Below are 72,089 nucleotides of genomic sequence, written 5' to 3'. Positions count from 1 at the left end.
GATCCCCAGTGAAACTGGATTACACAGCATGGGTCAAAGAGAGATCCTGTCAGACAGCTCTGAAATGGAGCTGTCAAATAGCGGAGGCCAGGCCAGTAGGTCAAAGGTCCCCATCATGGTGTGCTGTGAAGGGGAGGGGGGGGAGAGAGAGAGACCCCCCCCATCATCCTCCAAACTGAAGCTTTTTTCTTGGCTTCTCTGCGCCTACTGGCAGGTGAACAGAGTTTGCTTCCATATAGAGATAAGAGGGATTGGAAAATAGGGAGGGCATTTCAGGGACCAGAGAACTCCTTTCTTTGAAGTACTGTCATTCAGCCACTCTCCTTGCTACTGTCTGTCCTTCACCCTGCATCCATCATGCAGCTGCAGGCCCCCAAGCACAGTGGCAAGACCTTACCCATGCTCCTTGCTATACAAGACACACCAGTGGGTGAAAGTAGAGACTAGGAGATCCCCATTTCATTGTCCTCATTCCACAGCGGCACTGGAACAGGCCAGGTGGATTGCCAGGAGCAGGCTGCACTGTCCAGAAGGGTTTTGGTTTGCATGGATATGTTGGTGGCTTTACATGATTCCATGGTGGGACCTGATCATTTCATCTGAATTATGCTTTGAGGCATTGGGCTTGACTGAAACTTGGGGCAAAACTCCTGAATGTTGAAGTCAGGGCAGATGCTGATGGAGACTTATGACCTGAAGCTACTTGAAGCTGAAGTAAATGTTCACCTGAAGCACAGCAAATAAAAACAGACAAGATTTGCAGTTTTCATGAATTAATTATTAATATTTTAAGTAAATCGTTCATCCATGCAGCTCAAAACATCTTAGATGAGATGCTCTGCTGCCTTGCCCCTTGTCATTTACACCACTGCAAAGTGAGTTGAAATCATTACCCTAACAACATTCGGACACTGATGATATCATAGAATCATAGAACATCAGGGTGGGAAGGGACCTAAGAAGGTCACCTTGTCCAACCCCCTACTCAAAGCAGGACCAATCCCCAATTAAATCATCCCAGCCATGTCAAGCTAGGCATTTAAAAACTTCTAAGAAAGGCGATTTCACCACCTCCCTAATCATCAAAGAATTATTTACAACAGACATTCTCTCTGGTTGGTTCTGCTGACTGGTTGGTTGCTTCAACTCTGTCCCACCCTGTCATAAACAGATAGTTAAGGGTTAATGTCTCTTTTACCTGTAAAGGGTTAAGAAGCTCAGTAAACCTGGCTGACACCTGACCAGAGGACCAATAGGGGGACAAGAGACTTTCAAATCTTGATGGAGGGAAGTCTTTGTTTGTGCTTTTTTTTTTTGTTTGTTGTTTGCTCTTGGGACTGAGAGGGACGGGTCATCATTCCAGGCTCTCCAAATCTTTCTGAATCAGTCTCAAATGTCTCAAAATTGAAAGTAATAGCCAGGCAAGGCGATTAGTCTTATGTTTGTTTTCTCAACTTGTAAATGTTTCTTTTTGCTGGAAGTATTTTTACCTCTGTTTGCTGTAGCTTTGAATCTAAGGCTAGGGCGAGGGGTCCCTATGGTCTATATGAATCTGAATACCCTGTAAAGCATTTTTCATCCTGATTTTTCAGAGATAATTTTTACCTTTTCTTTCTTTAATTAAAAGCTTTCTTTTTAAGAACCTGATTGATTTTTCCTTGTTTTAAGATCCAAGGGATTGGGTCTGAACTCACCAGGGATTGGTGGGGGGAAAGGAGGAGGGATGGTTAATTCCTCCTTGTTTTAAGATCCAAGGCATTTGGCTCGATGTGAAGCCTCTCAAGGCAATCCAGGGAGGGGAAAGTCTGGGGTGAAAAGGAGGGGGATGGTTAATTTCTCCTTGTTTTAAGATCCAAGGGGTTGGATCTGGGTTCCCCAGGGAAGGTTTTGGGGGAACAGAAAGTGTGCCAGACACTAATTTCTGGCTGGTGGCAGCGTACTAGACCTAAGCTAGTAATTAAGCTTAGAAGTGTTCATGCAGGTCCCCACTTTTTGTACTCTAAAGTTCAAAGTGGGGGAAAAAACTTTGACATGGTGAGCAGCGGTTTGGGGGGGTTTTTAGGAACCAAAAGCCAGTGAGATTTTTTTTCTCTCCTTTCTAGCTGCTTGGAAAGTAATTCTGAGGGCAGACGTGTTAAGTTTTTTAACAAGGGTCTTCGTTAAGAGGAGGTTTCAAGCTGTGAGCAAACAGACAGCAAAAAGGAATTTACAAGCTGAACTATTTTCTTTCTTTCTACCTCTCAGGTATAGCTAGTTAGAAAATCTCTGTTAACCAAGCAGCCCTGAGCTGAAACATCCCAGTCAGTAAGCTGCAGGTGGGGTGCGGCCAGAACAAGAAAGCAGAAAAATGAGTACCAAAGAAGCAAATAAACACGAGCTGGCTAGACTGGACGCAGAAGAAAAAGCTAAAGAGGCTGACCACAGGAGAAGGATGGAGATGAAACAAAAAGAGATAGAGATAAGAGGAAAAGAAATGGAGATCCAAAGGGAGACCCACCAGCAGGCCCTGGAATTAGAAAAGGCTAAGTAGGATGGAATAGTCAACCCTAAAAACCCTTCTCCAAGCACTGTTCCCCATCCCAGGAAATTCCCCACCTACAAGGCAGGTGATGACACTGAGGCCTTCTTAAAAAATTTTGAAAGGACCTGCCATGGGTACAACATCTCTACAGACCAGTACATGATAGAGCTGAGGCCACAGCTCAGTGCACCCTTAGCAGAGGTGGCGGCTGAAATGCCTAAGGAACACATGAACGATTATGAACTTTTTCAAACCAAGGCCAGAATCAGAATGGGGCTAACACCTGAGCATGCCTGTCGGCGGTACAGAGCCCTAAGGTGGAAACCAGATGTGTCATTTACCTGACACGCCTACCACATTGGAAAGAATTGGAATGCCTGGATATCAGGAGCAAATGCTAACTCTCTGGAAGAGCTGTCCCTCCTAATGCAAATGGAGCAGTTCTTAGATGGTGTTCCTGAGGAAATAGAAAGGTACATCCTAGATGGGAAGCCCAAAACTGTAACCAAGGCGGGGGAGACTGGAGCCAGATGGGTGGAAGTGGAAGAGAAGAAAAAAGCTACTAGCAAGGGGAGCGAATATCACAGGGGGCAAACCGAAAATAAACCCTATCACCGGGGGCAACCCAAGACCCCACCTACAACCCAAGGAAAGCCCCAGACACCCTATTGTCCCACCTCACCAGTCTCCAGGAACCCACCTCGGCCCAGTGACCAATCAGCTGAGCGATGTTTTAAATGTAATGAACTGGGACATATAAAGGCCAGCTGCCCCAAGAACCCCAATTGAGTACAGTTCATTACACCACCATCACACCAAAGATGCCTAGGCCCAGATGCCTCTCAAATACCCCCGGAGTGAAAGGAAACCTTGAAAGTGGGCAGAAAGAAGGTTATCGCGTGGAGAGACATGGGGGCACAAGTGTCAGCTATCCACCAATCCTTAGTGGACCCAAATTCATCAACACAGAGGCCCAAGTGACAATTTACTCCTTCATGTCAAAATCTGTAAACTTGCCCACAGCTAAACTGCTTGTCCAGTACAAAGGCTGGTCAGGAATGTGGACTTTTGCAGTCTATGACAATTATCCCATCCCCATGCTACTGGGGGAAGACTTGGCCAACCAGGTGAAGCTGGGCAAGAGGGTGGGGATGGTTACACGCAGCCAAGCCAGGCAAGCTTCCAGACCCATCCCTGTTCCTGAGCCTTCCACAAGGGCCCCGTCTGTGTTACCAGAGACCCAAGAGGCTCAGCCAGAGCCTGAAATATTGCATAGTGCACCAGCGGAAAGCGGTTCACCATCAACGAAAACAACCCCATCACCTACATCACTTCCAGAGGGACCAAGCCCAAGTCCACAGTCTAAAGAGGAACTGGTGTCTCCAGCCTCAAGGGAACAGTTCCAGACTGAGCAGTAAGCAAATGACAGCTTTCAGAAAGCGTGGGCGGCGGCACAGAGCACCTTATCGCCTCTCAGCTCTTCTAACCGATCCCGGTTTGTTGTAGAACAAGGACTTTTATACAAGGAGACTCTTTCTGGTGGACACCAGGAAGACTGGCATCCTCAAAAACATTTGGTAGTTCCAACTAAGTACCGGGGAAAGCTCTTAAGCTTAGCCTATGATCATCCCAGTGGTCATTCTGGGGTGAACAGAACCAAAGACAGGTTGGGGAAGTCCTTTCACTGGGAGGGGATGGGCAAGGACGTTGCTAATTATGTTCAGTCTTGTGAGGTGTGCCAAAGAGTGAGAAAGCCCCAAGACCAGGTCAAAGCCCCTCTCCAGCCACTCCCCATAATTGAGGTTCCATTTCAGGGAATAGCTGTGGATATTCTGGGTCCTTTCCCAAAAAAGACCCCCAGAGGAAAGCAGTACATACTGACTTTCGTGGACTTTGCTACCCGATGGCTGGAAGCAGTATCTCTAAGCAACACCAAGGCTAAGACTGTGTGCCAGGCCTTAGCAGACATTTTTGCCAGGCTAGGTTGGCCCTCTGACATCCTTACAGATTCAGGAATTAATTTCCTGGCAGGGACCATGAAAAATCTGTGGGAAGCTCATGAGGTGAATCACTTGGTTGCCACCCCTTACCACCATCAAACCAATAGCCTGGTGGAGAGGTTTAATGGAACTTTGGGGGCCATGATACATAAATTCGTAAATGAACACTCCAATGATTGGGATCTAGTGTTTCAGCAGTTGCTTTTTGCCTACAGGGCTGTGCCACATCCCAGTTTAGGGTTTTCACCATTCGAACTTGGGTATGGCCACGAGGTTAAGGGGCCTTTACAGTTGGTGAAGCAGCAATGGGAGAGGTTTATGCCTTCTCCAGGAACTAACATTCTAGACTTTGTAAGCAACCTACAAAGCACCCTTCGACACTCTTTAGCCCTTGCTAAAGAAAACCTAAAGGATGCTCAGAAAGAGCAAAAGGCCTAGTATGATAAACAAAGCAGAGAGCATTCCTTCAAAGTAGGAGACCAGGTTATGGTCTTGAAGGCGCAACAGGCCCATAAGATGGAAGTGTCATGGGAAGGGCCATTCACGGTCCAAGAGTGCCTGGGAGCTGTTAACTATCTCATAGCATTCCCCACCTCAGCTTTAAACCCTAAAGTGTACCATGTTAACTTTCTAAAGCCCTTTTATTCCAGAGAAGTAAAGGTTTGTCAGTTTACAGCCCAGGGAGGAGATGATGCTGAGTGGCCTGAAATTGTCTACTACTAAGGAAAAAGTGACAGTGGCATGGAAGAGGTGAACCTCTCCATAACCCTGGAACATCTGCAATGGCAAAAGATCAAGGAGCTGTGCACTAGCTTTGCCCCATTGTTCTCAGCCACCCCAGGACGAACCGAATGGGCATACCACTCCATTTGACAGAGGTAATGCTCACCCAATTAGAACCCCCACCCTACCGGGTGTCTCTCCTCATGCCCAAGCTGCTATAGAATGGGAGATCCAAAACATGCTACACATGGGTATAATCCGCCCCTCTAACAGTGCATGAGCATCTCCAGTGGTTCTGGTACCCAAACCAGATGGGGAAATACGCTTTTGCCTAGACTACCGTAAGCTAGATGCTGTAACTCGTCCCGACAACTATCCAATGCCATGCACCGATGAGCTATTGGAGAAATTGGGACGTGTCCAGTTCAACTCTACAATAGACTTAACCAAGGGGTACTGGCAAGTACCGCTAGATGAACCCGCCAAAGAAAGGTCAGCCTTCATCACCTATGCAGGGGTGTATGAATTTAATGTGCTTCCTTTCGGGCTGCGAAATGCACCCGCCACCTTCCAAAGACTTGTAGATGGTCTCCTAGCAGGATTGGGAGAATCTGAAGTTGCCTACCTCGATGATGTGGCCATTTTTTCTGATTCATGGGCAGAACACCTGGAACACTTGGAAAAAGTCTTCGAGCGCATCAGGCAGGCAGGACTAACTGTTACGGCTAAAAAGTGTCAAATAGGCCAAAACAGAGTAACTTACCTTGGACACCAGGTGGGTCAAGGAACGATAACTTCCCTACAGGCCAAGGTGGATGCTATCCAAAAGTGGCCTGTCTCAAAATCAAAGAAACAGGTCCAATCCTTCTTAGGCTTGGCTGGATATTACAGGTGATTTGTACCCCACTACAGCCAAATTGCTGCCCCACTAACAGACCTGACCAAAAAGACCCAGCCAAATGCAGTTAAGTGGACTAATGAATGTCAAAAGGCCTTTACCCAGCTTATGGCAACACTCATGTCTGACCCTGTGGTAAGGGCCCCAGACTTTGACAAACCATTCCTAGTAACCACAGATGCATCTGAGCGTGGTGTAGGAGCAGTTTTAATGCAGGAAGGACCGGATCAAAACTTCCATCCTGTCGTGTTTCTCAGCAAGAAACTGTCTGAGAGGGAAAGCCACTGGTCAATCAGTGAAAAAAAATGCTACGCCATTGTGTATGCCCTGGAAAAGCTATGCCCATACATTTGGGGATGGCGTTTTGAGCTACAAACAGACCATGCTGCACTAAAGTGGCTTCATACTGTCAAGGGAAACAACAAAATACTGCTTTGATGGAGTTTAGCTCTCCAAGATTTTGATTTTGAAATTCAACACATTTCAGGAGCTTCTAACAAAGTAGCTGATGCACTCTCCCGTGAAAGTTTCCCAGAATCAACTGGTTAAAAAATTGTCCTTAAAATGTAAAAAGTCTTGTAGTTTTACATAATTAGTAGTATATGTAAAGGTGCATGTGTTTCATTAATCTGTTTATTCTAAAGTTCTAGGAAGAAATCGCTGCCAGTGTGGTTCCACACTGTCTGAGATTTTGGGGGGGAGGGTGTCATAAACATAGTTAAGGGTTAATGTCTCTTTTACCTGTAAAGGGTTAAGAAGCTTAGTAAACCTGGCCGACACTTGACCAGAGGACCAATAGGGGGACAAGATAATTTCAAATCTTGACGGAGGGAAGTCTTTGTTTGTGCTTTTTTTTTGGTTCGTTGTTTGCTTTCGGGACTGAGGGGGACGGGACATCATTCCAGGCTCTCCAAATCTTTCTGAATCAGTCTCTCATGTTTCAAAATTGTAAGTAATAGCCAGGCAAGGCGGATTAGTTTTATGTTTGTTTTCTCAACTTGTAAATGTTTCTTTTTGCTGGAAGTATTTTTACCTCTGTTTGCTGTAACTTTGAATCTCAGGCTGGGGGGGAGGTCCCCCTCTGGTCTATATTAATCTGAGTACCCTGTAAAGCATTTTCCATCCTGATTTTACAGAGATAATTTTTACCTTTTCTTTCTTTAATTAAAAGCTTTCTTTTTAAGAACATGATTGATTTTTCCTTGTTTTAAGATCCAAGGGATTGAGTCTGAACTCACCAGGGATTGGTGTGGGGAAAAAAGGGGGGATGGTTAATTCCTCCTTGTTTTAAGATCCAAGGAGTTTGGATCGGTGTGAAGCCTCTCAAGGCAACCCAGGGAGGGGAAAGTCTGGGGTGAAAAGGAGGGGGATGGTTAATTTCTCCTTGTTTTAAGATCCAAGGAGTTGGATCTGGGTTCCCCAGGAAAGGTTTTGGGGGAACAGAACGTGTGCCAGACACTAAATTCTGGCTGGTGGCAGCGTACCAGACCTAAGCTAGTAATTAAGCTTAGAAGTGTTCATGCAGATCCCCACTTTTTGTACTCTAACATTCAAAGTGGGGGGAAAAACCTTGACATACCCTCACTCTGTGTCTTCACCAATAAGCCACTCACACACACTTCTTCCTTCCTTCCCTCTATCTTCTTACTTCTCAGTCCCCCTCACCCCTTCCCTTCCAGTTAGCTTATCCCCACCTAATTCAACCCACACTCCTGTCAGGGAAAAGCAATTTTCCACAACACTCCAAAAACTGTGGAACTATAACATTTGCTGTCAATACATTGTTCATGCTACTTGTATCTTCCCTCTGGCTGTCTTGTCTAGTTACACTGTAAACTCCCCAGGGCAGGAACTGCCACGTGCTCTGCGTTTGTACAGTGCCTAACACAATGGAGGCTGGTTCTTAGCTGGTTACTAGTCAGTACTAAAATAAACACGATTAAGAAGAAAATAATAAGTTTACACCCACTTTGCACTAGTATAAGTGACTAAACAAAGTGCCTGACGTTTGAACAACGTCATGCATCCACAACCCTAAACGTGCTTCCAGTGTATTCTGGCTTCACACAGCATTCTACTGTGAGCTTAGAAGAGACTTGTCATCTCTGACACACATTCTCCAGAGAAAAGAACGAAAAACCATTAAGCAGAAATTCCATCTGACTGTATCTGGAGTTAGAAGCATGAAAATGAGTGGAACGGTATAACTTAAAAGAAAGCATTATGCTACACTGGTATTGTCTGCAGGGTTTCCACTGAGCCTCCTAATTAAGAACCTGTTGTAATACATCTTGTGAATAGGCTTCCGAAAGGTTTTTCTACAGAGCTGCTGCTTTGTGCTAAAATACATTCTATAATGGAGTTGACAGCTCATAGTATAACAGGCATTCAGCTTGTCTTGCAATGACTTTTACCAAAATGAAGTCACATCATCACACATTTATATTAGACAAAGTTTTTCATTTGTTTTTTTAAACATAAAATTTTTATCTTGGACCACCTTTTAGCCCTGCTTTGATCAGTCAACTGAAATCCTAGGGCTGCAATGAACCTGGGAAAATTTGCCTTTTTACAAAAGCCTGTGTTGTTCTGTAGTAATAGTGCAACAATGGAGTGATACTATTAATCCTATTTTCCACTGCCTGCATCCGATGAAGTGGGCTGTAGCCCACGAGAGCTTATGCTCAAATAAATGTGTTAGTCTCTAAGGTGCCACAAGTACTCCTATTCTTTTTGCAGATACAGACTAACATGGCTGCTACTCTGAAACCTATTAATCCTAAGTGGCCTGGGAGCTACTTACCTCAGAGACTGCCTCTTCCGCCCTAAGATATGGCCACAGTTGTGTTTGGGAGACGTAAACCCCATTGACATAACAGAAAGAGTGCTTCTGGCAGGAGGCTTTCCGTTAGGACCCCGTACCTTAGGAACTTACTTCCTCTCTCCTCGGTCTGCATGCTTTAAGTCACCTCTCTTCTTACCTGGCACGATTAGATGGCAGGAGACTGTGGTGCTGCTTTTGTTAGTAGGGTTGACCATGTTTGTGTTTCTTTCCCTTGTTTCAGGGATAGTGAGTTCTGTGGGTAAACACTAGAGTGTGTGGGCCTGATTGTCATTTGGAGTCAGTCCCGTCTGGCAGTGTGCAGGGGGGTATTGTGTATGCATCCTTAGACCACATTCATCACATAGTATCTAAGCAGTTTCCTATAGACTCCCAGAGTTTGGGATGGATACTCTTTTATGCAGTAGATATTTGGAGCTGAATAAATAAATAGAGCAAATTGTGTTGTCTGCAGCTATTATATTAGACCACATAAACTTACAGAACTGCCATGGCATGGACAATTTTATTCCTCAGTTGAGATGTTTTCATAAATATTGCCAAAACCAGAACAGAGTTTTCTCCTTCACTTCATAAAATGACTGTTGGCCTTCAGCTTAAAAGATGATCTCTCCTAGCAATCAGCACATTTGTAAACAATCAGCAAAGCTTGTGTTAAGTTAGTAATTTGGGGCAAGTTTGCTTTAAAAAAAATGTGAGTTGCGTAAGTTGGTGTGTGTACTGATTCCTTTGAAATGTGAATCACTTATGCAAAGCCCTGTAGCTTGGAGACTAAATTCTGATTTTCTCCAGCCCTTTGGTTCCAGAAAGTGTATTCAAGGGTATTCTCCTCATTTACAAGTCTTTTAAAGATCAAAGAATTATTTCTATCCTTGAGGTTTGTCACTTTCAAGACTCCCATTCCCCATTAAAGAATTGTTTTTGCAGTCTGATTTGATATCATGGTGTTCTAATAAGAGGAAGGCATAGTGTTGGAAGAGACAGAAAAATACACATTTTTTAACTCACAAGAAAGGAAATATGCAAATCATAAGCAGTTATACTTTTCAGCTACCATGTAATAAAGATGTAACAATGTGATAAATAAAGAAGGCTTTCAAAAGATCCTTATTTTAATTCTAAAGGGAGAGTTCAAGGAATGTCCATGGCTCTGTTGAAGATACCCCTTTCTCTGGCTGCTGCTAAATCACCCCTCTCAAAGAGATGACTTATCATTGTGACTCTGAGACAACAATTTTTTAAATTTTATTTTATTTTAATTTATTTTTGTCTTAGGAATATACCAGATTGCACCATGTATTTTAAAAACCATACAAACAAAAAAAAACAGTCCTTGGAAAATATCACATGACAATGGTACAGAAGCACAGAATCAGTTGTTTGCATGTAATACTGAACAAGGAACATTATTAGAATAGCTAAATGGTTTGATCCCTAAAGTTGTTTGATCTCTTCTTGATTCACCATAGAATGTCCTGCCAAATATCTTTCCCAGTCCAATTCTTGACTGTTTTCCTGTTACCAATATAAAGAAACAGTAAACTTAGCTTTACGGTAAGCATTTTTGATTACATGGGAAAAAAAATAAATAACACCCTCTGTGTCTCACCCCTCCTATTTGCAAGTACACCACCCTCTCGAATACTACATTTATCACAGGCTAGGGCAGAAAATGTTGGGAATCATTGAGGGTCCAATTCTTCCTTTAATGACTTCTCCCATTGACATCAATGGAAGTTGCATGCGTGTAAGTGAGGGCCCTTTGTTTGGAAAGGAGAAGAGTAGGAGGGACTATGATAGCTCTGTATCAACTGAAGAATGCTATAGTGAAAGCCAGCCAAGGCACTCGTATTACCCTGTCCCATAATGCAATAGCAAGAGAAAACTAGGCATTAATAGTCATATTTATAAGGGATAGAAATGAGAAAAACAGAAGCCCTTTTAAATAGTGTAGAATCAAGCTGAGGAATTCAGTGATGCAAGACATTATTGGAAAAAATGATTTAGCAATATTCACAAAAGGGATAGCCGTTTATACAAACAAAAGAGCAGACTGAATTACACTAGCTAGGTGAACAAAGTCACGAGGCATATAAAGTCTTATGCTCCAGGATATACAACTAATCTGCAAGTATTAGAGGGGTAGCTGTGTTAGTCTGGATGTGTAAAAAGCAACAAAGAATCCTGTGGCACCTTATAGACTATGTTTGTTAGTCTATAAAGTATCACAGGACTCTCTGTTGCTTTTAACTAATCTGCAGTAGCTGTTAGGAAGGATCTGTCCTCACAGAAAAGCATGGCCAATTTGACTTCAATTAAATTACTCACATGAGTAACATTAAGCATGTGCATAAGTGTTTGCAGAATCCTGAATGGAAATGGCATTGTTTTTCCAACAATCCCCTGGACAGGGTGTCAGAAAAATAGATAGTTCATCAGATCCAGGATGGCAGTTCTGATTTAGAAGGAATTAAAACAAATATCTGGAGGCCTGATGACCTGCAAGGTTTACTTTAATATAAGGTCTTTCAGTACTGATATAATGTGTGTGGGGGGGGTTTCAACACCTAAGTGATTTAGGCACACAAGTCCCCAATCCTCAAAATTATCTAGCCACCTAACTCCCATTGAATTCACTGATCTGGGTCTTGTGTGCCTATATCATTTAGGAGCTTTTGAAATTCCCATCCTATGACAGCGGTGCCCCTTGCTGATGTTATATTTCAGAATTAAGAATAGACCTTAAAAGCTATCTCCAAATTAGCATTACTTTATATGTGATAAATATTAATTTTCTAGGCTGCCTGTGTTATAGTCAGCAAATCTGGCTAGGATTAAAAATAAGCAATTTCCCACCTTTGATCCGCCTCAAACCTTTGTAGTTTCTTGCTTGTTTTGAAATTGTCATGGTCCTGTTGAGGTTAAATAGTAGGTAAAAGTGAAATTGCATTTTAAGTCTGTAACAAATATGAAACAGTTTTACATAAACACTATTCTTCATGCAATTATTAAAATATTGTATCTTTTAAATACAGCAGACAATTTAAAGAGAGCGAACTCCTGCTGACTTTATTCTCTTAGCTGGGGCATTCTCATTTGAAACTCAAATGGTTCAGTCTAAAGTTTCTGCTGGGAGGAAAAGGAAAACAAACAAACCCACAAACAAGATTTTTGAACAAAGTTTTTCAAAAGGTGAAAGATGCACCAGCTGATTAGTGTTCTTCGTTTTTGTTAGTTGGCTACATTTTTATATCCCATTCCTCTCAAATTCATTTGGTTTCTCTTTCATATTTATTTTCTCTCTCTCTCTCTCTATATATATATATCTTGGAATAAAGAGTTTTTGTATATATGTATTTATTTATACCCATTTCTGCAAATAGTATAATCAGTAGAAGGGAAAGGTATGATTCAAGGAATTGGTAACGGGAATGTAATGGCCAACTGTGAGAATCGCTATGGGGAATTTGTCCCTGCACCCACACTAAGGATTCACCGTTGGAGCAGGCTAGAAGGATGAAGTACATGAAAAAAAGGCTTGAGACAATGTAATAGTGGTGTGGACTTGAGGCCCTGTGGTTAGGGGCCCTAGAGAGGACTTCAAGAGAAGTCAGGAGATTTAGTCCCCTATATATACAAGCAAAGCAGAAGACCAAGGCTGACCCTGGAAGTCAGGAAACTGAACCTTGAGAGGGCCTGTTTGTTTTGAATGAATTCTTGTTTTCTCTGGAAGGAGAGAATTTTTGAGTCAAATCACCTTGCTAGTCTGGAGAAAGCCATCTGTGAGGTGAAACAGAGGCTGAAGCTGCATCTCCACACTGCAGAGATAAGATGCCCATCACTTATCACTCCACTGAATCTGGCAAAGGCAGCAGCAGTGAGACAAAGACAGAGGATCTGAAATCAAACCAACAGCACAAGGAAAAGAATAGTTTAACAGCTTTATGTTTTTGAAAACAATTTGATTTTCAAGTGTTTCATCATTATACATATATTTTAGGTGAACATATCATTAGAGCCCAACCGGAGAGAGAGAAGGAGAGAGAGAGAGAGAGGGAGTGAGTGTGTGAAAAAAGGTGTAGGAAACCAAATGAAAACTCCTAGTAGAAGGAAAAAAATCTATAAAGAAACAATTCTGAGGGGATATTATGGCATGTCTCAAAGATAACGACTGTATATCTTATCAGAGGTAGATTGCAGTGTGCTGGATCACATTTTTATATTCAGCACTTTGTATGATGTATGTTTAGAGAAGACTTTCAGGGCCAACATATTTATCCATTTAGCAAAGATTTTGCACTTTGTCATCTCAGTTTCCGCAAAATGAGCCTTTTAGCCATAAGCAATGCAGTGCTTCTCATTATAGATAATGAGTTTTCTTCAGTCTCCTAGGCAGACATTAAAATAAAGGAGAATAATGTCTTAAAAGATTCTGTAGGTGTGAAAAACAGATCCTTTGAGAAAACAATGAATTATTAGATAGGAAGTAAATAGGCAAATTGACATGATTCCTAGACGATCTCTGCAGCAGCCATTACCCGTGAGCTAGGAATGCTTCATCTTAGTCTAGGAGGTTTCTGTCTTGGCTGTAGTTTCTGCAGGTCTGCTTCTTTTAAGTGGCTGAATTATAGTATTTTATATTACAGTTGTTTCTCTGCTAGTGTATTCTGGCTAAGCAATGGGCTGTCTGAGAAAAAGCAACATGACCTCCCAGGTGCATTTGAAATGAGGAAACATTACCTTGGACTCGCATAGTTCAACAAACATGACCTTGGAGGAGCTTCATACAAATAATGCAGTGGGTAATTTTGGATAAATATATAGGGTGAAATCCTGACTGCACTGAACTCAATGGGAGTTTTGCCATTAATTCCAGTAGGGCCAGGATTTCACTGATTTCACCACTACCTTGCTCCTCTATTCATTTATGCCTGTGAAAAGTGGACATAAAATGCTACAAGATCTGAATGGGACACTAATTTGCACAAGTGAAAATGATTCCATTAGGGACAAGGCTGTGAAGAACAAGGCTCACATGCCCAAGATTTTAGGTTTTTGCTAAAATGGGTGAGGTTTCACAAGAACTTCAATACTGGCCTATTTTTATGTAAAACTTAAGTGAAAATCAATATGAAAAAGAATTTTACTCCATTATTTCTTCTATCTCTGTGTGTGCATGGGCAGAAGGAAAAGGAACAGGATGCCTGAAATACTCTGTGTAGGAAGAACAAAAACAAAAGGCCTCAGTGGGAGTTGGAGACACTTTGATCTCTAACGTTCTCTAATACTCCCTTAAAGAGGACTCAAATGTTGCTTAACTCCAGTAAGCATGCAGGTAATGTGGAATAATGGCCACGCTCAATTATCAGGCAGACTTTCCTTGGGTCGATTAATGACTCTGGACACATCCACCAGTGGAAAATCTAGTTCTCCAGGTTGAACCTGGGCTAGATTCTGGCTGACTCTTGTGCGTTTGTATTGAATTTGGGATGGAGCATCTCGAACACGCCCCCCTCACAGAGGCCACTGGACTTTAGCCCCCTCTTCACACAATGTACAGCCAACCTGTGGAACTCATTGCCATGGGATGTTGTGAAGGCCAAAAGTATAGCTGGGTTCAAAAAAAGAATTGGACCTATTCTCCATGAATTTACCTATCAATGGCTATTAGCCAAGATGATCAGAGATGCAACCCCATGCTCTGGATTTCCCTGAGCCTCTAACTGCCAGATGCCAGGACTGAACGACAGGAGATGGATAACTCGATAATTTCTCAGTTCTGTTCATTCCCTTTGAAGCATCTGACACTGGCCACTAACAGAAGACAGGATTACTGGGCTAGAAGGATAATTGGTCTGACCCAGTATGGCCATTTTCTTATGTTTTTATGTGTACCCAGAATAAGTGAAACCAGATTTTGTTTAGTTTTGTACTGAAGACTGTGGATCAACTCCTCAGTTGATGTAAACTGATATATTTCTATTGAAATCAAAGCATCTGGCAATTTACACCAGCTGAGGAGCTGGTCTGGATATAATTTGCCAAAGGTTTTATGATAGAAGTTGCAATCCCATGCAGTGTCTTTGGGAAACACTGTATTACCTGTTTGAATGGTATATGTATGATTGTGTTCTACTCCATCGGGGAGGATTACCATAGCTGCTCCAGGAACTAAAAACAGTGGGGAGTGATTACACCTGGGATTGTAAACAAGTCCAGAGACATTCCACTCCCTCGGGTGACTTACATATGCTAGTTCACACTTAGTTTTCCAGAGACAAAGAAAGGTATAAAAGCCTGAGTTTAAACAGACATCCCCAACCCTTGCTGAGAGGTAGGAAAGACTTTGTCCTACTAGGTCCTATAAAACTGATGGTATGTTTAGTATGTGTTTAAATCTGTTTACTGGTTTTTATGTGTTTTCTCTATAATGCTTTTGCCTTATGAATAAATGTGCTTGCTTAGAAAGAGCTGTTTGAATCAATGGCACATCACGCCTGTCACAGCATTTGGGGAGAAAGCAAATCCCATGTGCTGACTTTTAGCTGGACTGGCTTGTTAGGGATTCCACAGGGGTCTATACAGTTTAAAACCCCTAGTCAGGAGGGAAAGATGCAGATCACCACCCAAGAGAGGTGGTGACTAAGAGCCTGAAACCTTTAGTGGTGCTATCGAGGGACAATGGACGGAGGAACACAGGTGCAATTACTCTGAAACTGGGACAGGTTTGACCTCAGATTCTTAAGAAAATATTTCTGAAAACTGACAGACAGAGCTATAGTACTTTTGTATTTTATAACAGAGATGAGTAAATCAGTTTAGGCAAGATCAGTACTAATCTAAAACTTTGCTCCAAACTGGAACCAAAATAAAATCAATCTTTTTGGGGGGGAGGTTTGAAAAATGTGGATTAAAATATTAATGGCAAACAAAGCTTGATCACTCAACCTTCATTCTGCATTCTACAGAAAAATATAGGGAATTCTGTGACTCTAAAACCAACCAAACAATAACTCTCTGCATTTCCTGGTTTTTGTGCCAAATATCTGAAATTTAAGATTGCATCCATGCTTCTGTACATAATATGAAATCCTGCCCCACTGAAGCCAAGTTCAAAACACCCATTGGCTTCAATAGGAACAGAATGTCACCCAAAGAGCATACAGTAAAATAAAACCGTATACAATGCTGCATTTGGAGAGCGCTCAAATTTTTGCAGGGGTGCAGAATCTGAAGCTGGGTCCATATTTGAATTCCACAGCTTGTATCTCTATCATTAGCCGAATAAAAATCTTGGATCCAAACCAATTGGATATGTAGCTAGATTTACAAAAAAAAATTCAAATATGCATTTGAATTTTGCATGTTGGTCTCATCTGTAGTCAATCTCTCCCACTGTAAACTGCCTACAATTGTCCAAGACAAGTTCTGCTCTCAGCTGTAACAGTGTAAATCAGGAGCAACTGAATATCAAAGATATTATACTTAGTTTAGGCACACAAATCCTTCTGAAAACCAATGGGACCTGTGCTCCTAAAGTTCTTACGAGTGTTTGAAAGCCCCACCCCATATGAATATACGACAATCACTACGAGTAAAAAGTATATATGAAAAACTGTATCTCTCTCTCCTTTGTAAAATGCTTTGAGATTTGTGGATGAAGAACACTATATAAGAGCTAAGTAACATCATTATAGTTGTTGTTTACTATTATGTTTTCTGCTGTATCTGCTGAAATTTGGCTCCTGTAATGAGATGAACATATGGTGAAACAGATGTGTTGAGTCTATGGATACCAAGCACTTTTAGCTGCCTATCTTTGGGAATGAAAACGTCCCCCTGAAAAGATTATTCCCATTGAGCAAGAGTGATGCTCAACGTGCTTCTGTTTTCCATAGCTGGTTATCAATTTACATAAGCTGATGAAAGCAGAGTGTTTAACCTAGACCTGAATTTTGATGGAGCTAGAATAGTGGGTGGGATACACATCTTCAAGTAAGATCAGGATGATCCTATTTTTTTAGTCCATAATCCTATATTCTCCCATCGACAAGGCATGGGATACAAAGAATCTCATTTTGGTCCAACAACCAGGAATAGCTATAGCTGGAGGATATCAGAGTTTAAAACAGCCAATTACAGCTGGCTACAGGACAAAATAGTCTAGCCATGTTAGCAAACCTGCTCCAATGTGTATTAACAAATATCCAGAAGTGTCATCTTATTCTCCTCTGATCTATCTTTCCTTCTTGGACTAGCATATTTATTAAAAGCCCTATGATCTGTAACACTTGCTAAGAATTAAAATACAAAAAATGACATTATAAAAGAATTTACATCTAATGCAACTATAGCTACTTTTGTTATTAATCTAGTCATCGCTATACATGTTGGTAAAAGATTGGTTTATTAGATAGACACAGCAATCAATTTAAAATCAGTTACTGGATTTATTATTGGCTGATGATTATGTTGTTGTCTTGCATATACGATTTAACTACATTCATCATTATTTCAGCAAAGAAAATCTTTTACTGTTTCCTGTATGGATTGCATCATGTCTGCGGGAGAAAATTTAATAAACAGAATTACATAGAAATTCAGCTAAGATTTTGAAAGCCAAAGATTTCAAACTAGGGTGCTGAGAGTTAACCACTTATGTGCATATCTAGGCACTTAAATAAATGGCTTGATTATCAGGGCAATGCAGTCCCAAATGTTGGACAACGGTAGTTATGGATGTTCAGCACTTTGCAAAATAAGGCCAATTGTCTGCCTAAATATGGATATAGATCCCTACTTTTAAGCACCCCAGTTTAAAACCGATCTGCAGCTTATTGACCTTCAGCTACATTTTTCCAAGGTGCTATATGCAAGATGCTTTCACATTTTGGGGCTAGAAGATGCTACCATCACTAATATCTCCTTGACTTGTTACTAAGAGTTCATATGAGTTCTGAAAGTGCAATGAATTCATACTGGAAGTGCATTGTTCATTATTTGCTGTTCATTATTCACTGTCTTCTCTTCTCCTGTGAAAGTTGCAGTCAGCTAGTCAAAGACAAGAAAAAATACCATGTGACCAATGACTAGAGATTAATAAATAGCCAACATGAACAGTTCTCAATGAGTACCAAGCAGCTCAGATTCTAAAAATGAGCTCAGTGGTTTGAGCATTGGCCTACTAAACCCAGGGTTAGAAGTTCAATCCTTGAGGGGGCTGTTTAGGGAACTGGGGTAAAAATCTGTCTGGGGATTGGTCCTGCTTTGAGCAGGGGGTTGGACTAGATGACCTCCTAAGGTCCCTTCCAACCCTGATATTCTATCATCAACAGAAGTTAGTCCAATAAAAGATATAACTTTGCCCACCTTGAGTCTCTAATATCCTGGGATCAAGACAGCTATAACACTGCAAACACTATGATTAAGGTGCAGCTTTCTGAGAAATAGCCTTTCTTTGATTTGATTTAATTATATAATCTCTCAGAAATGTAACATGTACTCTCTGATTCCAACTCAAGTCAACACTCTCCCTATTAATGTACAGAGGACTTTTTAAAAAAAAAAAAAAAGCCAAAGATGTTGAAAGCTTTGTGGCTCAATCTGTAAGTGGCTTTTTATTTAGAGTGGTGCAGGACAATTCTGCATAAAATGCCTGCTCACCAATATCTGATTTTAATGTGGTATGGCTGGAGTTTACTCACTCCAGTGAGTTTAAATGAAAATTACCAGAACCTCTGTCCCTTTGGCCTGACATTTACTGTAAGTGGAGGCTGACTTTCTAGGATAAGTTGACATAATGGGGGAAAGCAAAGGACATCTTTTGCCAGCTGCTCCAAATCCATCTTACCTTGTCAGGGTGGGGTAAAGCAACCAGCAAAATAAGTGGGATTAATACACAGATACATGGGGCAGTGATGGGGTGGTGATGGGGAATTCCAGGGCTTCTGTTTTATTAGTGCTTTTAATTTCCTTGAGTAAACAATAGAAAATACCCCTTTCCACCTTATCTTTTTCTCTGGCTAAAGTGTGTCATTTCAGAGCAGTAAGTTGAGTGTTCCTTATCAACAGCTTTCTTTTGCTTTTCTAATGAACAGCTGCTTTCATTATGGCCTTTTTCAATCGTTATTGTACTCTTTTTTTCTGACATAGGGTCCTTGATTTAGGTCCCTTGCACCTAATCTTTTTTTTTTTTTGGTTAATTATTCCTGAACTTTATATTAGAGCGCTTGGAAGCTCTGTGCAGTGCATTCATTTGAAAACTACGCTGACTCATTAAATGCAATTCTGTAAGGACTCTCACAGGCCCCAGTTCAGCAAAGCTGTTAAGCACACGCTCAAGTGCTGAGCTGAATAGGGATGGACTAGGTGAACCAAAGTCAGAACTATTTAAAGTAAATGAAACTTAGTGACTAATTTATCGTGAAATTAAAATCTACTATCTTGATTTCCCTACCTACAATACCACCAAAGCTATGTAATCTCTTTTCCCACTTAAAAAAAACACACTACATTTGAGACACAGTCTCAGTATCTGCTACCACAGGTTGGCTGACATCACTCTGTGAGCTAGATTAATGGATAAGGCCATGTTACCATCAGCTAGTCTGACCTCCAGTATAACACAGGCCATACGGCTTCTCTGCCTTATGTTCTAGTTCAAACAGAAATGATCCTTTAGAAAAAACATCCAACCTTAATTGTAAAATTATCAGTGGTGGAGAATCTACCACCACAATACGTTGTAAGTTTTTCCAATTATTAATTATCCTCACTGTTACAAATTAGTGTTTTTAACAGAGTATTTCCAGTCTGAATTTGTTTGGTGTCAACTTCCAGCCATTGGATCTTATTATATGTTTGTCTACTAGACAGAAGAGCCCTCTGTGATGGGTTTGGTCAAAGAGATCCCTTTGGGTCTGTCACCTGACATGCTGAAGTTACATCTGAGCCCGTTTTCCCTGCAAGTTTGGGAATTCCCGAACCCAGCCTTGTTGAGCCAGACATGCTAGCCTGCTGCAACACAGATCCAGGGTCTGGGCCATGCCTCCAAAGCTGCAGACTTTAACTAAAAACAGCTCAGCAGGATACCTCTCCAGCACCCAGACACCCAGTTCCCAATGAGATGCATACCCCAAATAAATCCATTTTACTCTGTATAAAGCTTATAAAGGGTAAAATCATACATTGTCCACCCTCTATAACACTGATAGAGAGGTATGAACAGCTATTTGCTCTCCCAGGTATTAATCTTGTACTCTGGGTTCATTAATAAACACATGTGAATTTATTAAGTATAAAAAGTAGGATTTAAGTGGTTTTAAGTAATAACAGACAGAATAAAGTAAGTCATCAAGCAAAATAAAGCAAAAAACACACAAGTCTAAGCCTAATACATTGAGTATTACAGGTAATATTTCACCCTCAGAGATGGCCCAATAAGCTTTTTTCACAGACTAGATTCCTTTCTAGTCTAGGCCCAATCCTTTCCCTGGTACAGTCCTTCTTAGTTCCAGCAGACAGGTAAGCAGAGGGTTTCTCATAACTGGCCACCCCTTTGTCCAGCTCCACCCCTTTTTATGGCTTTGGCACAAGGCAGCAATCTTTTGTCTCTCTGGGTCCCCACCCCTCCTTCTAAATGGAAAAGTACCAGATTTAAGATGGATTCCAGTATCAGGTGACATGGTCACATGTCCTGTGAGACCACAGCCTCCATTCTTCCTAGGCTGACCCACACATGCACAGGAAGGCGTGCAAGTAAACAGCCATGTACAGTTCATTGATTCTGAAGCAGCCTTAATGGCTTTCACTTAGTATGTTTACATCAGTAATACAAGTTTATATCTTATTCTCCTAACTTCAGACATAGAAACAATACATGCAAACAAATAGGATGCACACACTCAGTAGATTATAAGCTTTGTAATGATACCTTCCAAGATACCTTTTGTATAAAGCATATTTCAGTTACATCATATTCATAAAGCATATTTTCATATGGAGTGCAACATCATGCCCTCTATTAGCAAATTTCTGTTCCCTATGTAGGTATATATACACTGTGATCAAGTCACCCCTTAACCTCCTCTTTGTTAAGCTAAACAGACTGAGCTCTTTGAGTCCATCCCTATAAGTCCCAATTGCCAAGCCTTGATTCTTGTGGCTCTTCTCTGAAACCCCTCAAATTGATCAATCTCCTTTTTAATACTGGACACCAGAACTAGACACAGCATTCCAGCAGCAGTCACACCAGTACCAAACTCACAGGTAAAATAACCTCCCTATTCCTATATTTCCCTTTTTATACATCCAAGGATTGTATTAGCCATTGTGGCCACAGTGTCACATGGGATGCTCATGTTCAACTGATTATCCACCGTGATCTCGAAGTCCTTTTCAGAATCACGGCCGCCCAGGATAGAGTCCCCCAGCCTGTAAGCATGGCCTACATTCTTTGTTCCTAGATGTATGACTTTACATTTGGCTATATTGAATCATAAATTGCTAGCTTACAGCCAGTTTACAAAACAATTCAAATGGCTCTGTATCCGTAACCAGTCCTCTTTGTTATTTACCATCATGCATTATTTCCAAACTTCAGAAAGATAATATAGATATTTTTGGAAAAGAGCATTTTATATTTTTGGAAAAGAGCATTTTATATTTTTGGACAAGAGCATTTTAACTAGAGGTGAGTGAGTGTTTGTAGTCACATGAATCTAACATTTGTTGAATACTTGTTAGACCATTAAAAATACTGTTTCATTTTTAAATATTAAAGACGTTTTAAATCATCATTCGTTTAGAATCTATCTTTTTTTGTTAGAACTAAGAGCAACATTTTTTTTTAAAGCTTGCCATTTAAAAGACTTGGGTTCCTTCACTTCAGACTGAGATGTGTTTTCTAAAGGATAGATTAAGCAAAATGTCTAAAGGAAGGACTGTGTCTTTATACCAAAGTCTAAAATACATAGTTTTATTAGAGAAAGGCCTTCTCAAGCAATAGAAGTATCAAGTTCAATGTCATTTAAAATAATCTTCTGACATAAAAATGACAAAATGAAAAAAAAAGTGGAAAAATAGGCTAAGGAACTTTATATTATTTTGTAAACCACATGGTAGAAGCACAGATTTCTTTTTTATCATTGAATAAATAGGACTTAATGGAATTTCAGTTTCTTGCAGAAAGCAAAACAATAGTAATAAATTCAAATACCCATTAACACAGCAGGGAGATTTGTGAGTCAATTAAGAGAGAACTAATGAAAAAATCTTGACGCAGATTAAGTAGAGAAAAAAAAACAGACTTGTAGAGTACTATGAATTCAAGATAGAAATTTATGCATAATAGAAGAACAATGTGTTATCGAGATTATTCATGGGTCTGTCAATTAGTCCTTTAATCAGGGCATAAGGTCAGCAAGACAGGAAATGCTTATTCTGTACCACCATTGAATCATTCCCATCACAACTAATCATATTTGTTGACAGGTACATTATGAAGCTTAGAAGTTAATTATGTGTGTAACAGTCACCTCCATGTTGCCAAGAAGATAGAGTTGGTGTATTTCAATAGTCACCTTGGAAAACCATAAAGACCATATCCATCTGCATGAACAGGAAAGTGCTGCCTGTTAATGCTAATTGCACAGACAGTCTCATAGATGACAATGACATCTGGGATAAACCATCACACTGGAATGAGTCCCACAGAGCCCGCGGGCAAAAAGATATTTGTTGGCTTTTGGTACTGAGTTCATAAATACTGAAGCATAAAGCAGAAAAGGTTGAAAACTGCTGCTTGCTGCAAACTCCACACCACTACAATAGCACACTCAGCCCTTTAATTGGGATACACAGTGCTCTCAGTTCCTGTGATAGTATTGAAACCTGCAATGTAAACACAAGCACTAACAAAACCCCAGTGAGTGAGCCAAGGTACTGAAGTTCTAGTGAAATAGAAAGAAAAAAAAAACCCTTAGCTACCGCTCTGGCAATATTGATTTTATCCAACTCTCCACCAAATGGAAAGAAGCATCTGATAAAGCAGATCTAATTATCTGCTGAGATGCATTCTCTGTTCTTTCGCCGCTGGATCTGTAACACATGGATCACTCATAATACACAAACATAAAACCTAGAGATGAGAGAAAATGTTCATCCAGAATTTTGATCATGATCATCAAAAACTCTATTTCCCTAGGTCCATTCCATAACACTTAGATTACCTTCACATTTTTAGGGAAATTTGGCATAACTCCACACACAGCAAAGCACTTAAGCACATGTCTAACTTTAAGCATGTGAGTAGTGCCATTGACTTCAACAGAACTGCTTATATGTTTAAAGTTAAGCACATACTCAAGTATGCTTTGCTGGATCATGGCTATAATTATTATGGTGGATATCTTTGATAGGTGACTATTAATATAGTTGAATGATAAAACAGTATAATATCCAAAATATTCATTTTACTGACTTGTTATTTGAATGTAAATATGGGCGATGAGCATCTCTTGGATGTTTTGGAAATTGGAATGGTTACTGCTCCAACAGCATCTAAAAGAAATTTTAATTGCCATTGGGTTTGATTGGTAGTCATGAGGGATATTTTAGGAGATCAACAGCAAGATGGAAAGCAGAATTAAATACAGATTATTTGGGGGGAGATTGAGATGTGAGCAGGTAAAAATTGTATCTATATAGAATTATTTAATTATTTATTTTTCAGCCCAGATTCTATGTCACTCCAAAATGAATGGGCACAACCTGTGATTCCACTCCAGATTTATGTTATTTATCAAATATAAAACAAAGTGGAGAGATTTTTTGGAGTATGGTTTTAAAAAATAGAAGTGTAAAATTTTGGTCAAAAGCTTTTAACAGTGTGGCTTTGTCTTCACTGCAACAAACAAACCAACTTTTTTTCTTTCTTTTTTTTTTTTACATCAAGATAGCTAACTTCAGATAATTTTTTATTTAAAATCCTAGTAGAATGATCATTTAAATGCTGCTGGGATCACTTGTAGCAATAATTACGTTAGCAAGCCCAGAGCCTTGGATAGATGTCTTTTTATTGCTATTATTGAAATTGAAATAAAAAAAATTAAAAAGCATTTTTTGGAAAACCAAAATAGTTAGCTTGGTTTGATATATGCCCCTGTCATAAACAGATAAGTAAGAGTTAATAGAATAGAAGTACTTCATATCTCTTTTGCCTGTAAAGGGTTAAGAAGATCAGTAAGCCTGGCTGTCACCTGACCAGAGGACCAATCAGGGGACAGGATACTTTCAAATCTTGAGGGAGGGAAGTTTTTGTGTGTGCTGTTAGTGTTTGGTTGTTGTTCATTCTGGGGGCTTAGAGGGACCAGACGTGCAACCAGGTTTCTCTCCAATCTCTCCAATACAAGCTCTTATAAGTTCAGACTAGTGAGTACTAGGTAGATAAGGCGAGTTAGGCTTATGTTTGTTTTCTTTATTTGCAAATGTGTATTTGGCTGGAAGGAGTTCAAATTTGTATTTTGCTGAAAGGATTTTAATGTGTACTTGTATACTTTGGCTGGGAGGGTATTCCCAGTGTCTACAGCTAAAAGACCCTGTAACATATTCCATCTTAAATTTACAAAGATAATTTTTACTGTTTTTCCCTCTTTAATAAAAAGCTTTTCTTGTTTAAGAACCTGATTTTTTTTTATTCTGGTGAGACCCCAGGGGACTGGGTCTGGATCCCCCAGGGAATTGGTGGGGAGAAAGGAGGTAAGGGGGAGAGAGAGGTTAATTTCTCTCTGTGTTAGGATTACTTTCTCTCTCAGGGAGAGTCTGGGAGGGAGAGAGAGAAGGAGGGGAGAAGGTGGATTTTCCTCTCTGTTTCCAGATTCAAGGAGTTTGAATCACAGTGATCTTCCAGGGTAACCCAGGGAGGGGAAGCCTGGGAGAGGCAACGGTGAGGGAAAGGGTTTACTTTCCTTGTGTTAAGATCCAGAGGGTCTGGGTCTTGGGGGTCCCCGGACAAGGTTTGGGGGGACCAGAGTGTACCAGGCACTGGAATTCCTGGTTGGTGGCAGCGCTACAGGTTCTAAGCTGGTAATTGAGCTTAGAGGAATTCATGCTGGTACCCCATCTTTTGGAAGCTAAGGTTCAGAGTGGGGAATTATACCATGACAGCCCCTGATCTCCATATTCTTCCCTCTATCTCTTGTGCATGCACAGAGTAACATATATCAGCGATCATCAGGATGGATGTATTAACAGATCATCTAGCTCAGCAATAACATGAACGGTGAAGAATAAAAACCATGAGTGAAACTGTAATTGTGCCATGCTCATTACTAATTATCTATGAATCTATCTGAGTAATTAATAAACACATCATACAAAAAATGTTTAATTAGTACCAGGGATTTCAAAACCATGTGAGGAAAATCTAGTTTTAAAAAAATTACCAAATGATTCATTTCATTTTGAAAATCTACCTCTAATTATATGTTCCATTGCCTCTCCGCCAAGCAATGACTGTGATTTTCTGCCAATGAGTTCAATTTACATAAAGTTTCAGGTACTAATGAGTAAAAATGGATTAATAATAAGGGTTGTCTATTTTCTGAATACCCCTGGGCTCCTTAATCCCACCACATGTTTAAAGTATGGCAAGTGCTGTCTTTTATATTGTTACTAATTGCAAACATGTCTGTTAAAAGAATACCATTGTGGTAGTCACAGGCAGTCGCCAATGGATTTTTTTTTACTGATTTAAAAACAAACAAACTTTGGAAAGTGAGAAAATTCACTCCTTTTTAACTGTCACTCACTGACACAAGTAGAACAGATAAGTAATCCTCATGAATATTATACTCTGGTTAAGGTATGTGCCAATTAGGAACTAAAAGACCCTGCTTGTGAGGACTGCAAATATCTTCATCTAGGGTGTATCTGTGTGTGTGTGCGCACACGCAACTCCTTTCATTTGACAGACTTTAACCATTCAAGCGGAAATGTTTCATAGTGGATGACTGCCTGAGGATGAACTTTGGGGGGTGGGGAGGTTTTCAGCTAAAGCGGCTCAGCCATTTCAGAGAATGAGATTGGGGGGGAAATATTTTGTTTTGCCCATGTTTTCCATTCTGAATCAGATATTCGAAAATTCATTTCTACCTCAACCATTTTGCATCTAGAAGGTCAAAATAATTTATTGATAAAACTGAAATGTTTCCTTTTGACTTTGACATATTTTATACTATAGAAATCTAAACATTTTGACTTGTATTATGTCATGACACATTGTAATGTGACATAACTTAAATGTTTTCACATTTAAGATGGAACATTTTGATTTAGTTGAATTAGCATTTTCCAATGGAAAAACCTTCCATTGGAAAAAAATGGACCAACTCTGCTGCTGAGTAACCTAGGGTAAATCATGTCACCTTTCTGTGCCTGTTTCTCCTCCCACTCTATTTGCCTATAATATTTAGGCTACACTCCAGTATGATTTATGCATGTACTTATCTGTGAGTAACCTCGTTGACTTTAATTGGGCTATTCAGAGTGCACAGAGTTAAGCACATGACTAACTCTTTTGCAGCATCAGGGCCTAAGATTATAAACTCTTCAGGGCAGGATTTGTCTCTCACTATGTGTTCGCACTGTGCCTAGCCAAATGGGGCACCAGTCTTGGTTAGGAATTCTAGGTCTGACTGTGAAATAATAAACAATGTTTCCAGATACTGGTGGTATAGCACCTAGATACATGCTGCTGAAAGTGCAAAGTAACGGAATCGTGTGCATAACTCAGGTAAGGTATTGATTTCACAACATGTTAAACAGCTTGTCTGTCTTTATGACGCTGAATCTCTCACTCAAAGAGACTGCTCTTTTCATTTTTACAAATCTTCCCCCCCCCCAGTTCTTATTTTTAGTATATAATAGTGAGAAAGCAGAAACTAGATTAGATAATACCTTACCCCGCAATTTCTGAAGTGTCATTTCTTTCAGTGATGTCTTCCTAGTCATTTTCTAAACGTATCAGAGAGAACTCTGTGGCATTTTTTGGCTTAATGTTGAGTATCTCTGCAAGAAATATTAGAGATAGGATAATCAATGCAGAACTGGAAAACACTGATAAAATATCAGGGTTGGAAGGGACCTCAGGAGGTCATCTAGTCCAACCCCCTGCTCAAAGTAGGACCAATCCCCAGACAGATATTTACCCTAGATCCCTAAACGGCCCCTTCAAGGATTGAATTCACAACCCTGGGTTTAAGGAGGCAAATGCTCAAATCACTGAGGTATCCCTTCCCCTATAGGGAAAGTTTGTTTTCTTAGATATTTTACCATCCGTGTAGCCATTTAGATGTCAATTTTCACACAACAATATGAACAGTCCGTGAAAAATGTGTTATGATAATCATGGAAACACTAACTTGTTTTATTCAATTCTTACATTATAATAATATTAGTCTTACATTATTATATTAGTACTTTATAGACTAGAGGCCCCATTGTATAAGGCACTGTACAAACACATGGCTTCATATAATTCATGCTCTAAATAGATAAGAAAGCATCTTTATTCTCATTTGAGATGGATCACTAAGGCTCAGAGTGATTAAGTGACTTGGTCACACAAGAAGGAGTGGACAAGGTAATCCAGATATTGTGAGTTCCAGGCCAGTGCTTTAACCACAAGAGCATCCTCACTTTCTGTTCTTCAAATTCCACGTTAGTCCATTTGTGTAAGGAAAGAAATTTAAACATCAACTCACTTAAAGCCTGAATTTCAAAGGTTCTGAGGACCTGCCATTTCCATAGAAATCAATAGTTCTTCTTCGAGTGCTGTCCCTGTGAGCGCACCACTTTACGTGTTCATGCACCCCTGCACTGGTAATTGGAGACTTTTGGTAGCAGTGCCTGGTTGGGTCACACATGCACGGTCACCATCTCGGGCTGCTTCAGGCCGTTAACTAGTGCTGTGTGACCAACCTCCACTCAGTTTCTTCTCTACTGCCCTTAGTTATGAGTTGGAATACTTAGAAGCACCTTGCTACTTAGTTCTTTACTGTTATTAGTTTAGATAGCTAGTTAATTTGTTTTTCTTTGTACCCCATCACCTCATCTTAAATATATATTTCTTATTGTTTAAAGTTAGTTTTCAGTTGGCCCTTTAGGATAGTCAGCTTCCCTAAGGGCAAAGGACTTTCCTGATGGGAGTGCCTGGTTCCCCAGCCTTTAAACATTGCCTCACTTGCAGGGTCTCGATACCTGTTCCAAAGGGACAAACTCAGTGTGTTCACTGCCTAGACGAAACACACATAACACAGAAGTGTCCTCATTGCCTCAAGTTAACTGCCAGGAGAAGAAAGGCCAGAGACTTGCAACTCAAACTCCTTCTCATGGAGAAGTCTCTCAGACCGGCGTCTTAACCTGAAGCCCGGACCCTGCCCTGGACAAGCCTCGTCAACCAAGGACTCTAAAAGAGCCAGCTCACACTGAGGGCAGAGCCAGCTCCAGGGCACTGAAGGCAGGGCCAGCTCCAAATTTTCTGCTGCCCTAAGCGCAGCCATCAACACCCAGGCAACAAATTTGAAGCCTTAGTTGAGGGCCCGAGAACACCACGTCTGTCTGTGCAGGAGACTTCTACTCTCTCATGACTACTCGGAAACCGCCTAGTTCCTTTTTATCCAATCTGGAAAACCATCACATCTGACCAATGGGAGCTAGAAATCGTACGAACTGGTTACTCCATCCCCTTTCTTTTCAGCCCCCTACCCACCCTACCTCCCCATCCCTTTTCAGGGACCTCTCTCACAAGCCTCTACTGCGTCAGGAAGTAATCTACCTCATAAATATAAGAGCAGAAGAACTGGTTTAAACAAAACACAGAGAGAGGGGCTTTTATTCCCATTATTTTCTTACAAAGAAAAGGTCAGGAAGATGGAGACCAATATTTGACCTACATCGACTCAACAAGTTCATCAAGGCACAATGATTCAAGATGGTCACACTAGGCACCATAGTCCCAGCACTAGAAAGAAAGGATTGGTTCTTAACTCTCAACCTCCAGGATGGATATTTTCACATAATGATCCAGCCTTCCCATTGGAGGTTTCTCCAATGTACTGTTGGCCAGGAACATTTCCAATACAAGTTTCTTCTTTTCAGGCCCTCGGGTTTTTTTGAAGATTGCCTGGTTGTAGCCCACCTCTGCCGAAATGGAATCATGATATTCCTGTACTTGGACAACTGCCTGATGAAAGCATCAACATAGTAAGTGGTGTTACAAGCCACCAGATGGTGATCCTTTTCATGAGATTAGGCCTCCAAATAAACGCACAAAAGTCCAATCTAACATCAGTGCAAGAGTTGGAGTTTATTGGGGCCCATCTCAATTCTCCCTAGGCCATAGCCTCCCTGCTATTATAAGGTTTCCTCTCTCTAACCAATCTCCTAGCCATGACACAAAGCAGTCTCCAGGCATCTGCCAGGACTTGCCTACAACTCCTCGGTCACATGGCTTCCACGACTTTCATTGTCAGACATGTGACATTACACATGTGTTGCCTCCAAGGGTGGCTCTGTATATATTATGTCGTGCACAAACAGAGCATAAACAAATGCCTCACGATGCTGCACAAAATAAAAGACTCTCTACTCTGGTAGACACACCCAGACAACATCTGCATTGGGCTGCCCTTCCTTCAGAAGATGCCAACACAAACAATCACCACAGATGCTTCTCTCCTTGGATGGGGGGCACATCTGCATCTGCATTCTGTCCAGGGTTGAAGGTCCCCTGCAGAATCCCTTCTGCTTATAAATCTGTTAGAACTATGAGCTGTCCACAATGCCTGCTCTCACTTCTTACCAATCAGCAAAGACAAGGCCATTCAGATCCTTACGGACAACATGGCTTGTGTGTTTTACATAAATAGACAAGGGGGAGCGTGATCATGGTCCCTATGTTTGGAATCCATGAGACACTGGCAATGGTGCATCAGACACAATATCCACATTTCGGCCTCATACCTACCTGGATGTCAGAACACCACGGAGGATACACTAAGCAGGCACTTTTCTCAGGACCCCGAGCAGGAGACAGACAACCGCATACTCCAATGCATATTTCAACAATGGGGGTTCCCACTGATAGACCTCTTTGCAACCGCACAAAATACCAAATGCCTCCTTTTTGCTGCAGGACAGGTCTTGGCATACATTCCTTGAGTGATGCCTTGCTCATTGAGTGGAACTCTCCCCTCCTATATGCCTTCTCTACCATTCCCCTCCTGAACTGCGTGATCCACAAGATCAGGCAGGACAGAGCAAAAGTAATTCTAATAGCCCCAGCATGGTTGCAACAAACCTGGTATCCTTACCTTCTCAGGATGGTGGTGTGTCATCAATCACACTCCTGCTTCTGACTCATCTACTGTCCCAGGACTCAGGTCACACCCTGCATCCAGATCCGCAATGACTCCATCTCAGAGCGTGGCTCCTCCAAGGTTCTGAGATGACCTGCTCAGAAGATGTACAAAACATATTATTGAATAGTCACAGAATAACTACCCGTCACACGTACATACTTAAATGGCAGAGATATGATGCTTTGTGCCAGCAAACACAGATAGCATCTGTTTCAGCGTCCTTACCCTCAATATTAGAATAGCTCTTAGAACTTAAAAGGTCAGGTCTCTCCATGAGTTCAATATGAGTTCACCTCTCTGCTATCACAGCTTTTCACCACAAGGTGGATTAGAGCTTTGTCTTTGCTCGACCTCTCACCAGACATTTCCTCAAGGGCCTCACCAATGTCTACCCTGAGCTATGTGCTCCTGTTATGTCATGGGACCTCAACCTAGTCCTTTGGGTCCTCACTAGTCCCTTATTTGAACCCATGGCTACATGCTCACTCCTACACCTTTCTATGAAAGTGGTGTTTCTAGTGGCCATTACATCATCCAGACGTTAGAAGAGCTTAGTGTTTTCATGGCAGACCTCCCCCCACCCAGTACACTGTTTTTTTTTAAAGATAAAGTATCCCTGAGCCTGCAACCCAAGTTTTTACCAAAAGTCATCTCAGCCTTCCACCTTAATCAACCCATTTACCTACCAACTTTCTACCCTAAACCCCACAAAGATAGAAAGCACATCATACCACGTCATACTCGCAATATGCAGAGGGCATTGGCCTTTTATACAAACAGAACAAGACCATTTTGTAAATCAACCAGACTTTTCATCTCCCTCACTGAACACTTCAAAGGGAGCGCCATATCCAAACAGAGGCTCTCCAAAACAAACTCTAATTGCATAAAATGATGCTATCATCAATGTGACTGGCAGCTCTCTGTGGGAATTCACATGCATTCCACCAGAGCCCTCTGGACCTCTGTTGCCTTCCTTAACAAGATGCCTATCGTGGACTTCTGTAGACTGCAACTTGGGCCTCATTCCATACCTTTATGCAGCATTACGTGTTACAACAACAGGCAATGTCCAACCTCCTTTGGGCTCACGGTACTGTCTTCTCTTACTACTTCAACTCTGAAACCCTCTCCTTCCATCAGAGGGCACTTTTATGAAGTCATCTAAAGCGGAACACCCACAGGGACAGCATTTGAAGGTTACTCACCTTGTGCAGTAACTGAGCTTCTTCGAGTTGTGTCCCCCTGTGGGTACTCCACTACCTTCCCTTCTCCTCTCTACTTCAGAGTTTCTGCCTTATGTCTCTGCAGTAGAGAAGGAACGGGGGAGGGGGTTGGTCGCACAGTTCCAGTTAGCCGCCTGAGGTGGCGCAAGCCAGGGACCATGCATGTGTGACCCAACCAGGCACTGCTACCAAAAGTCTCTGATGATGAGCTCAGGGGCACACAGACACCTAAAGTAGAGCACCCACAAGGACACACATCTCGAAGAACATCAGTTACTGCAGAAGGTGAGTAACTTTCTCATGTCATGCGTTATCATCATCATACAGCAAATGATTTTAGAATATGCATGTACACTTCAGGTGTAAATCAGAGCATGTCCTGATGATGTGGGAATGTGTTCAGAATGTGTTTTGTGGACTTGTGCTACATAAAAATTGCCACACTGGGTCAGACTAATGGTCCATCTAGTGCAGCATGCTGTCTCTGATAGTGGCCACTGCCAGAGCTTCAGTGGAAGTGTACAGAACAAGCCAAGTTTGGAGAAAGCCATCCTTGTTTTCCACTGCCAGAGTGGTAGTCGGAGGTTTTGGGTCACTGTAAGCATGGGCTGCATCCTTGACCATCTTGGCTAATAGCCGTTGGTGGACCTATCCCCCATGAACTTATTTAGTTCTTGTTTGAATCCAGTTATACTTTTGGTCTAACAATATTCCCTGGCAATGAGTTCCACAGGTTGATTGTGTGTTGTGTGCAAAAGTATTTCCTCTAGTTTATATTAAACCTGCTGTCCATTAATTTCATCTGGTGACCTCCTGGTTTTTGTATTGTGAGAAAGGGTAAATAAAATATCTCTATTCTCTTTTCCCACACTATTCCTGATTGTATAGGTTTTATCATAACCCCCATTATTTGTCTCTTTCCTAAACTGAACAGCCCTAATCTTTTTAGTCTCTCCTCATAGATAAGTTACTGGATACCCTTGATCACCTTTGTTGCCCTCCTCGGAACCATTTCCAGTCCCACTATATCCTCTTTGAGATGGGATGACCAGAACCAGATACAATATTCAAGGTGTGGTGCACCACAGATTTATATAGTGGCATTATGATATTTTCTGTCTTACATACATTAAATGCATGTCCTTTGAGTCTACATGAACACTCTGATGAGGCTGGGGTCATGAGATTGTTGCAGTTGCAATAACTCTGCACTGGTACTGATGTACGATTAAAAGTATTTGTAGGTAGTACACATGTGGCACTGACTCTGGACAGTTATTCAGCTTTGTAGCCTTCTCTGATGATTATACTGTGCTGTCTTCATGGCTATATTCCATGCTGGCTGGATTCAAGCGAGTTTGGGTAGGCTAACCCAGTCACAGCTTTTGCTGTGTAGAAATGCCCTCAATACCTGTTGAATAGGAGCTTTGCAAGAGTCAGGACTACAGGCAGAGCCGTCCCTTGGGTATGGCAAATTGGGGTGACAGCCCCGGGCCCTGCAGTTTAGGGGGTACCACACTTCGATAAAATTGTGAGGAGGCAGGCAGGGAGGTGAGGCAGGCAAGTGAGTGGGCTGAGGAGGCAAACGGGTAAGCGAGTGGCGGGCAGGCAGGGCAGTGAGGAGGAGCCCCCCCCTACCAGAACCTCCCTCTCCCCCTGCATTTCCTGCCCCCCGGCGGGCCCTGCTAATCAGCGCCTCCCCATCCCTCTCAGTATTTACCACCTGCCGTGGATCAGATGTTTCGTGGCATCAGGAGGTGATGGGGGGCAAAGGAGAGGAATGAGGGCACAGCGAGCTTGGGGGAGGGGGAGGAACAGCGGTGGAAGAGGCGAGGTGGGGCGGAGTGGGGTGAGGCCTTGGGGAAAGGGGTGGAGTGGGGGAGGGGCCTGGTGAAGCTGGGGTAGAGCACCCCTTCACAGATTTTCTGCCTCTATGTCCTGGGCCCCGCACCCTGCCCTAGGGATAGCCCTCACTACAGGATTGGGCAACTTTTGTTCTTGTATCTGCTAGGACTTTTTTACTGGAATAAGCAGACACAAAATTCAGAACCCACATAAGAGCAGAAAACTTTTTTTGGGGGTGTCATAAACAGATAGCTAAGGGTTAATGTCTCTTTCACCTGAAACACCTGACCAGAGAACCAATCAGGAAACCGGATTTTTTCAACTTTGGGTGGAGGGAAGTGGGTGTCTGAGTCTTTTGTCTGTCTGCCTGCTGTCTCTGAGCTTTGGAGAAGTACTTTCTACTTTCTAGTCTTCTGTTTCTAAGTGTAAGGACAAAGAGATCAGATAGTAAGTTCTATGGTTTCTTTTCTTTGGTATTTGCATGAATATGAGTGCTGGGTGCTTTGATTTGTATTCTTTTTGAATAAGGCTGTTTATTCAATATTCTTTTAAGCAATTGACCCTGTGTTGTGTCATCTGAATACAGAGAGAACATTTGTATTTTTTCTTTCTTTTTTATATAAAGTTTTCTTTTAAGACCTGTTGGAGTTTTTCTTTACTTCAGGGAAATTAAGTCTGTACTCACCAGGGAATTGGTGGGAGGAAGAAATCAAGGGGAGAGCTGTGGGTTGGATTGCTAGCCTGATTTTGCATTTCCTCTGGGTGAAGAGGAAAGTGCTTTTGTTCCAGGATTGGGAACGGAGAGGGGGACTCACTCTGCGTAGTTTCACAGAGCTTGTGTCTGTGTATCTCTCCAGGAGCACCTGGAGGGGGGAAGGGAATCAGGATTATTTCCCTTTGTTGTGAGACTCAAGGGATTTGGGTCTTGTGGTCCCCAGGGAAGGTTTTTCAGGGGGACCAGAGTGCCCCAAAACACTCTAATTTTTTGGGTGGTGGCAGCAGTACCAGGTCCAAGCTGGTAACTAAGCTTGGAGGTTTTCATGCTAACCCCCAAATTTTGGACGCTAAGGTCCAGAATCTGGGAATAAGGTTATAACATGGTGGCAGTGGCGGGAGATAGACAGAATCCAGAAGCCAGTAGGAATATTATATTTTTCTTTTCTCTGCTAAGGGCTTTTTAGCAGAGAGAAACAGTTTGGTTTTAAAAGGGAACCAGAGAGAATTTTTTTTTCTGCTCTCTCTAGCAGTTTGTGGTTTGCATGTTAAGCGAGAAGACTGTTAAGGGTCTTTTGTCATGCAATAGCACTCCCATTGAGAGTCATACCAGCACTCTATATGCATGCAAATAAAGTGGTTTTTCTGGTTTCCCTTCATTGAACATTAGCTAGAGAGAGAAAGGGAAAAAAGCACTGTTGCTAGGCAGACTTCAGGAGGCAACAGAGCCTGCAGTTCAAAAGAGAAACACCGGAGGGCACCCCAACACAAGAAAACAGGAACCATGTCTACCAGGACAAAAATGGAGGCCGAAGACCAATTAAAAGAAGCTGAACACAGGCGACAACTGGAAATAAAACAAAAAGAGATGGAGATAAAAGAAAAGGAAGAAAGCATCAAACTGGCAGCCTTCCAAAGAGAACAGGCAGCCCAAGAGGCAGCACACAAAAGAAAACTAGAAGAAGATGAGTTGGCCCACAGAAGGAAGCAAGAAGAAGAAGAGTTGGCCCACCGCCGAGAAATGGAAAAGCACCAAAAAGAAATGGAAAAACAACAAAAAGAAATGGAAAAACAACAAAAAGAGAATGAAGAGAAGGAAAAACAGAGAAAACATGAACTGGAGATGGCAAAAGCTGGGCTGCATGTGCCAGCCAACCCTAACAACCCGGCGCCAATTATTGCTCCACAGCACAGGAAATTTCCCACCTACAAGGCAGGTGATGACACCGAGGCCTTCTTGGAAAATTTTGAAAGAGCCTGTCTTGGGTACAGCATCCCCGAAGACCAGTACATGGTAGAATTAAGGCCACACCTCAGTGGACCTTTAGCAGAGGTGGCAGCTGAAATGCCCAAGCCGCAAATGAATGACTATAAACTTTTTCAAACCAAGGCCAGATACAGGATGGGGATAACCCCAGATCATGCCCGTCGGCGCTTCAGAACCCAAAAATGGAAACCAGAGGTGTCATTTCCCAAACACGCCTACTACATTGCAAAAAACTATGAGGCCTGGTTAACAGGAAACAACATTCAAACCTTGGAAGAAGTGAACCTCCTCATACAAATGGAGCAGTTCTTGGATGGTGTTCCTGAAGACATCACACGGTACATACAAGATAGAAATCCCAAAACTATCGCTGAGGCGGGGGAGATTGGAGCCAAATGGATGGAACTGGCAGAAAGCAAAAAAGCTACTGTCAAGGGGAACGATTACCCCAGGGGGCACACAGACCATAAACCCTACAACCGAGGACAGCCAAAGACCCTCCATACCACCCAAGTAAAGCCACAGATACCCTACTCTTCAACCTCCCCAGTCTCCAGTAACTCACCTCGGCCCAGTGACCCATCAGATGGAAGATGCTTTAAGTGTAATGAACCGGGACATATCAAGGCCAACTGTCCCAAGAACACCATGCGAGTGCAATTCATTACACCACCATCACACCAAAGATCCCCAGGCCCGGATGCCTCTCAAATACCCTTGGAGCGAAGGGAAAATTTGAGAGTGGGCGGAAAGAAGGTTACTGCGTGGAGAGACACGGGGGCACAAGTGTCAGCTATCCACCAATCCTTCGTTGACCCCAAATTCATCAACCCAAAGGCCAAAGTTACAATTTACCCCTTCATGTCACAAGCTGTAGACTTGCCTACAGCTCAACTGCCTGTCCAGTACAAAGGCTGGTCAGGAATGTGGACTTTTGCAGTCTATGACAATTATCCTATCCCCATGCTACTGGGGGAAGACTTGGCCAACCAGGTGAGGCGGGCCAAGAGAGTGGGAATGGTTACCCGTAGCCAAACCAGGCAAGCTTCCAGACCCATTCCTGTTCCTGAGCCGTCCACAGAAGCCCCGTCTGTGTTACCAGAGACCCAGACACAGGCAGTGGACCCGGATTCCATGCCTACCACTGAAACAGCCACAGCATCTCCAGTCCCAGGCCCGGAACTGGAACAACAACCAGCACCAGCAAGTGCAACCACATCTTCAAACTCAACGCCAGAGGGCGCCAGCAAGCCAGAACTGGCAGAAGCAAAAGACAGCCATACCCAAAAGGCTCAGCCAGAGCCTGAAATACCCTCAGGTGCACCAGCGGAGAGCGGTTCACCAGCAACGGAAACAACCCCATCACCTACATCGCTTCCAGAGGGACCAAGCCCAAGTCCACAGTCTGAGGAAGAACTGGTGTCCCCAGACTCAAGGGAACAGTTCCAGACTGAGCAGGAAGCAGATGACAGCCTTCAGAAAGCTTGGGCGGCGGCACGGAGCACCCCACCGCCTCTCAGCTCTTCTAATCGATCCCGGTTTGTTATAGACCAAGGACTTTTATACAAGGAAATTCTTTCTGGTGGACACCGGGAAGAATGGCAGCCGCAAAAACAGTTGGTGGTCCCAACTAAGTACCGGGAGAAGCTCTTAAGCTTAGCCCATGATCATCCCAGTGGCCATGCTGGGGTGAACCGAACCAAGGACCGGTTGGGGAAGTCCTTCCACTGGGAGGGGATGGGCAAGGACGTTGCCAAGTATGTCCGGTCTTGTGAGGTATGCCAAAGAGTGGGAAAGCCTCAAGACCAGGTCAAGGCCCCTCTCCAGCCACTCCCCATAATTGAGGTCCCATTTCAGCGAGTAGCTGTGGATATTCTGGGCCCTTTCCCAAAAAAGACGCCCAGAGGAAAGCAGTACGTACTGACTTTAGTGGACTTTGCTACCCGATGGCCAGAAGCAGTAGCTCTAGGCAACACCAGGGCTAACACTGTGTGCCTGGCCCTAACAGACATCTTTGCCAGGGTAGGTTGGCCCTCTGACATCCTTACAGATTCAGGGTCTAATTTCCTGGCAGGGACCATGGAAAAACTGTGGGAAACTCATGGGGTGAATCACTTGGTTGCCACCCCGTACCACCATCAAACCAATGGCCTGGTGGAAAGGTTCAATGGAACTTTGGGGGCCATGATAAGAAAATTCATCAACGAATTCGCCAATAATTGGGACCTAGTGTTGCAGCAGTTGCTGTTTGCCTACAGGGCTGTACCACATCCCAGTTTAGGGTTTTCACCATTTGAACTTGTGTATGGTCACGAGGTTAAGGGGCCATTACAGTTGGTGAAGCAGCAATGGGAGGGGTTTACGCCTTCTCCAGGAACTAACATTCTGGACTTTGTAAGCAACCTACAAAGCACCCTCCGACACTCTTTAGCCCTTGCTAAAGAGAACCTAAAGGATGCTCAAGAAGAGCAAAAGGCCTGGTATGACAGACATGCCAGAGAACGTTCCTTCAAGGTAGGAGACCAGGTTATGGTCTTGAAGGCGCAACAGGCCCATAAGATGGAAGCATCATGGGAAGGGCCATTCACGGTCCAAGAGCGCCTGGGAGCTGTAAACTACCTCATAGCATTTCCCAATTCCTCACTAAAGCCTAAAGTGTACCATGTTAATTCTCTCAAGCCTTTCTATTCCAGAGACTTACAGGTTTGTCAGTTTACAGTCCAGGGAGATGATGCTGAGTGGCCTGACGGTGTCTACTACGACGGAAAAAAAGACGGTGGCGTGGAAGAGGTGAACCTCTCAACCACCCTGGAACGTCTGCAGCGGCAACAAATCAAGGAGCTGTGCACTAGCTTCACCCCATTGTTCTCAGCCACCCCAGGACGGACTGAACGGGCATACCACTCCATTGATACAGGTAATGCTCACCCAATCAGAACCCCACCCTACCGGGTGTCTCCTCATGCCCAAGCTGCTATAGAACGGGAGATCCAGAACATGCTACAGATGGGTATAATCCGCCCATCTACCAGTGCATGGGCATCTCCAGTGGTTCTGGTACCCAAACCAGATGGGGAAATACGCTTTTGCGTGGACTACCGTAAGCTAAATGCTGTAACTCGTCCGGACAACTATCCAATGCCACGTACTGATGAGCTATTGGAAAAGTTGGGACGTGCCCAGTTCATCTCTACAATAGACTTAACCAAGGGGTACTGGCAAGTACCGCTAGATGAACCTGCCAAGGAGAGGTCAGCATTCGTCACCCATGCGGGGGTGTATGAATTCAATGTCCTTCCTTTCGGCCTTCGAAATGCACCCGCCACCTTCCAGAGGCTGGTAGACGGTCTACTAGCTGGACTGGGAGAATTTGCAGTTGCCTACCTCGATGATGTGGCCATTTTTTCAGACTCCTGGCCCGAACACCTACTACACCTGGAAAAGGTCTTTGAGCGCATCAGGCAGGCAGGACTAACTGTTAAGGCCAAAAAGTGTCAAATAGGCCAAAACAGAGTGACTTACCTGGGGCACCAGGTGGGTCGAGGAACCATAAACCCCCTACAGGCCAAGGTGGTTGCTATCCAAAAGTGGCCTGTCCCAAGGTCAAAGAAACAGGTCCAATCCTTCTTAGGCTTGGCCGGATACTACAGGCGATTTGTACCACACTACAGCCAAATCGCTGCCCCATTGACCGACCTAACCAAAAAGACCCAGCCAAATGCCGTTAAGTGGACTGATGAGTGTCAAAAAGCCTTTACCCAGCTTAAGGCAACGCTCATGTCGGACCCTGTGCTCAGGGCCCCGGATTTTGACAAGCCATTCCTAGTAACCACAGATGCATCTGAGCGTGGTATAGGAGCAGTGCTCATGCAGGAAGCAACAGATCACAACTTCCATCCTGTCGTGTTTCTCAGCAAGAAACTGTCTGAGAGGGAAAGTCACTGGTCAGTCAGTGAAAAGGAATGCTATGCCATTGTGTACGCCCTGGAAAAGCTACGCCCATATGTTTGGGGACGGCGGTTCCAACTACAAACTGACCATGCTGCACTAAAGTGGCTTCATACTGCCAAGGGTAACAACAAGAAACTTCTTCGGTGGAGTTTAGCTCTCCAAGATTTTGATTTTGAAATTCAACACATCACAGGAGCTTCTAACAAAGTTGCTGATGCACTCTCCCGTGAGAGTTTCCCAGAGTCCAGTAGTTAAAAAGTGTTCTTAAAATGTAAAAGTCTGTTAGTTATATACTTAGTAGTATATGTAAAGGTGCATGTGTTGTATTAATCTGTTTATTTTCAAGTTCTAGAAGGAAATTGCCGCCAGTGAGCTTCCCCACTGTCTGCAATTTGGGGGGCGTGTCATAAACAGATAGCTAAGGGTTAATGTCTCTTTCACCTGAAACACCTGACCAGAGAACCAATCAGGAAACCGGATTTTTTCAACTTTGGGTGGAGGGAAGTGGGTGTCTGAGTCTTTTGTCTGTCTGCCTGCTGTCTCTGAGCTTTGGAGAAGTACTTTCTACTTTCTAGTCTTCTGTTTCTAAGTGTAAGGACAAAGAGATCAGATAGTAAGTTCTATGGTTTCTTTTCTTTGGTATTTGCATGAATATGAGTGCTGGGTGCTTTGATTTGTATTCTTTTTGAATAAGGCTGTTTATTCAATATTCTTTTAAGCAATTGACCCTGTGTTGTGTCATCTGAATACAGAGAGAACATTTGTATTTTTTCTTTCTTTTTTATATAAAGTTTTCTTTTAAGACCTGTTGGAGTTTTTCTTTACTTCAGGGAAATTAAGTCTGTACTCACCAGGGAATTGGTGGGAGGAAGAAATCAAGGGGAGAGCTGTGGGTTGGATTGCTAGCCTGATTTTGCATTTCCTCTGGGTGAAGAGGAAAGTGCTTTTGTTCCAGGATTGGGAACGGAGAGGGGGACTCACTCTGCGTAGTTTCACAGAGCTTGTGTCTGTGTATCTCTCCAGGAGCACCTGGAGGGGGGAAGGGAATCAGGATTATTTCCCTTTGTTGTGAGACTCAAGGGATTTGGGTCTTGTGGTCCCCAGGGAAGGTTTTTCAGGGGGACCAGAGTGCCCCAAAACACTCTAATTTTTTGGGTGGTGGCAGCAGTACCAGGTCCAAGCTGGTAACTAAGCTTGGAGGTTTTCATGCTAACCCCCAAATTTTGGACGCTAAGGTCCAGAATCTGGGAATAAGGTTATAACAGGGGGGGACCTCACCATCTTTAAATAATGACTACAGCATCTCATTTACCATCCCCATACACTAATTAAAAAAAAACATTTTGGCATAAAAGGAGGCTTGTTAAGTTGCATAGTGAAAATGACTGAAAATTTTGGCCACTGCATCTTTTCTAACATATTTTTCCAGGTTTTTCGTCTATCAGAAGATTGCCATTCATGCTACACTTGGAAAAAGAAAATCTCTCAATTTAATTCAGAATCAGAGATGGGAAAATTTTTTTACCCAAAACAACTAAAAACACCACACCACAAAAACAAACGCTTCTGCAAATATTTAACCGGATGAAAAAGCCAATTCACTTCATATGTGTTTGTAACCCTTTTGCATTCCCTTTTCAAGACAATTCTAGCAAACAGTCACAGCATGACTATGTTTTCATTAAGTATGAGAGACTATTTGCAGAAAAGGAATTTTGAACTTTCATGCATGTCTTTTCAGCAGCATCCTGATTCTAGAGGTACATTCATCCAATATAGGGGGAAAAAATGATGGCAGATGACTTGCTGGGCCAAATCCTCAGCTGGTGTAAATCAGCATAATTTCATCAACTTCCATAGGTCATGCTGATGTACACTCACTGGGGAATACGACCTAAAACGACATTCCAAATTAACCAACAGATTGAATTTGAAATAGTGAACATTTGCAGAAAACCGCTTGGGCAAAAAGAAAGACCAAGAATGGTTTGCATCATTTAAATCCCAATGCAGTGGTTTCTCTGAAACATTCCAGTTTTGCCTTTGATGGCTAGATAATTTTGTTCCCAAAGCAGTTGTCTCATTATCTCCAGGTCTTTTCTATTCTAAACCTTTAGACCCTGATTGTTCTTTGACCTGCACCTTATAGCCATATACACCAGTGCAATGTTATCAGATCATAATGGTCATTTTTTTTCAGGCATTTTTTCAACTCACTTTGTGCTGGACTAAATGGCTACACAGCAACGGACAGTCAGGCTCCTAGTATAGGAAAGCCTCACTTAGCAAAGGAAAATTGAAAAGTTAAGGGGTCAAAAGTATAATTCTTTATAACTTTGAATGACTGCCAACTGCTACTGGACACTTTGTGATCAGAAACAAAGGTAAATTTGGTCAATACATTCTTTGCTGGCAATTATTTGCATAGTTCTGCTCAGAATAGCCATTACTTTGTCACTGACAAAGGAACTTGGGAGGAGAGGTTGACTGATATCTCCCTTGCGCCCTTCCCTGTTTAATGTAATTAATAGTCTACTACTCGTGTCAGGCCGTAATCTGGCTAAAATAGCTTTTATTGACTGCCTTGCTAAGGCTGTGAGTTATGCTTGCAGCTTTATACATGGTCTTGGATTAGTGCAACTAGAATACACGGTTTTGAATCAAGTTACGTGTACCATTATAGAAGAATAATTGGATTAAGGTCTGAGACTGGGCGAACTAATGCTGGCATCATCCTTTGGAACATTAACAGAAACAATGTGGGACAATGGCATCTGCAGGGCCATCCTTAGGATTTATAGGGCCCTATGCAGTATTATTAAACTGGTGCCCCTATGCCTGACGGCAGCCCGGGGAGGCAGGGCCGAGGCAGCAAAGGATACTGAGCCATCAGCCCCCATCATGGTGGCAGAGGGTGACAGTTCCCCACAGAGACCCCAGTATCCTCTCCCTCATGCAGAATTTGTGGCGCCGACGCATTTGGCTCTGTGAATATGGCCCCTGCCTAAGGACACTGCAGTGCATGCTGGATGTGCAGGAGCCAACCCGCTCTTACCTGCTGTCATGGGCAGTGGGTGAAGCTGCTGCTTGGGGAGGCCAGCTCTCTAGTCCACCTCTTCTGTCTACAGTCCTGTCCATACTCCACCCGTGCTCCGCCCCAGGTCGTACCCTCTCCCCACTGTCTCTCTCCTCTGTTCCCTCCCACTTCCTGATCACTCCCTTCCAGCCAAATCCCTGAACCCAAAAGAAGCAAATGACATTTGCAAAAAAAAAAAACCCCACTCTTCTGTATCTGTTACAGCTGTCCCCCTGCTGCATTCCTTTTTCCCCTATCCTTTCTGTTTGTCCTGTGTGGCCCCCCCTCCCGGCCATTGTGCTAACTAAAGTCACAGCCCTATTCATAGGAATGGCTTGTACAGACTAACTGGAGCCATTGCTTTGCCTAGGGAGGGGGCTTCTTGCTTCTTTGTTTAGCTCCTTTGTTCAGACCCGGCCTCGGTGTGGGGGGCGCTGCCCAGAAATGCAAGACCTGAAGTGGCCAACTAATTAAGTATATGAGTCATACCTGTGGCTCAGAACATGCCCAGGCATGCCTATGCTTACCTGCAGCCTTTTCCTGCCTTCTCTCCTCCCCTGTATCAAGAGGAGCCAATCAAAAGTACTGGTGGGAAACTGCCTGAGTTTGCCTTTAAAGCTGGACATTTTCTGATCAGACCTCGGAGAAGGTCCTTGCTTTGCCACCTGGTCTGATCAGCTAGGAGTCTTTGGGGGGCCCTCTCCCCGCTCTCGTTTGTTTTTGAGTGTACCCCCGTTTTTAAACTCCCCTCCCACGAACAACGAATTTGTGCCTGGAGATCTCCTGATTATTGTAAGCAAATCGAGTCCTCTCTCCATCCTCCGATGCTACTGCTGTTCCTGCCTCTGTGCTTGCTGCTGTCCTGGGGATTGGTAAGAACTCCCTCTTGCAGACTCCCCCTGTCCTAGCTGCTGGCCTTGTTTCCCCAGCAGACAGACCCAAGCTAACTCCTTGGTCTGTATCTGTAATCTGTTTCTTGCTCCGCAGCGCCTTTGCTGCTAAAAATAAGCCTGTGCCGCTGCTAAGCTGTGCCTTCCTGGACTGTATCCTGGGCTGCTGGCTTGCAGCCGCCCCACTGCTGCAGCCACACCCCCCCCGGGGGCTGTACCCTGGGCACACACCACTCTGGCCTCTGGAACTGCTCCCCCTCCCGATCAAAGAATCGGCATAGTGTAAGGTGCACCTATTAGAATCAGGTTCTTAGTCTAGATAAGTTGTAATTTCATTTTGCATAGCTGTGGTTAAGTTAGGTTTAAAGAATTGTTTGTATTGTGCTCTGTAAGTTAGGTTTAAAAAAGAATTGTTGCATTGTGTTCTGTTACTTGCTAATTTGTGTAGTCTTGGTTAAGTTAGATCATAAATAAGATTTTGCTGTGTTCTGTATAATTGTGGTTAAGTCTGTCTTCCCGCTGCCCTAACTCCCCCCGCAAGCTTGCCCGTGTCTCCCCCCGAGCTCCCCAGTCACTCGTTGCAGTCTCTCTGCTGTTTAAACTTGCAGCCTGTCTGCTCTGTGTCTCCCTGAGTTTAAATCTCCCTCCGCAGCGCCTCTGCCTTTGGTCTCTGCTCCACCACGTGCTCCTCTTCCCCCATCCCCCAACCTCATTCCTCTACCACTGCCTTTCTCTCTCTCTCTCTCTCTCTCTCTCTCTTTTAATCCCTTCCCCCGCGTGTTCACCCCGCTCCTACTCCTGCCAAACCTCTAGCATAAAACCCCATTGGTTACCCTTTTTCTCTCTGACACACCTCACATTTTACATTTACACCACTGTGACACATTTTTTCCTAGAGTTGTTGGTTATTTAACACATTTTACCCATAACTGTTAGTTGGTTATATGCTGCTGTGACACACCCTTTACATAGAAATTGTTAGCTACCTGTTACATTTATACTTCAGTGTTAATTGGTTACCAACTGTATTGTACCCCACTGTATTGTATCCCACTATCGAAACCCCCTATACTATTTACTAAAAGAAATCCCTCCCCAATTGTCTACCTTAACAAACCCCACACCCCTCACTGTTGAATTTTCCCTGTTTTTGCATTTTCTTAATAAAGTTTATTTTGCACCCCACCAGTGCAGTAGTTGTCCCCCAAGATCGCCTACCTGCTGGCAGGGTCATTCTGTAATTTCTTTCTAAAGAAAATGAAGCATGTTTTCCACAGCGTGCCAGAAGATGAAGACTGGACATGCAGAAGGTACCTAATTAAAAGCATTAAACTTGGGAATAAAAAATGTCAGTCACAGGTTTTTTGATATACCCTGAAGTTTGTCAGAGATTTATTTGAAAAATTTTTATAGTAAGGAGCAACCAAGAGTCCCGTGGCACCTTATAGACTAACAGACTTATTGGAGCATAAATTTTTGTAGTAAGGGCACGTCAATTGTCCTGCTGAATACAACATTAAATATTATGGAATACATGATGCAGTTCTTCTCTGTTTTACATTTTCTTAATCAGTATTTCTAAGCTGATTTTATATTTTAAATGTACTCTTAAGCCTTCATAAAGTAACCATTCCAGATATATACATATTTAACTCACTTAAGTAGAGACATTATTTTAAATAATCTGTCACAGAGATTTAATGTGTTCGTAATGATGTTCATTGCTTTTAGAAAAAGGGAACACTAATCACAGGGGAGGGATAGCTCAGTGGTTTGAGCATTGGTCTGCTAAACCAAGGGTTGTGAGTTCCATCCTCGAGGGGGCCTTTTGGGGATTGGCCCTGCTTTAAGCAAGGGGTGGGAGTAGATGATTTCTTGAAGTCCCTTCCAAACCTAATAATCTGATTCTAATTTACTTTGTGTGATCGCCATAACAACAGACATGTGAATGAAATTTCACCAGTTTTAAAAAATATGTTTCCAATGATTTTAGGGATAACAAAGGATTTTATATCATACTAAGGTGCTGATTTTGCTGGAGGTTTCTCTTAAAAATAGTTCATCAAATAGTCAGAAGTAAAGAAAAGGAAACTTGTTTGTCCAGCTAGCTGGCAAGAAAGGGATGTTGTCCCTTTAAGGGCTCTCTTCAACAGGTTGTTGAAGGGAGTAAGGGATGGACAGAAAGGACAGGGAGACTTTGGAAGCAAGTTTTTTGTACTATACTAATTAAAATGTGTATTTTAGATAAGGGTGGTCCTTTGAAGGATTTATTTAAAAAAACTGTATGTCTGAAGATCCAAGCATTTAAGGTTAACGATGAATACTCAGATTGTGCATCTAGAAATCTATGCAAGGATTTTTTAGAGATATGATTTTATCATCTTCAGCAACATACTAATGAAATATTTTTAAAGCAAATTTTAAACTAAGGCCATAGCTACACTGGCACTTTACAGCGCTGCAACTTTCGCGCTTTGAAATTTCAAGTGTAGCCATACCCTAAGGTCCTGTAGACTAACTTGTTCTGAGTAAATATAACCGTTATGCACAACTGTTTCACTCAGGAAATTCAGAAACTGACAGTATATAGGTGGAGGTTAGCAAATGCCTTTTAAATGGCTTCATTAGCACTGGAATGACTCTTTAACAGTTTCAATGTTGTGTTAATTGGTCTGGCAGGCTGGAAGGTTTTTTCATTTTTAAGTACTAGATCCCCTCTGGAGGAAGACTCACCAGGCTGCAGCAGCCAGCTGTGGGAGCCTGCAGAAAGAGTCAGAACAGGGATATAAAGAGGTGGTGAGATGGACTCTAAGACTCAGGAGTGCCCCAGATTTTCAGATGCCCTACACAGCTGTGTATGGGCCTAAGGTATCTGGACTTGTGGTATTGCTGATTTGTTTTCTTAGTGATTGTCTTGTGCTTGCTGCTGTTAGGCCTGAATAAAGATATAGCAGACAAAACCAGGTATGCCAACCTGACCAAAGTCAGGCTAATAGAGGTTTCTGGGTAATCCTTGTGTGGAAAATACCAAGGGTATGCATGCTTACAAAGAGCTGGAAAAAGTAATATAAGAGAAAGATTGCATTCCTGTACCAGATGGGCCGTGACGAGAACAGTTCGTTTAAAGGACAGATAAGGAGTCTCCCTGTTTTCATTCCCTAGGTTTGTTCTTTGTCTGTTCTTTACTCCCTGTTCCTAACTTCTGGTGCTTGGCGCCATGCCGATAAGAGATTGGTAAGAGGTCATTAATCACTTAATGTTGTAGTTACTTAATGTTGTAGATACACATGTATACAAAAGGATTTAGTTTCTAGTGTTAGGAAAAGGGGTGGGTGAGGATTGCATAAACGAATAATCTATGGCGCGATGGAACTGTCTATATAAACTTATGTTATTTGTAAAGAGCAAGCTAGTTCTCTTTGGAGATGGGCTGCTTCCTATTGTTGTGTGCACTCTTCAATAAAGAGCTTTTTTGTTGGACCTTGCTGATGTTGCCTGTCTCTCTGCAGTCAGACAACGAACCTCGCTGTCTAGGTTCAGGTCCCCGACACAGCCGTTATTGGGTTATAATGAAAAAGATGAGGTAGGAAATGCTCCTGGTTAATCTGACCACTAGGCAATAGCATAAAGGCCTCATATGAACTTTGCAGCTGTTTCAGGACAGTATAAGCAAGGACAATTGAAGTCAATGGAAAGACCGCCAATTGACATTGGATCAGACCAACACACAACTGTTAAGGGAATTCAAATTTATGAAGGACTCACGTTGATGTGATTCTGTGTATTTTAAACAAAGAATATGCTTGGTGATCCTTCCAAGAAAATCTAGGGAGAAAATGAAATATCTGGTAAAGGCAGATATCGCTAAACTACCTGGGCCAGAGCTTCAGCTGGTGTAGCCTAATTCATGCCATTTACAGCAGCTGAGCATATAAACGTATTTTGAGTATTATGGAATTTGCTGATATTTGACAGGCAGAGATTCTGTCTTGACTCTTTTATGTTGCTGGAAACACAAGATGTTTTCTTTTCTCTTTTGACAAATTCTTACAGATTTAGACATGTAATTACCAACAACATATTGGATTTTTGAGTTAAAAAAAAAACCAAAAATGGCAGAGAACTTGAGATTCACTATTAATGCTTTGTCTTGCTTTATTGTGTACCCTTCCAATCCAGACACATCCAACTTCCAGCAGGCATTTACAGTGATAAGAACTACAACTGGGGGGCTTTCGAAACATAGTTTGCCAAGCTCTTCTGTAATTTATACCCTGTACAATCCCATTGCAGTCAGTGAAATTGTACAGGGTTTAAATCAGTGCAGAATTTGTGCTCATCTTACAATATTGTGTGTGTGAGAGAGAGAGAAAACATCTCACATAATGGGAAATGGACTATAATGTTTTGAGTGAAGGATTTGGCTGACTGTCCTGAGGCCTGAATTTTACTTATAGGGAATAAGATACACTGGCATTATATGAAAATTAGGATCCTGTTGTAAATCAGGATGACCTCTGTGTATTTCTTTCACTAGTTTTCCTTGTTCCCATCACCGTTATGTCTGGGACTATTGTGTCATTAAAAGTAGACAAATGTTCCTAGCAATTGGCAACATGCTGAAGGGAAAATAGCATGAGTGGAGGAGATTCTTTCTCTGTTGATACGCTCCACAATTCCCCCCTCCTACTTGCTGCATTCGATAAATATGACATGTAACATGCCTCCATTTTAGATTGCTGTTCCTCCAGCCCCCAAGGGCCTTGAGTCTGCCAGGACAGTCTCTTCCATAGTATGACTTCTGACCTGCAAGACTGGTGGGAGGGTCTGAAGTAGCCATATCCAGAGCTATAAATCTCCTACTCTACTGCCATGTTCATTGCAGGGCAGGCAGAAATGATGTCTATAGTACACAAGAGGGAAAGGCTGGGCATGTGGTTAAGGCACTGAACTGGGCCTCAAGCCAGGAGACCGGTTCTACCCCAGATTTCCTGTGTTATCTAAGCCTTGCACTATGGGGAGTTTTACTTAAAGCCCTAGATCATGGAGACAAGTATATACCTAAGAATCTCAAATTTCATTGCAAAAATTCTAGCTCTCATAGTTGCTGAGAAAAGCTTGAAAAAATGTGGCCTGAGTGCACACTAAAGGCTCAAAAAATCAGAAGGCAGGGCTGCCCGGGGGGGGGGGGGGCAGTGGGGCAATTTTCCCCAGGCTCCGGGCCCAGCAGGGGCCCCCCACGAGAGTTTTTCGGGGCCCCTGGAGTGGGGTCCTTTACTTGCTCCGGGGGCCCCGGAAAACTCTTGTGGGGCCCGGGCTCCTGGAGCTTCTTCCCCTCCGGGTCTTCACCTGCGGGGGGTCCTTCTGCTTCAGGGCGGAAGGACCCCCCGCCGTTGAATTACCGCCGAAGCAGGACCCGCCGCCGAAGTGCAGCCCGGTCTTTGGCAGTAATTCGGTGGCGAGGGGTCCTTCCGTTCCGGACCCACCACCAAAGTGCCCTGAAGACCTGCTGCAGGGGTCCCCCGCCGCCGAATTAACACCAAAGACCCAGCTGAACTTCGGCGGTGGGAGGTCCCCACCTCGGGTCTTCGGGGCACTTCGGCGGCAGGTCCCAGAGTGGAAGAAACCCTGCTGCCGAATTACCGTCGAAGCGGGCCCCCCCCCCCGCCGCCAAAGACCCCAGGCCCCCAGAATCCTCTGTGCGGCCCTGTCAGTCAGAAGGTGCCTACAAAGAACCATGTACCTTTAAAAAAAAAAAGCATAGTTTTGGAGGGGATGGGGTCTGGCCTCATGATTCTTTTTTTTTTTAATGATTGGGATTGGCACTCATTCCCTATTTTTACAATTAAAATAATAGCACTTCCTCTCTTCTACCTTCTGGCTGTCTTAGCGTGTAGAGTTGTGGTAGCGGATGTCTCTTAATAGACAAAGAGTTTTAAAGCCAGAAGGCACCATTTACTCATCTAGTCTGACCACCTGCACAAAACAGACCAGAGACTGTCACCCAGCTGCCTGTGCATTGTGCCCAGTAATACGGATGATTATATTTGTACAGTCTATCTAGCATAATGGAGCAGCTACTAAAAGTGCCTCAGTACCGTAAGTCACTGGATCTCAAACGGTGGTTTTGGACCACCAGTAGTCTGAACAAGTTTACTTTTGAGAACTGAGCAGAGAGGAAGAGATTTTGGGATGGGTGGTGGGTTTAGTACAGAATCTGTTTTATGAAGTGAGCCCATTTCTGAGAAAGTTGGAAGATCAATGCCCTAATATTTTATGCCTAACACTTATTAGACTTTTCTCAACTCTTTTATTTTTTTGTTCTACTAAAAACACCTGTAAAAACTCAACACTTTTGATGAACAACAACATAATAGGATATTTGGCTATTGTTTTTCAGCAGCGCCATCATTATTTCTAAGAGAACATGAACCTACCAGTGATTGGGTTTTAGTGGGTTTTTTTGGTTTGTTTTATGGGGCTGGGTTTTTATTTTTCTTAAACAGAAGTATTGCTCTCACTCTTGTGCATGGCATAATTGCATTTTTTTTGCTCCTATGGCCCAGCATACATATGAAAAAATTATCACAATATCTATGAATGGAGAAAGTTATGACTGACATACTTTTTATATTGTCAGCTCTATGAAAGCAAGAGAGAGATAAGGTCACACTGACAGCCTCTTCACTCTCATATTCCTCTGAGTTATTTGCAATGATGGAAATAACCAGAAGTCCTTTTGATGCCAAAAATCAAGCTATCCTGCTAGGGGTTGTGTCATGGTATAATTCCCCACTCTGAACCTTAGCATCCAAAAGATGGGGTACCAGCGTGAATTCCTCTAAGCTCAATTACCAGCTTAGTACTTGTAGCGCTGCCACCAACCAGGAATTCCAGTGCCTGGTACACTCTGGTCCCCGCAAAACCTTGCCCGGCGACCCCCAAGACCCAGACCCTCTGGATCTTAACACAAGGAAAGTAAACCCTTTCCCTCACCGTTGCCTCTCCCAGGCTCTCCCTCCCTAGGTTACCCTGGAAGATCACTGTGATTCAAACTCCTTGAATCTTAAAACAGAGAGGAAAATTCACCTTCCCCCCTCCTTCTCTCTCCCCCTCCCAGACTCTCCCTGAGAGAGAAAATAATCCTAACACAGAGAGAAATTAACCTCTCTCTCCCTCTTCCCTCCTTTCTCCTCACCAATTCCCTGGTGGATCCAGACCCAGTCCCCTGGGGTCTCACCAGAATAAAAAAACAATCAGGTTCTTAAACAAGAAAAGCTTTTAATTAAAGAAAGAAAAAACAGTAAAAATTATCTTTGTAAATTTAAGATGGAATATGTTACAGGGTCTTTCAGCTATAGACACTTAGAATACCCTCCCAGCCTAAGTATACAAGTACAAATTAAAATCCTTTCAGCAAAATACAAATTTGAACTCTTCCCAGCCAAATACACATTTCCAAATAAAGAAAACAAACATAAGCCTAACTCACCTTATCACCTAGTACTTACTATTTTGAATCTATAAGAACCTGTATCAGGGAGATTGGAAAGAAACCTGGTTGCACGTCCGGTCAGTCTCAGAACCCAGAGAGAACAACAACCAAAAACTAACAGCACACACAAAAACTTCCCTCCCTCAAGATTTGAAAGTATCCTGTCCCCTGATTGGTCCTCTGGTCAGGTGACAGCCAGGCTCACTGATCTTGTTAACCCTTTACAGGCAAAAGAGACATGAAGTACTCCTGTTCTATTAACCCTTAACTATCTATGACAGGTTGTTTTTCAGTATCTGTATCTAGACAGACAGACACACCCATACCCACATATTGATTGAGATATGCTGGGTCATAAAATTATGAATCCACTGAAAATTAAATTGATTTCCCAGGGTTCTCAATGGTGTTAGCATTCTTCTGTTGACATCTCTCTTATTCCAGTGGCAAATAAACATTTACATAAAACAGGTCTTTTCTGCCTGGAGACCCTCTCCTCCTCCTTGCTGAAGCTGAACTTTGGGACAGCTACCTCCAGGGTGCTGCTGGATCTGCATCCGACAAAGTGAGTATTCACTCACAAAAGCTCATGCTCCAATACGTTTGTTAGTCTATAAGGTGCCACAGGACTCTTTGCTGCTTTTACAGATCCAGACTAACACAGCTACCCCTCTGACATGAAAGTTAGTGAGCCTGCGCGCATTTGTGTAGGAGCGTAGGGCGCTGATGAAAGGGAACAAGCAGGGCGGAGACTGGAAGTTGGCATGTTACAGTCTACCGGGGGCTTGCCGTGAGGATGGGATTGCTTGCTAAGTAAACTGGATTAAGCCTTAGGAACAATAGGCCCATGCCTGATTTGAGGAGACTCGTGAGCATGTAATGACATCTTTGTGGCTTCCTCATGCACAGAAGCAGATTGCTGGGGTGAGGGTCTTGCTACTCCACTACTAACCCAGAGGCCCACAAGTGTTTGCATCCTCTACCCTTCCTTCTTGATTTAGGCTGAGGGAACAAGGGAGGCCTGCAATGGGTCCCTCCAACCTGCACCACAGTAGAAAGACACTGTGCCTTCTGCCAGTGCTAGAGTTGCCAACTTTGTAATATTTAAAAAACAGACATTGCAGTAGGATTGCTGGAAACTCCCTTGAGGCCCTCCATCTCCACCACCCTCCCTTGAGGCCTTGACCCCCCCATCCACTCCTCTTCCCCCCTCATTCACTGCTCCCTCCCTCCCGGGTTAGGAGGAACTCTCCTGCAGAGCCGGGGCTGGGAGTTGCAGCCACCCAATGCATGTAGGAGGTGGCTCCAGCTTAGCAGGGGCTACCACGGGTGAAGACCCGGTACCTCCCTTTCCCACAGTAACCAGGGTTTGAGTGTCCTGTCAGCAAATCTGGCTAGACAGTGTCAGGTCCCCTTTTCGACTGGACTTTCTTATCTGCCATCTGAGCAAAGGACTCCCTGGGCTGGGGCTGATCCACAAATCCCTCAAACATAGCTCTCCGGGGGACCATCACCACCACCTCCCACAGAGCAGGCTCTGTGGGCTCCCCTCACCTGGGAGGAGAAGGGATATGGTGTCTATCATAACCTACTCCAGCGAAAGGAACCTTGCCACCACCAAACTAAGTATGGGGATACAATGGGGACAGGGATGCAATGAGGTGAGGGCCGGGCCAGGCCAGAGCTTGGGGGCGGGTGGAAGGGGAAGTTTGCAGGGCCTCATATGAGGTCGTGCATAGGATCCATAACAGAGTTCAAAAAAGAACTAGATAGATTCATGGAGGATAGGTCCATCAATGGCTATTAGCCAGGATGGGCAGGGATGGTGTCCCTAGCCTGTTTGCCAGAAGCTGGGAATGGGTGATGGGATGGATCACTTGATGATTACCTGTTCTATTCATTCCCTCTGGGGCACCTGGCATTGGTCACTGTCAGAAGACAGGATACTGGGCTAGATGGACCCTTGGTCTGATCCATTATGGCCGTTCTTATGTTCTTATCCCAGATTCACTTCAGTTAGTCCTGACTCTTCGGTGCTGGGAAATTTGAATGGGGGACGGAAACAGACTCTGGCACCAGGAAGGGGCCCTGACTTTTTTTTTTTAATAGCTTTAAACATTTCTGGAGAGGTCCAAGCTGCAGCTTGGGTCTTATATTAAAGAGAACTAATTTGTCCATCTTCAGCACCAATCCTCCATGCAGAGATGGCCTGATAGGAGTCGGTTGTTTTAGGAAGGCAGTGTTTCGCAGTGGATCAAGCACTGGACTGGGACTTAGCAGAACTGGGTTCAATTCCTGGCTCACATGCTGTGTGACCTTGGGCACATCAGCTTCTCTCTCTGTGCCTCAGTTTTCCCATCTGTATAATGAGGATAATAATACTGACCTTCTTTGTAGAGTGCTTTGAGATGTACTAGTGAAAAGCACAAGAAATTATTAGGGCTGGCCCAGACATGAGTTTTCAGGGATGTTTTAGACACTGATACTATTATCCTGTAACATTAGTTAATTAATGGATCATTTATTTCCCTTTCCTTTATTCAAAATTTGGAGAATGGAAGAAAAACTAGATTTAAAGAATTTTCTCTCTCTCTCTTTTATTTCCCCCCTAAAATAAGTTATTCAAAAGATAATTTCTGTCTAGGACACTGACTCTGAGCTAAACCATTTGGGCAAAACGGCTAATGATCCTTGTTCCTCACTGTTAGTGAGCACCTCATATCTCCAGGGTGACCTGAAAGGTTACAGGAATTAAATTAAAATCAATGAACCCAGACTGATATCAAGGCATCTGAAATGCAGGTGTCAGATAGGCTTATAATTATTCTGCTTCTCTATTCATGTACAGTGTGTGGTTTATAATAGATGAGACCATGAGAGACAGAGTTAGGTGGCCCATAACCTTTATAATATTTTTCTGTGTAAAGGTTTGTCTCTCTAGTGGGCTGTGTGAATGGGCTGAATCCTGCAGCCCTCAGATGGCCCACAGAAGCCTTTAAGGCAATAGAACCAGTATGTTTCTGGGAATACATGGGAAGGTGAGAGATTGAGCAGAGGAAGTCAGTTCTTCCTGTGCATTGCAGGCCATTGCTTTGTGACAGCCATCTCAGCACAAACCAGAGGTCAAAATAAGATGGTACAGTATGGCATACCAGCAAGAGCTAGTACACAGCCGACCGTACCGCCAGTGGGCAGCTTCCCCAGGCCAGTGATTCAAAGGGTTGAGGACTCCCCGCAGTGGCCAGAGCCACTGGCCCTTTAAATCTATTCGGCACTGGTGAGGCCACAACTGGAATATTGCATCCAGTTTTGTCCCCCTCTCCACCAACTACAGAAAGGACATGGACAAATTGGAGAGAGTCCAACAGAAGGCAGTGAAAATGATCAGGGGGTTGGGGATCATGACTTATGAGGCGAGGCTGAGGGAACTGAGATTGTTTAATCTACAGAAAAGAAGAGTGAGGGGTGGATTTGATAGCTACTTTCAACTACTTGAAGGGGGTTCCATAGAGGATGGAGCTCGGCTGTTCTCAGTGGTGGCAGATGACAGAACAAGGAACAATGGTCTCAAGTTACAGTGAGGGAGGTCTAGGTTGGATGTTAGGAAACACTATTTCCCTAGGAAGGTGGTGAAGCACTGGAATGGGTTACCTAGGTAGGTGGTGGAATCTCTGTCCTTAGAGGTTTTTAAGGCCTGGCTTGACAAAGCCCTGGATGAGATGATTTAGTTGGGTTTGGTCCTGCTTTGAGCAAGGGATTGGACTAGATGACATCCAGAGGTCTCTTCCAAACCTAATCTTCTATGATGACTCTATGGTTCAATAAATCATAACCTTTCTAATGATACCTTACAAGACCCATCTTGTATAAAATATATCTAAATTATGCCATATCCGTATCATAAGCATATTTCCATAAAGAATATGGGGTGTAACATCACACAGGTGATTTATGTTTATCTGAGTCAACTAATGACACAGTATTTTCCTCATCCCATTTTATGGTCTTGGGATTTCTAAAATTGCAAAATTGGGATTCAGTATTGTGGCTGTAAAACAGTCAACAGTCCTGAGTCCACATTCACTGTGGGTACAAAATAGCCTCCACAGTATAGGAGGCTGGGCTGAGGCCCAGGTAAAAATCTGGGCATGTATACATTCTACACTTTGTCTTTCCCACCTAATGCTCTTGCTTCATGTAGGCCATAAGCATCCAGACCCTTTTTATACTTCCCTTGCAAGGTGAACAGAAGCTCAAAGAAGATTTTTTTTTGTACTGTGGTATTGCTTCAGTTATGGCCAAAGACCCCATGGGGTGAGGCAATGTATAAGCACAGAACAAAGAGACAGTCCGCCTGCCCCAAAGAGCTTAAAATCCAGGTAAAATATTGTACTGAAAATAGGAGTACTTCCTACTTCTCTAAGGAATCAGACAAGGCTGAGGCGCTCAGATACCACCATCATGGGCATAGGATGGCTAAATAAGGCCTAATCACATGCTTTTCTACTGTGGACTTGATTTGAGGCTCAACATTTCAGCCTTTATTTCTCTGACATTTTGACGTTTTGCCTTGACATCCAATGTTCTTGGGAAGTACACACACTGGGCTCAATTGGTCTATGCATATCAGTTGACATCAAGGGAGTTTCACAGTGTAGAAGTCTGAACTAAGGTACGTCCTCTCTCTGGCTCATGAATTTGTACCTTTTTCATATATTTTAAAAAAGAAGAAAAAATATGTACTTTGTATTGTTTTCATGTATTGGCTTTATCCTTGTGTTCTCCTATACACATTGTCCCCTTGGGTGGTGTAACCTTAGTCCCAGATTTGGACCTTAGCGTCCAAAATATGGGGGTTAGCATGAAAACCTCCAAGCTTAGTTACCAGCTTGGACCTGGTACTTGCTGCCACCACCCAAAAAATTAGAGTGTTTTGGGGCACTCTGGTCCCCCTGAAAAACCTTCCCTGGGGACCCCAAGACCCAAATCCCTTGAGTCTCACAACAAAGGGAAATAATCCTTTTTCCCTTCCCCCCTCCAGGTGCTCCTGGAGAGATACACAGACACAAGCTCTGTGAAACTATACAGAGTGACTCCCCCTCTCTGTTCCCAGTACTGGAAACAAAAAGTACTTTCCTCTTCACCCAGAGGGAATGCAAAATCAGGCTAGCAAATCCAACGCACACAGATTTCCCCTGATTTCTTCCTCCCACCAATTCCCTGGTGAGTACAGACTCAATTTCCCTGAAGTAAAGAAAAACTCCAACAGGTCTTAAAAGAAAGCTTTATATAAAAAGAAAGAAAAAATACATACAAATGGTCTCTCTGTATTAAGGTGACACAATACAGGGTCGATTGCTTAAAAGAATATTGAATAAACAGCCTTATTCAAAAAGAATACAAATCAAAGCACTCCAGCACTTATATTCATGCAAATACCAAAGAAAAGAAACCATATAACTTACTATCTGATCTCTTTGTCCTTACACTTAGAAACAGAAGATTAGAAAACAGAACTACTTCTCCAAAGCTCAGAGAAAGCAGGCAGACAGCAAACAAAGACCTCAGACACAAAATTCCCTCCACCCAAAGTTGAAAAAATCCGGTTTCCTGATTGGTCCTCTGGTCAGGTGCTTCAGGTGAAAGAGACATTAACCCTTAGCTATCTGTTTATGACAGGTGGAAATGAAAACACTGGTGTAAATAAATCGAATAATAGGATTATGTTTCCCTGTGGGAGGGTAGCTTGCAAGCAAAGGGAGCATAGCTGAATTTGGTCTACTTACAGGAAAGATATCAAGAACTTCCACTCCGCCCCGAAGAGATAATACAGATTGATTGGTGGCAGTGGCAGTACATAAATCAGTAAAGAAAACCCTCCAAAACCTGTCTGCAATGGACAAATCCAGACTGGGCAGATGAAATCCACGACAAGTATCTATTAAAACACTTTGTGCTTGATCTGATGAAGCCTGAAGCACAGTTAAACTTTGCCATTTTTAAAGTTGCCCAACATCATCATCATCCTCCAGTTCATAAAAAATTATGTTAATAAATTAACCCCCCGAAGAACACTTATAACTGTTGTGTGTCACTCTCTTATATATTAGGCATTGAAAAGGCACCAATATGTCTAAAGCATTTATCTGTTTCCCATTGTATAGGAACATGGTGTTGATTTATAGAAGTGCAGGGATTTCATCATTGTTGGTGTGGAGCTGTGAGAAATGTGCTTCCACGACGGGGGAAAGAATGTCACTGATGCCAAACGCCAAAAATTAAAAGGTCTGTACACTAATGCGAGGAGCCTAGGTAACAAGATGGAGGAACTGGAGTTACTGGTGCAGGAAGTGAAACCGGACATTATAGGGATAACTGAAACCTGGTGGAATAGTACTCATGACTGGAGCACGGGTATTGAAGGCTATGTGCTGTTTAGAAAAGACAGGAAGAAAGGCAAAGGTGGTGGAGTAGCCTTGTACATCAATGATGAAATTAACTGTAGCGAAATAAGAAGCGATGGAATGGATAAGACAGAGTCTATCTGGGCAAAAATCACACTGGGTAAAAAAGCAACTAGAGCTTCCCCTGAGATAGTGCTTGGCGTGTGCTACAGACCGCTGGGATCTGATTGGGATATGGATAGAGACCTCTTTAATGTCTTTAATGAAGTAAACACGAAGGGGAAATGTGTGATTATGGGGGACTTCAACTTCCCGGATATAGACTGGAGGATGAGTACCTGCAAGAATAATAGGGGTCAGATTTTTCTGGATGTGATAGCGGATGGATTTCTTCATCAAGTAGTTGAAGTACCAACGAGACGGGGTGCCATTTTAGATTTGGTGTTGGTGAGCAGTGAGGACCTCGTAGAAGAAATGGTGGTAGGGGACAACCTTGGTTCGAGTGATCATGAGCTGATTCAGTTCAAACTAGATGGAAGGATAAACAAATGTAGATCTGGGATTAGGGTTTTTGACTTCTCGAGGGCTAATTTTAAAGAGTTAAGGAAATTAGTTAGGGAAGTGGATTGGACGGAGGAATTAGTGGATTTAAATGCGGAGGAGGCCTGGAATTACTTTAAGTCGCAGCTGTGGAGACTGTCGGAAGCCTGCATCCCGAGAAAGGGGAAAAAAACCATGGGCAGGAGTTGTAGGCCAAATTGGATGAGCAAGCAACTCAGAGAGGGGATTAGACAAAAGCAGAAAGCTTACAGGGAGTGGAAGAAAGGCAAGATCAGTAAGGAAAGCTACCTTGGTGAGGTCAGAACATGTAGGGATAAAGTGAGGAAGGCTAAAAGCCGCATTGAACTGGACCTTGCAAAGGGAATCAAAACCAATAGTAAAAGGTTCTACAGCCACATAAATAAGAAGAAAACAAAGAAAGAAGAAGTGGGGCCGCTATACACTGAGGATGGAATGGAGGTTAAGGATAACCTAGGCATGGCCCAACATCTAAACAAGTACTTTGCTTCAGTTTTTAATAAGACTAGTGAGGAACCTTGCGATGATGGAGGGATGATAAATGGGAATGTGGATATGGAAGTGGATATTACCGCAACTGAGGCAGAGGCCGTACTTGAACAGCTCGATGGGACGAAGTCGGAGGGCCTGGACAATCTCCATCCGAGGATATTAAAGGAACTGGCATGTGAAATTGCGAGCCCGTTAGCGAGAATTTTTGAGCAATCGATAAACTCGGGGGTTGTGCCGTATGACTGGAGGATTGCTAATGTAGTTCCTATTTTTAAGAAAGGGAATAAAAGTGATCCGGGTAATTATAGGCCTGTTAGCTTGACGTCTGTAGTATGCAAGGTCTTGGAAAAAATTTTAAGGGAGAAAGTAGTTAAGGACATAGAGGTCAATGGTAATTGGGACGAATTGCAACACGGATTTAGTAAAGGTAGATCGTGTCAAACCAATCTGATCTCCTTCTTTGAGAAGGTGACGGATTACTTAGATAAAGGAAATGCGGTAGATATAATTTACCTAGATTTCAGTAAGGCGTTCGACACGGTTCCGCACGGGGAACTGTTAGTCAAATTGGAAAAGATGGGAATGAATATGAAAGTTGTAAGGTGGATAAGGAACTGGTTAAAGGGGAGACTCCAGAGGGTCGTATTGAAAGGTGAATTGTCAGGCTGGAAGGAGGTCACTAGTGGAGTCCCTCAAGGATCGGTTTTGAGACCGATCTTATTTAACCTTTTTATTACTGACCTTGGCACAAAGAGCGGGAATGTGCTAATAAAGTTTGCGGATGACACGAAGCTGGGGGGTATTGCTAACACGGAGAAGGACAGGGATACTATTCAGGAAGATCTGAACCACCTTGTAAACTGGAGTAATAGAAATAGGATGAAATACAATAGTGAAAAGTGCAAGGTTATGCATTTAGGAATTAATAATAAGAATTTTGGATATACGTTGGGGGCGCATCAGTTGGAAGCGACGGAGGAGGAGAAGGACCTTGGGGTACTGGTTGATAGCAGGATGACTATGAGTCGCCAATGTGATATGGCTGTTAAAAAAGCAAATGCGATTTTGGGATGCATCAGGCGGGGTATTTCCTGCAAGGATAAGGAGGTGTTAGTACCGTTATACAAGGCGTTGGTGAGACCCCATCTGGAATACTGTGTGCAGTTCTGGTGTCCCATGTTCAAGAAGGATGAATTCAAACTGGAACAGGTTCAGAGACGGGCTACGAGGATGATCTGAGGAATGGAAAAACTGCCTTATGAAAGGAGACTCAAAGAGCTTGGCTTGTTTAGCCTGGCCAAAAGAAGGCTGCGGGGGGATATGCTTGCTCTATATAAATATATCAGGGGGGTTAACGTTAGGGAGGGAGAGGAATTATTTAAGTTTAGTACTAATGTAGGCACGAGGACGAATGGGTATAAACTGGATATTAGGAAGTTTAGACTTGAAATTAGACGAAGGTTTCTAACCATTAGGGGAGTGAAGTTCTGGAACAGCCTTCCGAGGGAAGTAGTGGGGGCAAAAGACTTTCCTGGCTTTAAGACAAAGCTTGATAAGTATATGGAGGGGATGTTATGATAGGATCATTAATTTGGGCAATTGATCTTGGATTACCACCGGATAGGTCTGCTCAATGGTCTGCGGGGAGATGTTGGATGGAATGGGAACTGAGTTACTGCAGAGAATTCCTTCTTGGGTGCTGGCTGGTGACTCTTGCCCACATGCTCAGGGTTTAGCTGATCGCCATATTTGGGGTCGGGAAGGAATTTTCCTCCAGGGCGGATTGGCAGGGACCCTGGAGGTTTTTCGCCTTCCCCTGCAGCGTGGGGCACGGGTCGCTTGCTGGTGGTTTCTCTGCAGCTTGAGGTCTTCAAATCAATTTTGAGGATTTCAATAACTCGGTCCTGGGATAGGGGTTGTTATAAAATTGGATGGGTGGGGTTCTGTGGCCTGCCTTGTGCAGGAGGTCAGACTAGATGATCAGATTGGTCCCTTCTGACCTATGAGTCTATGAGTCATAGACATAATTGAACCATTTATTTTGGGGCTCCAGCTTCTGTAGGTGCACATGGTGCTAGGCTCCACTGGAGTCATTGTAGTTCCACTGTATGTGTGGAAAGGGAAAGATCATGATGCATAAGACCTGTGCAGAGAGGGTTCTTGCAAATATTTTTTAATCAGCTGCAAACTTCCATGATATGCTGTTCATCCCCCTGCTTAATCATTAGTGAGTGACATCAATGGGGTTTCATAGACATCAGCACCTCTCCCTTTATGCTAAATATGCAAGTGGTACGGCCATGTAATAAGATCATCTAGCCTATCCAAGATCATCCTCCAAGGGACAGTACCCGGGAAGAGAAGAAGAGGTAGACAGAGGAAGAGATGGATTGACAACATGAAAGAGTGGATAGGAATGGACTTCGCGCAGACTCAAGCACTGACACACAATCATCAGAGGTGGAGACAATTGGTTGATTGCTCATCAATGATGGTGCCCCAATGACCAATGCAGTTATGGGAATGATGATGATGATAGTGATGATGATGATGAAATATGCAAGACCCTTTTGTTGCTGAAATCCAAGTAGCGAGGCAAATGATTCTATCTGAAAAAGAAACCATGTTAGGTTTGGCTTGGCTTTACTCTTTATTTCAAGTGTGTTTCTTGTGCTTTATGGCCCAGTTAATCATTAGTATCTGTAATATTTCTAAGAGTAGTTCACAAGAATGATTTGCTTCATTGCAGAAGCTTATAAATTAGAAAAAAGTTAAGATGTGTTTGACACATTGCATCTCAGCAACCAAGGCAGTTGATTTGAAACAATTGCAGGGGTACCAGCAAACCTTTAAGGTAGCTCTATATTTTTCTTGTAGCTGGAACTGTATGTTTGGTGTCAAAGATGCACCATATTTCTTGGTGGTGTTGAAATATGACGAGGCAACACAAGAAATAATTCTTATCAGAAGGGTTGAGATGTGGGCACGTTGTAATGAAAAATGGATACAGTTATGTGCTGCTGCTGCTCCTGCATAAAGAGCTGGTGTTTTGCTTCAAGCAGATCACCAAGAAAAGGGTAAAGTATAAAAAGAAAACTCCCCCCTCACCACCATTGTGTTTGCATGGCTGGCAGTTGCATGCCACCTAAATGTACTTGACAGAAGCAGCTCTTTGTCACGCAGACACCAAATCTCCATGTTGTCGTCTACCCATCACAGGTAATTATTCAGACTCCCATTATTGTAGTAGCTGAGCACCTAAGTTGTTTAATGTATCACTCCTCACAACACCCTTGTGAGGTAGGGATGTGCTGTTGTCACCATCATACAGATGGGGAACAGCGGTACTATGGGTAAAATTTTCAACAGCACCATAAGTGACTTCAGAGCTTAAAGTCCCATTTTCAAAAGTGACAGTCACTTAGGAGCTGAAGTCCCATTGGCCTTCAAGGAAAATATATCTATGGCTCTTACATAATTTAGAATCAGATACTTCAAGATATGTAGGTTTAACTCCCATTGAAATAAATTGAAAATTCTTCTGAAAATTTTACTGTAGGTGATAGGCCCAAAGTCACACAGGAAATCTATGAGGGACCAGAGAATTGAACCCTTGATTCCCAAAGCTCATAGTAGCTCCTAAGCAACTAGATCACACATCCTCTCTGATGCTCTGACAGCCCAGTGGGGCAGCAAGGTATTCAGGGGAAGCTGTTCACAGCCTGGTACTCTCCCACAGAGCAGAGGACTCCTCAGGGAGGGCTCCCTGGTTGCATCATAGTTCCACTCCTATTCAATGACCACCTGATTTTTCCATAAGAAGCTGGTTGGAGAGTCAGGGAAACCTACATCACACACTATATTGAATTTTAATTTTGCAAAAGCGTGTAGTTTTGCATTAGTTTGGATTTTCATGGCCTTTTTGTGTAATTTAAATTCCAGATTCTTTGGCACAGGTGCGGTCTTCTCATGTGTGTTTGCACGATGTCCAGCACTATGGGGCCTCACTGCTAATGATACATATCAATGACAGGCATTGTTCCACAGATTGGCCATGCTTTCTTTCCTACACTGGGCAGGCCAGCTGGACTGGATGATGTCATGCTGGGTTTAAAGAGTAGTTAAAATGAAAACCTGGGTTCCCATCCTCACAGAGGCTGCAGTAAGTTGAATTAATGTGTGGACAATGCTTTGAGATGTTCTGCCAGAAGGCCCTATACAAGAGCTAAGTAACCTACTATCTCTGACCATCATTATTAAATCCTTACTGACACAATATAACCTCTTAAAAGCAGTAAAGAGTCGTGTGACACCTTATAGACTAACAGACATATTGGAGCATGAGCTTTCGTGGATGAATACCCACTTCGTCAGATGCATGTCACCCAATGAAGTGGGTATTCACCCATGAAAGCTCATGCTGCAATACATCTGTTAGTTTATAAGGTGCCATAGGACCCTTTGCTGCTTTTACAGATCCAGACTAACACGGCTATCCCTCTGAAACAGTATAACCTCTTGTGGCCCAGATCCATCATTTTTTATGTGAATGGGATGTTGGCAATGAAAAGAACATTGCCAACTATCAGCACAGAGAGGTACTGACAGCATTCTGAAGGAAAGAGATGAAATAAAGTCACTTAAAACTATCTCAAGTGCCTTGTTTCTTACACAGTTGGGGCAATGCATAGGCACACCACACCATAAGTGGCACAGGGAAGGAATCATACTACAGAGAAGTATAAATTCTTGCTTACTTCAATGGTCCATTGCATCAACAAATCACTACCTTCCCAGCCTGCTCTTCTGTATTGGCTGCCCTGTTGGAAGACCCCTTGGCTTCACCCATTTCTACTCACACAGCTGTAAGGATGTGGAGGAATACAAGGCCTGTTTACTCCTGCACGTCTGAACTGAAGATCTTGGTAATCTGCTCAGGAGAATAAGGCAGGGTGTCATTCTCCCTCGTATGCCCCCATGCAGTGATGTAGTCCACACGACAATTAAGCCTTTAAATATCAGTCACCAACGATGCATCAAAATTCATCTCAATGAATCGCCCACCATTTTCACAGTATCACTGCTTTGTTTTTATCTTTTGCATTATTAAGGAGTGGGACCATCCCCCCCCGCCACATCTTTCTCCAGTTAGTCTGCTCCTGTGACTAATCAAGATTCCTTTACTCTTCTAATGAGACCACAAGAGGGCTGAGGTGGAGAGAGACTCAATTAGTGCCACAACTGCTCATTGATACACCTCTGAGGAAGCAAAAGACACACCAATGTCATTGAATAGAAGGGAGGACTTTGTGCGCTTTTTTTGCAATACAGAGAGAAGACCCAGTAGGAAGAGACAGCTAATCAGGTGGAATGGAAGAGCCAGGTGGATTGGTTGCTGCCTTAAACAGGATGAGGAAGAGAAGAGAAGTGAGAAGGCTACTACAACTCCCTTTGCACTTGTTCCCCATCCCCCTTGCTATCATCTTTGTTGCTGTTGCTACCACACATGTCTGACTTTAGCTGGGCTTTCCAGGGAAGGAGGATGCACAAGGATCTGCTTCTGCCTTTGCAAAACTGAATGAAACTGCAGGGAAGAGGGGCTCTGTTGTGAGTGCTGGAAAAAAAAAATCCCCTGCTCCTGCTTATTTGTCTGTTTTTTCACTCTCAACTTTATCATTGTCAGCTGAACACTCAGCTCCCTCCTTGCTGTGTTTTCACAAGGTAGATACCTTCTGCTGAGCAAGATATCGTAGGGGAAGGGAAAGGAGTTGGAAAGGAAAATAAATGAATTGATCAGAAAGTCTGGTTAGTTGGGTCAGCAGCTGGTTCCTATGTCAACAGACTTTATGGAGTCGGGAAAGGGGAAAGGCCAAGTACTGACTTTAGAATATTTAAGGAAACAAGCATCCTGATTCTGACTGCAGGTTTTAGTTGTGTTTTGGAAACTCTGCCGCTGATATCCAATTCAGCAATGGACTCCATTCCCCCTACACTCAACCCTGCCAATGCAATTTTTCCCGCTCGCCACAAAAAATATCTCCCAGCCCCCATTAGCTCCCTTCAACCCAACCTTCAGCAACCAGAAACCACCTCCACACACACCTGCAAACACATTAATGCCACCGCCTGCTCCAGTTCTTTCCTTCTACTCCATTGCTCATAAAGCCACGCAGCACTTCCAGGCTCAGAACAGTCTCTGCTCCTTCTTCCCAGAGAGGCTCCAGTACCATCTGCAAGGCCAAACATTTTTCATTGGCAAATGGTTCTTCAACTATACCACAAAGTTCACTAAACACTGTTTCTGTAAAAAAATAGAGTTTTCATAAAAAAAATGTTTTCGTCAGAATCTCTTCAGTTTTCCCAACAAAAACCTGACAATTTTGCTTAAAGCTGCAATGTATTCAGGAGTAAGGTACTCCCTTCTCAACCAGCTCAAATCAGAACTATTCCCTCTTATATCTGACAACCATCACGGTCTCAGAAGTCCTTCCACCAGCTAAACTCCTCCTCCCTTTCCGCTGTCTGCAGCCTATGTGCTACAGGGACAGGAGGATGAAATAGCATAGACAGGCAGCCCTGTACTCTGTCTCGGTAGGTCTAGCCTCACGGAAGCCTGCATTCCCTCTTTATGTGCTGTCTTTCTATCTTGCAGGACCAGAAAAGTCTCCCCATACTGGCAGTAGGTGGTACTGCACCCTGTGAGACAATACACAGTCATGAGAATATTATTGTTAGAGACTGACCTCATTAGCCCCTAATGACCAGCCAGCCTGATTGTTCTCATCTGTGTTTTTGAGACAAGTCATTTACTTGCTTAGATAGGTACAGAAATGATACAATATGAGTGATTAATTAAATCTATTTATCAACCAAAGTTTAATGAAACACTAATAAGGTTAATGGGTTTAGGAATATATGGATTGCCATCCCATAATAGATTAGACCAGAGGTCCATAGAGTTCAGTATCCTGTCTATGACAGTGGCCAGGTTCAGCTGCTTCAAAGGAAGCTGCAAGAAACCTTTAGAGGGTAATTCTGGGATAAGAAATTTTCCTCCTAGCCCCAGATGTTGGTGTATGCCCGTAATCTTGAGGATTCATAACCTTCCAAAGCAGCAAAGAATCCTGTGGCACCTTATAGACTAACAGACGTTTTGAAGCATGAGCTTTCGTGGGTGAATACCCACTTCCTCAGATGCTACCCCTCTGATACATAACCTTCCAAAACCTCTTAATTTAAAACCTTTACTATTATAATGCTGGATAAACTGTTAATTTAATTTGTCTGAGAATGTTCCATCTGCCTATGGCTTACTCATTGCCCTAATTTGAGGAATTTCAAAGGGATCTAACTAAATCATTTTGGGTCTGCTGTAAATTTTGCCATCTCACTGCTCTCTACATATTATTAGCTTACCACCAAAGACTGAACAAAGCTGTCGTTTAATTCAGTGCTGTGTTACTCAAGATCTTCACTAATACCAGCATAAAAGCAGTCCACTCAAGTGTCTCATGCAAATTCAGAACATCAGATTCCCCATGAAGGACAAATGTTCTAGGTTGCTTGCTAATAAAATGCAAGAATGATATAAAACCAAAGGAATCATGCATATGGCCAAAATAAGAAATATCTACTTCAAGCACAGACTGAGAAGAATAAAGCCAATTTGTTTTCAGTTGCCTCAAAAATCTTCTTCAGTCCAAGCCACGGGTGCTGGAACTAGGAATGCTGGAGAGGCAGCAGCACCCTCTGGTGACGTGGTTTCCATCATATACAGGGTTTACAATTTTGTTCAACAACTTTCTGCATCCTTCTACCTCTCCCTCCCACCCCCAACTATAAAGACTGTTCCAACACCACTGATCCAGGCTGAATATTGGTTGACATCAAGTCATTTCCCCCTAGGTATTTTGTAGACATCCTTTGATAGACCTTCTACGTCATCAGGAAACATTGGCTGGTATTTTACAACATTTCTTACATTTAAGAGAAACTACACCCCAGGGAAATATATTTTGAATTATATTCTTTACTGCTTGAGAATGCAGACAGTTGGTGTTTGATCACTCTTTTCTGATCAGACATTAAGTGCATGGGAAGCCACTTCTTCTTGCCAGGCTGTATCGAGCCTATTAATTAAAAAAAAAGAACATGATGGCTTCAAGAGAGTGAAAGAAAAAGTAAAACTGTGAGTTTTCAGACTGCCAGCACTTCAGACTATTTGTAGTAATGAATCAGTTCCAAGGAATGTAAGATAATGAATGAATGTAAGATAATACATTAAGCTGTTGCTAAAGCATATGCCACCTATTCAATAATGGAAATTCACATTTTCTGTTTCATCTGAAAAAAGCCCCCCAAAAAAACATTGGTTCCTATACTTACATGGTCCTAACAAAGGCCCTGAGTCAGCTAAGCACTTCGAGGACTTGAAGTCAATGGAACTGCTCACATAGTTAACAGGCAAATATTTAGGCCCTGTCTCTACAATGTACATAAAGTCAGATTAATACTACCATACTATGCCATACCATACTGACCATTCATTTTAACCAAATTTGCTTAGACTGTGTTCGCACCATTTTCTGTATTTTCTTTGCCGTGAATTTTCCAAATTTACCAGGGCGAATAATGGTGCAAGGTGAATTTCAGATTGGATAACTAACCAGCGATGAGACAAATTTCAGAAGTAACATTTAAGCATTCAACTTCAAATTGATGCTCTTGTTGGTTAGTTGCATAAGTCATCCAACCAGGAAACTAAAATAGTACCACACTATATCTACACCAGGAATAGGCAACCTATGGCACGCGTAACGCCTTCGGCACGCAAGCTGATTTTCAGTGGCACTCACACCACTCAGGTCCTGGCCACCAGTCCGGGGGGCTTTGCATTTTAATTTAATTTTACATGAAGCTTCTTAAACATTTTAAAAACTTTATTTATTTTACATACAACAATAGTTTAATTATATATTATAGACTTATAGAAAGAGACCTTCTAAAAACGTTAAAATGTATTACCAGCACGCGAAATCTTAAATTGGAGTGAATAAATAAAGACTCAGCACACCACTTCAGAAAGGTTGCCAACCCCTGATCTACACCATCCAGTGCTACTTCAAAAGATATACAGAGCCCAATTTTGCTACTTCTACTCATGTTCAACATTATCTCACACCACAAATGGTCCTACTGAAGCTAATGAGCAATTATCAACCAGGCAAATAGTGAAATGCATTGAATACATTGTTCATAATTAATTATTTTGTCCTAACTCAAGACGTCTCATGTGGATTCAGTGTTATAACATTTATCTTGTGGTCATGTAGGCATGCACACAGTGGGTTGAGAGGGACGTAGGCAGGGGTAGGAGTGGAAGGATCCATTTTGCAGGGAAGGGAATGGTAGAGGATTAACAGATTATGAAGGAGGAGATTGCAGTGGAAAGATATTTTACCCAGGAAATGTTACCTTTTTTAGGGCTCTATTATAATTTTACCAGCACATCTCTGTTTGAAAGGTAAATCATATTATTCAACAGCAGCAACAGAAATGTAATAACTGGAAAATAGTTAGGATTTATGAGAAAAGCAATTGCACATATATATATATATATATATATGCTTATACATAACAGAGAGCTCGAGCTTTAAAAGCCTTTTCTTTCTCCTCTGTGTATCCTTTTTAAAAGTCCTTTGTTGTTTCCTTTCAATGTACACATTACAAAATATGGAACAAGGATATATGTGCGTTGCTGTAGGTCATAAAATAATACCTGAGTTACAATAAAGGGATAGCAGTGGTGGAGAACTGGAGTGCGGCCTTCATCAGATACGATGCTTTAACTTTGATTTATACCTTTACGACTTGGTCCCTTTTGCGCTGACGTGACTGCCTGCTTTGCTTCTCTGTAAACAACAAGTCAGAGTCCATCAATCTCCCACAAAACGGACAATTTTTAGTAGCTTGTGATAGATTTCTGCAAGCTGACAAATGGGGCTTCCGATGCTTTTCATTGAAAGTGCATGTTAAGGGGTTAAGAAATTAGGCAATAAAACAGTAATCAGTGGCTTTGCATACTGAAATCCATGACCATGAGAGGCTAGAATATTTATTCAAAATGCCTCATGAAAAACCTAAAATAAAAGCAATTTAGAAACACCTTTGCTCACATATTTCCTACATTTCTCTTTTCTTTCTCTCTCTTTTAAAAAAAATTACTAGGACATTTGTCTGGAAAAACAATCTGAAGAGTTTCATGGGTTAGATCCCTGACTGGTGTAACTTGTTATAGCGCCACTGGCTTCAATGGAATGACTCTGATTTACAGCAACTGAGTATCTGGTCCTAATAATTTTTCTGCTCCTGATGCACATTCCTCAATTGGGCCTTGGCTTTGCTAGGAAAAAAGACATTAGAACATGATCAAATGCTAGTATGGACAAGGCAGTTCTAGTTTTAACCTGTGTTAGCAAGTCTGCTTGCCTTCAGCATTTCATTTTTCTCACAGGCCTTACACCATTTAAAGAACCAGAGTCATAAATTTCACCCTCAGGGTGACAGAAGACTTCTCTGAATTTGCTCAAATTCCCCACTGTTGCTACTACCTATGTAGCAGTTGTGTTACCAACACTGAGATCCCCAGTGAAGACAGGGTTCCTCAGCTGCAGGTGGCCTGAGGAAACCAGTCAAAGCAGCATTCTACCTGGCTGAGGTGAGACTCCTAATGCCTCTTTCTCAGTTAGCAGTGGAACGGGGAGCCCAGTAAGGTTCTTGGGCCCAGAGATAAGAAGCACTATGGAGAAGGGAGAAAGAATCATATCGCTTTTCCCTGGGAGCAGAAGTAGTTGAGTGTTCATGCTTCTTTCCCTACCACCCAATAGAAGAAAAGAGTGGAGACAAGAGTCAAAAATGGGACCAACTTGGCTTTGGTCTCTTCTTTTCTACCTTGCTTTGCTTCTCTTCTGAAAGTCTGGCCACTGGCGGATACCTCAAAGGGGACACCCAAAAAATGATGGCACCCAAAAATCACTGATCACTTTTGGAATTCTTGGCTGAAAAAAATGAGGAACATGAAGAACTTTCATCAGTACCCTAAACGTTGAACAAAACCTGTTTTAGATTTAAGACATCATTTCCCTCTGAATGAGAATTTTCTGCTCTTTTAATTTTTCTGTTACCCTGGATTTGATCTTTGACCGTTTGAAAGAAAATCAGGTTATAACTTGGGTAATAGTATCACATGTTGCCTAGAAGATAACTATAGTGTTGGTCAATGGAATTATTCTTCCACTTACATTATTTTCTTTAAGGCCCTGATCCAGCAAAACACATGCCCCAGATGTGTTTATCCAATGAGGAAAAAGAAACAATGTCATGTGACTTATGACTAACTGTGATGAAACAGCACATTACCCATAGTAATGTTGAATATGCTTCGAACCTTATAATCAATTCATGAACTTTTAAAAATGCATCAACATTGTCTAATGCTTTCCAGTAATGACTTAATCTAGTGGGATTGTGAACTGATTACAGATCCAACATGATCAGAAAAACAGACTAAAGCTATTGGATAGATTTTTTGACTGCAAATCATTTGCTCAGCTCTAGCATTTAGTTCTACCGAATTATAAACACATACATAGAGATTTGTTTTAAAAGTGTCAAAACTGAAAGCCACAGCGTATGCCAATGTTGGTACAAACAGCTATTGGGTGTATTCAAATAGACATTGATACATGCATAATTTACAGTAGGATATTGTGAATCTTAGACCCTAACTACTAGTCTACATAAGAAATTAATGATTGTACTACACTTATCAGATAAGGGAGTTAGGCCTTTAGCTGAAGCAAAAGAGGCTTATGTTGAAGGTTCCTGATTCAAACTCACTTTTGGCCCAAACACAGTCAGTTACATATGGAAATCAAGTACTGCAACTGTGCCCCTGCATACATGGTTAGAATTTTTGTGGGCATAATTTAGCTGACCATTTAAAAATAATTGGCTCACAGTCAGATCTGAAAGCACAGCAGACAGCAGGGTAGTGACTAATAATATTTTGCACTTTCATCCAAGGATCTCAAAACACTTTACAAATATTTACAAATTGTTGCCTTTAATTTTGCTGATTTTCCCTCAGATAAGATTACCCTGGTATTTGTAACTCAACAGTTGAATGATTGTAAAAAGTACAGGTGAGGTAAGATATATAATTTTGGGGATAAGTCCTACCCTTTTCTGGTTCATGATCCAGTGAAGTTATTAGGAATCTTTTCATGGACTTTGGTGAGAGTTTGTGCACAATGGAAGAGGGGAGAGAAGAGAGAGAAATAGGGAATTTCTTTCCCCTTTTGTTAGAGTCAGGAAAGACACCTCCCCATTACAGTGGCCCTCAGCTTCTATAATAATAGGAGATATACCAATCTCCTAGAACTGGAAGGGACCTTGAAAGGTCATCTAGTCCAGCCCCCTGCCTTCACTAGCAGGACCAAGTACTAATTTTTGCCCCAGATCCCTCAGTGGCCCCCCTCAAGGACTGAACTCACAGCCTTGGGTTTAGCAGGCCAATGCTCAAACCACTGAACTATCTCTCCCTAATGTCTGCCTGTAGCATAGTGAGGATTGCAAGTTATCACTTACTAGCAAGGAGGTTTCTGGGTCCCACTTGCAGGATAAGGAGCTCTGTACAAACGCATGCAAATCTGTAGACAGTCAGGTTATAAAAAGGTGGAGCGAGTTGTGCCTCTGTTTTAGGGAGCAGTCTGCTTTGTCACTCTCTGTCTTCGGGGTCTTTTTTATTGCATTATGATGCAACCTTCCTACAAGGCTATTTTATGTTTTTACAAAATTTCTGTGTGTATGCCATGAATGTAACACTATTCACTGGCAGGTGCAGCTGGTTAAAGCACCAGTCTGCACCTGTGTCTCCAAGGGTATGTCCACACTACCTGCCGGTAGCAATAGATCTATCGGGGATTGATTTATCGTGTCTCATCTAGACTTGACAAATCGATCCCTGAAAGCGCTCCTGTCTACTCCAGAACTCCACCAGGGCGAGAGGCGGAAGCGGAGTTGACGGGGATGTCACGGCTATCGATCCCATGCCGTGAGGACAAGAGGTAAGTCTAAATAAGATGCATCAACTTAAGCTACGCTATTCCCCTAGCTGAAGTTCCATATCTTACACAGAAACCTCCCCCCCCCCAGTGTAGACCAGCCCCAAGTGAACATCCTCTGTTTGTTGGGTGGGGCTATAGCCAGCTGGGTTATATACTACCATCAGCAGCACATGCTAGACATTCAGAAGTGCACCACCCAGTCCACTGCACCAGGCCACGAAGTAGACTATTTCCATACTCTGGCAGGGTTCATGAAGCAGAACATACTGCTTCTCTGCTCTCCATCTCTGTACTGGCCAGGAGAGGATTTGTCATGTTAAAATATTTGTTATGAGACCGTATACGTATGAGGCAGAAATTAGAATGTCAGGTACTGAAAAGCCACAGAATGGGTGTAGCTGTCATTGGTATAGCATCAGCCGAGAATAAACTCACTGTAAGTGTGTAGTGAGACAGCTAAAACAGGATTTACATGCTTTTTTGGGGAGTAGGGGGAAGGAAGAGATGGAACTAGTAAGATAAGTGATAGAATAAAGGCTTGCTTACCATATAATCAGAATGATATGCTCTGTGTCTGATTTATGGAGACACAATATACTAACCTTGAAAAGAAGGCAAGG

This window comes from Gopherus evgoodei, chromosome 6, assembly GCF_007399415.2.
Source record: "Gopherus evgoodei ecotype Sinaloan lineage chromosome 6, rGopEvg1_v1.p, whole genome shotgun sequence".
Lineage (NCBI taxonomy): Eukaryota > Metazoa > Chordata > Testudines > Testudinidae > Gopherus > Gopherus evgoodei.
Note: the sequence above shows the minus strand (reverse complement) of the source record.